Raw genomic sequence first — 72,089 nt, 5'->3', positions numbered from 1 at the left:
AGAGACCTTTTTTCAATAAGATATATTAAGTAATTTGACTTTATGTAAACATGCAGGAAAGGTCCTTGCATTGTCATTGATGTTATTTTCTTTATTTTTAGATTTTTCTTTCGTTCAAATGCTACTGTGAAAATGACGACAAGTTACTTGACTTTGGTAGATACATGTAATAGCTTTTAACCCCTTCCATCTCCCCCCCCCTTCTGTCTCTCCCATTCTCTCACTTTCTCACTCTCTCTCTCCCCTTCTCTCTCAATCTCACGCTCTCTTACTTTCTCACTCTCTCTCAATCTCACGCTCTCTTACTTTCTCACTCTCTCTCTCTCTTTCTCTCTCCCTCTCTCTTTCTCTCTCCCTCTCTCTTTCTCTCTCCCTCACCCTCTCTCTCTTACTCTCTCTCTCTCTCCCTCTCTTTTCTCTCTCTCTCCCCCTCTCTCTCTATCTCTCTATCCCTCTCTCTCTCTTATTCATTCCTCTCCCCTCTTTTCTTTCTCTCTCTCTCCCTCTCTCTCTCAATGAACATCCACAAAATAATGCCAGGGGACTTGAATGAAAGTGTTTGTCAGTCATCTGTTTCTCAACTACCATTTTATTTGGAATTCGCTTCATCATGAATGGAAAACATGTCATGAGTTGGCATAATCCACCCAGAATGATGTGCCATACAAATTTCAATTGATCTAGCAAACTAGCCAGAAGTGGTGCTGCCCTCTGTTGGCAAGCCATTCACAACAAGTTGTACATCCTCAATCTGATTCCTTTCTGTTCATGGTTCGTGTCGCTTTTGGAGGAATATTTTGTTCAGACAATTAGATCATTAAAAATTAATCTAACATTGCAAGTTATGAATACCTTTCATAAAATGGTGCTTATTGATTTGGGGATTTTAACCTTGTGATATATCGTGCATCCACAAGGCCCAAGCATACAATGCAACAGCGCTGTCACTGAAAAAAAAATTATTTTCTACAAATGACTTTTAGATCAAATAATATGTGTATACTCATGGAAAATGAATGTTATTTCTAGTCCTATATCTCCATCATTTCATTTTCATTTCAACAATGATTGTATGTTGCGATATTAAAAATTGCCAAAATAAAACAATGCCACCCCCAACCAGGGGAAACAACAATGAAGTGATAGTTTAATGACAAATATTTTGGAAGATTTTTCTCTTCTTTTGTATCCATGATCACTCATAAGTTTCTTAATGGGACGTTGATTTGTTAATTTTTAACCTATGTCAGCATTGCAGAAAGGCCTGAACAGAAATTGCAAAGAGAAAATATGTCTTTTTGTTGGGGCTATGACACAAATTATTAAAGAAGAGGAAGAGAAACAAACGATGAGTGAAATACTTCTTTTAGCAGATGAAATCTATATGTTATTACACCCAACTTGCAGTTTGCCAAGTAGTGGTTAGAAGAAACAAATTCTGATTGATATCTCACCAAATGAATATATGCTTTTTATTTAGAATTTTGAAATATCTCGGAGGATCAGTGAAAAGGGGTTGATAATCCAAGAAGTCCTCTAATGGGGGACAAAATAGAAAAGAAGAATATTTATGAAGATTAATGGGAAGAAAATGATAGAGGGAGGTAAGGAGAGAGATTAGAGAGGTAAGGTGGAAGAGAGATACATACAGACAGAGAGAGAAGGGGAGGAAGATGCTTTAAAAAGGTACATCAGTATACATGCTTTCCTGTTATGGATATTGAAGTTGTATTTGAAATACCTGAATATATTTCAGAGGAACAGTGAACTGAAATTAATGAAGCAAAAGAAATTCACCACTAAAGTTGGATTTTCCTTACAAGCCAACCAGGCAATGATGGTGCTTCAAAATTTTGATCTGCACTCGATCATGGTACATGTCTGTTAATCCGTTGGACCTGGGAAATATCCAGATTTTATCTGAACTTTCTCTTAATAGAAAGACAGGTGACTTTGTCTCCCTACATCTCAGAAAGACTTTATTCGCATCACCAGTGGTAGCTTCTTTTTTGCCGAGCTATATTTTTGTTTCTTTTGGAAAAAATTGTATGTGCATAAATAAAAGTTTAAAAGCTCTTTTGCCTGGGACCTGAGAGTATAAATGGTAGATAGAGAGAGCAGTAGAGATCTGGGGGGTGTTTCACAAAGATCCTAAGTCGAACTTATCTCTAAGTTGGACTTACACTGTAACTATTTATGGAAAGCTGTTAGCACCTTTGAAAATATTTTGTAAAAGTTATTTTAAAAGGCATAAAATGTGGATTCAAATTATTCATAATGTTCTATTATCAAGGAGATTTTGTGTTCTTGATGTGAAATTTAAGAAAAGTCTGGAAGTTTTGCTTTTAAAATATATTCTATTTTAAGGCTACAAATGGCTCTCCATAATGTTAAGTCCATCTTAGAGATAAGTTCAACTTAGGATCTTTTTGAAACGCCCCCCTGGAAGGCTTAAGAGGAGCTCTGGGAAAAAATGTATGAAATGTATTGCGAATTGTCATTCGGTAATCTGCCTCTAGCCTCTTCTCTTTTCGTAGAATATATTAAAAAAGAGCACCCACTAACAGAAGTAATATATGGAGATAAATAAAGAGACAGACAGAGTAAGGCCGCAGAAAATTTAGGGGTGGTGTTATGTAATTGTTCTGCACTTGGTCCTCTTTATGTAAGACCCTCCTGTATTAAAAGTTACCGGTAGTTTGACTTTAGCAGTTGAGGTAAGATTTACCCAAAAGAAAAACAAAGAAAGAAAGAAAGTAAAAAGAGGCTAAGGTAAAAATTTGAAAAGGTATACTTGAGTTAACTAGTGTACTACCGAGACATTTTACTTTCCACTGAGAAGGCATTTGAATTGCAATATCTCTTTTGTCAAATTGATATATTTTGAGCTCATACGTCAAGAGCAAACATGTTTTGGTGATTGGTACACTTTAATATCACCTGCTTAGAGCCACAAAGGCGTTAATTCTAACTGTAACATGGAGGTAACACCCTTGTAACTCCAAACAGATGATGCGGTGATTTGATTTTGAAAAGTAGAAATATTAGAATGCGAGGATGCAATTTCCTCTTCTCCTTTTCAGTTCATGCAGCAATCCTTTCCTTCTCTGCTTCCCTGCTCCCCTTCTTCCTTTTTAGGCAACAATGACCTATGTATCCCATAGAGAAATCTAAAATTAGTTTTCGCTGAATAGTCTCTGCTCTAGTTTGCCTCCTTCGGTCTCCATTTCGACTCTGACTTCATGAATTGGTGTATGAATTCTGGAGCATGCCTTTGCATGATTGGAGGACTAAATACATTTGACTGTTGGTGACCTAAATCTGATGTTTTTATTCACCATTCACCAATTCTCCAGATTTTGTGTCTGTAGACTTGTAATTAAGATGGAGATGAGATGTGTGACATTTTAATTGATGAATGCAAGATCATGGAGATTAGGGGGATAAAAGCGATAATATCAATGCTGATGCCCGATGTATGTGAATGAGTGGTACGTCGTTCGTGATGGAACATGAATGTTTACATAATTATACTTTCTTTAAAAAAGAAACAAGATTTTTGTAAATTATTCATCATACCTAAGATAAATGCCGAAGAATTTGTTAATTTGATCGAGTTTGAATTCTTTCGAGCCAGGGCAATAAAAAGTGTTATTAGTAGTATTATTGTTATCATCATCATTTTCAATATCATTATCAATATCATTATCCTTTTTTAGACGATTCAAATTACTTGTCAATTTGTTTGCATATTTTGGTCTTAATTAAAATGGGGAGTGGGCCTGATTTAAAAAAAAGGGCCCTGTTTTATAGTACAAAGTCGTTATTTGAGATTGATATCAAAGATAAGAGTCTAAAAACTTGCGATTGATTTGGATCAATGGCGACACTTTATAAAAAGACAGGGCCCAAACCTGCACAATTTTAACAGGGGCCCATCATATACACATACCCTATAATTTTTTTTAATCCGGACCCCCTTTGAGCTATTCTAGTGCAAGACCTTGGAGAAGCACTTCCTGGTTAATCCTTAGGCCTGTTTTCATCAGCTCGAGTTTGCCAAATAACCTGCTATTTCCAGACTTGGGATATTATCTGAAAGCTCAAAATTGCGTCTTCACCAGACCGATACGCTCATCACAAATTAGCCTGGACGGGCCCAAATAGCGGGACATTTTGGAAACAAGACCAACATTTCTAGGGATATTTTCTCGACCAAATATCCCGCTAAGTGGTAAACTCAAGCTGATGAGGACAGGCCTATGTTGGCCTTGTTATGACCTGGGACGCATTTTATTATTTAAGCCCTCTATTGTTCCGTCATCATAAAGGCACTGATACCTCTCCTTCAGCTCCACTCCCCCTCCCACTCCCACTCCCACTCACCCCTAATCTCCGCGATGAATGGATGGCCAAACACCAAAATAGTACTGACAAAAGAGAGGTCTACCCCCTACATCGCTCTGTTTTCTTTTTCCCTTTTGTTACACAGGCAAGTGTTATTTCACATGTAGCCATGCTTGTCCATATTATAACTACCTTCAGAGAGATACTACTCTCTCTCTCTCTCTCTCTCTCTCTCTCTCTCTCTCTCTCTCTCACTCTCCCTCCCCAGTGTCAATACTCATTTGGCCTTACTTGATGAAAGAACACCCATTTTTTCCAGTACCTTTAATTCTTTTTATCCAATAGAGTTAGCAGTTGTATTCATGGATCTTGTTTTTCTACGAAAAGCAGACATAATGTGAGATTATTGAGTTTAGTAGGATCAGATACAGTCTGATTTACTTTTCAGGTCCATGGACTGGTTCTTCTGTTTGAATAGCCTATTTGTGACATATTTATATGTTTATTTCATTTCATTTATTACTTTTGACAAGTGAATTATTACAGTGGCATGGTTTTATATAGATTTATAGGTAGATTTATTGTAACTTCTTATCTTAAGTTACTTTTTGTACTTGAATGTGACTGTCAGTGCAAAAGACTTGTTCCAGTTTCTGACACACTTTGTGTCTGTAAAGAGAAATGGGGGGGGGGGGGGTTAGCAGTGCTTGTCGTCAAAAGATGAGGAAGGCAAAGAAATCTAAACGTTGCGAGGAAAACATGAGAGAGAGAGAGAGAGAGAGAGAGAGAGAGAAAGCCAGCCATCTAGCTGAAAAGGGGAAGGAGAAAGAGAGAGAGGTGATGTGAGGGATAAGACAGAGTAAAGAGAGAGAGAGAGAGAGAAGTAAGTAATAGTAATAAACCCAGTAGTAACATTTATATATAACACTTAATACTAATGTTTCTTAGTGCTGTGCTATCATTAGCCGAGAAGTAGATATGCCTACATGACAAAACTGAAATGTGAGACAGATCGAGGGAAGGGAGGAATGGGTTGACCTATGGGTGAAGATCGAGAAAGAGAGAAAGAGAGAAAGAGAGAAAGAAAGACTACCGGTAAGAGAGAAAAGAGAATGTGACATATAGAGCAGGAGAGAGATTAGAAGAGAGACGGAGAGAAAGAGATCATAGAGAGCAAACCAAGGGGAAAAGAAAAAAAAATCAATATCTCTTTTGAGGTGCAAACATTGGACCCTGAGTGTAAGGTGAAGTATGGATTGCACCTCAATCTCCGTTTGACGTCAGCGCAGAGCCCAGGGGGGCAACTTTGTGACCCTTGGTTGCTAACTAAATCACAATACTCCGTGCTTTATTGCAATTCGACTTGCAATTTGTCTGTATAACGGTGGTATTAAAACTTTAAAACTCTGTTATGCTACTGCTGGATCATAATCCTCCATGCTGCTTTCTTTCCAAAACATTCAGGAGAAAAGTGAGATTAACATTAGAAGACGAGACATTAGGATGTATTTGCACCTGTGTGGGGGTAGGAAACTCGTGTATTTTCCTGTTGCTGTGTATAGGACCTGTGGAGAAGTCCTTGCGTTCTATTCATAACTTCCAAAACATTGAAGAGGAGACGTACTGCATTTATATTATACTATATCTGAGCATTCATGATCTGAGTCAATAAAACCAGGAAGGCTATGAACTATCGCTCTACCAGAAGGAATAACGAGCCCGGATAATAGCACACACTCTTACCGGTTTGTGTATAATGTGTGTGTGTCCTCTTGTGTATGTGCGCTGTAGGGCGAGTGGACAAATATCGCATGCATTGTGGTCTGAGGATAAATAACTCTGTTATAAATATCGGCCGTGTTGGTAATTACTATGTTTGGTATCAATGCAAGCCATATCACTGACAATCTTGCTATGAGGAGGGATACAGAGATTCGTATGAAGAGGACTGCAGGAGATTTCTAATTCAACGGTTGTAGGTATGATGTGTGATGGTTATTCGTCTAGGTGTGGAGGAATGATTTCATAATCTGCATCTATTTTTGTCTGCTGCATGCATGCTCGCCAACTTGCATGCTTGCCATACTGATGATAACACCTCCAATCTGACATGAGAGGCTAGCTAGATCCGATGTGAGCGTCGATCGTCAACAAGAGATACTCATCTGATCGATGAGATGGGCGTCTTAGATGCAGCTGCAAACCTTTTATCCATTTAAACTATCCACCTGCCTTTTTTAGATGCATGCCTTTATCTCTGGCCTTGTCACCTCTCCTGTGCCCCTGTGGAAATTTTTTATCAATATCTATCTTTTAAACGAGACTTGCGCATCCGGACGCCTCACTGCCGTTGATTGTCCAATCCTTCACCTTGACTTGGAAAAACTTTTGAATTCGCTTTTTGATAGGATAAACACTTGAAATCATACAAAATCAAGGTATCAATAGAGAATCCTCTTGTATGTGATATAGTGTCAAGCTGAGGCGACGTATCTATTGGTGTTAGGGTGGTGAAATCTCCTTTTTTTTGTGGTGAGGTAACCACGGCAACGATTCTTAAGAGTGGGATGGTGTGCCAGTTTCACATCCCTCGGACAGCAGATGCGGTTTAGCTGAAGAGAATTCACAGCCTATAGAAGTGCATACACAAGGACAACAACTCTCATAAATGTGGATATAACCAAGCATGCTTATGACGCAAGCAAGCAGATCAGATATCTCTGGGCTGCTGTGAGGTCACACCAAAGGGAGCCCTCGTAGCTCGTCGTCATTTGAAGCAGCCCAGGCCAGGACGAAACCTGACCGACCTTGCCTGCAACTCCCCTTTGCTGGTACTGGCTTCATTCGTGACATGGTATCGTGTTACAGCTACACGTACGCTCCTTTCTACATGAATGTATGCAAGAATCAATACAACCCTTTGCATGTCAAGCATTTCATGTATCTCTCCGTTTACCCGCTGTAAACATTCAACTCCGCTAGCGTCGACGAGATAGGTAATCAACGATATTCCTCGTTGCAAAAAATCGGCGAGATACCACAACTATACCCCCGGATACTATTTCACATCCTCAATCGTGCTGCTAGCTAGGCTCTCTGTGTTGTTTTCCTTGGACTAACATGAAGGATAACACCAACAACGGATCTCTTAACATGATGGATGTGTCTAATAATTCAGGCGGGTTGCTCACGGAGTCGGACAGCGACGATTCCTTGCTGGACGAATGTACTAGGATCTGCATGTGTGACAAATGCGTTCCCAAATTGCCCACCAGAGGACCGGTAAGCATGAAAAATAGCCTCATCCTATAGTTAAAGCTCTTAAACTCATTGCCAATTATTTCAAGATATCGTCCCTATTTTCACAAAGTGACGGTAGTGAATGAAAATCGCATACAATTTGCGTGCAGATTTTCCTCACTTCGTGAAAACAGGAACGATATGTTTCTCTTTCTCTTTTTGTCTTCTCTGCTTGTTATGATTTACTGATATTTGAAAGGCTGTGTTCAAATAATGGCTAGATTCACAAATATAATTTGTTCCTCTTTAGTGTTGATATTTAAAAAGGCTATGTCCAAATAATGGCTAGGATCACAAATATAATTTTGTTTCTTCAGTGTTGATATTTGAAAAGGCTGTGTTGAAAAGATGGGGAGAATCACACACAAAATGAAGTATCTGGTAATAGTAGGTTGAGAGCCAAAAGTTAGCTCTCCGTTAAAAGATATGAGTAAGCAACCATCTGGCTCTCAGCAGTCAACAAGTAGTCTTTACATATCCTTATATTTTCCACTCCCAATCCAGGTGCAGTAAATGCATACCCGGTACGAAGAGGCTTTTTGAGTAATTTATACCCTGATAGCTTGGTATTCAGCACTTTGAATGAATATTCTGGAAGAAACAAAATATATAAATCCTGCTATTATTAGCAACATCATAATTATGTTCCATAGACTCATTTCCTTGAAATCAACTTTATGAAATTCCAACAGATATTACAGTAAACAAACAGATAACCTCAAAATTATTTTGGGCCTCCCATTAGCTAATTACATGTACTCTGCTAATGGAGAAAATGAGCGCAGCAGCTCAGAAACGTCTGTATGTATATAATTATGAACTATATGTAATTTTAAAGAGCTGAGGTAAATATTGCTATTTGAGCATACCCAACCGAGTATGAATTTTCAATGATCTAGCCAATTAATTATTTATAATGAAAAGCTGCTATACTGTAAGTCCCTTTTGGATTCTCTACCCATAAAAGTTTGGTATATATATTCCCTTGATACTTATAAGAAAGACCTATCTTTGCTTGTACAGTAATGTTTATTTTTTTCTGTATTATGATTATCTTCTCTCAAGTTTATAATGTAATAGTAATAATAAAACTCTTTCCACCAAAGTCTCTAAGCGCTATAACATAAAATACAATGACAAACAATGTAAAGCGCATACAGAAGGAATTTGTAATTGTTATGCCCAATAAAAATTAAACGCTATAGCGTTATTATTACTCGATTAGATTAAATGACTGGCATTTGTCACTTTACCGATTAAGAACAATAGTATTATGATTAATTTTCATGTTGTGTTGATGTAAACAAATTATGCCATAGACATAATCCTAATTTCCAAATGCCTTTCCATAATATCAAAGCACTTTGTACCAATTAGAAAGGCTGCTTTATTCATATCATGGTTGTTATTATTTCATCGATTTTCCTTTGATTTAATTACTACTTCATTCTCTCAGGATATTCCCAGAGTTTTCATGGTAGTTGTCATGATTCAACAGATTTTATTGCTGACATTTTTTGTTGTTGAAAATTCCCTTTTGAAACCCTGGATTCCAACCACCAAGCTTCAGCACTTAATCAAGCTTGTAGATCAGTTTCTGTTTGTCAAAAGTTAGTTCTAGTTGACATGGTTATGTTTTATACACAGTCCCTAATAGGTGCATCCGCGAAGCAGATTTGTCATTTTCTGAAACAATTTTTCTGGAAGTTTGTTGATGATATCTACAACCAGAAGAAAAACTTATTTGGGTTATTCGATCGGAAGTTTCTGGGTTTCCACCTCCACTTCATTAGTTCTGGAAAAGTCACTTTTCAAACTTTGTTTTTAGAAAACCTAGCCAAGAGTACAGACACGACTTTGAATAGTTGTACCACTCATTTTTCTGGGCACTATTTACACCCGCTCTCCGATGCTTACAAACCCACCCACCCACCCACACTGTCACGGTTTACTTCACATACTGTTTAGAAGAGTATGCCTACTAACAGTCATAACAATAGCGTAGTTTTTAAGTGTACTAGCGTCTGGCTTTGAAACCAAAATATCTTTCCCTTACATGCATTTGTAGTACTCACGCCCCTAGACTCTTAAGCACACATAGAAACCAGTGTTGTAGTGACTTCAAACATTAAGGAACCGCTTTGCCACACGTGTGAGTATGTGTTTTCCTTGCCAAGTTGTATTGCGTGTTGCATCCTTTGTTAACGTCACAAAGGACTTTTTGTGACATCATCATATTTTTAGTAGTCCTTGATCCATGCATGTTTTTTTCTTCCAAGCACACTTCCTGAAATGAAGTTTCAATGGACCATTTCCGTCAGAGGCCAAAATCGTTCAATTTTTGTTGTCATTTCCAGGGATTGTTGCCGGTGTTACCCTATGTAACCTTCAAAATGTTTATACATGTACTTTATTAAGAGTTATGTACAAGTGAATTAGAATATATGACATTGCTTTTAAAGCAGGAAACGGCTGATTCGATAGAGATCATCCTCATGTACTAACGGCACAATTGTCATATTAAAACAGTTTGGTTTTACTTTCATTCAGAGTGCACTTTATTATGTCGCAAAGGTAATCCATAGTTCATGTATTGACAAAAAAGGTATTTGCAGGGAATTTTTTCTTCCAGCTAATTTAGAAATATAGATAACTGAATTATTCATTCATTTGGTCATTTTATTTGATCGGGGTAGCTCTCTCGGTAATCAATAAAAAGTTTTAAAATGATAGTTGACATACAAGTTGAATAGTAACTAGAAATTTAATTCGTCATGGGGACGAATTAGGTGGTCTGTTTTCAATTTTATGATCATTGAAAAGTCAAAAAAGAAAAAAAAAAAGAAAAGAAAAAAATTGTTGGAGACTCCCGGACTCGAACCAGGGACCTCGAGGTCGGAAGTCAAGTGCGTTACCGATATGCCAAAACATTTCCCATAGAGATTACACGTAAACGGAAAATAGAATTCCCAAATCCCACTTTATAAGTGAAATATGAGCATGATCCCGGCATCTGATCGAAAAATAAAGGGCACACTCGTGATAGCTCATTCTCTCAGCTACATCATACTCAAAGCTCAGCATAAACAAAGATAAAACGATGGAGATATTGCTCGCGAAAGACGAGAATGTAGAATCCAGTTTTGAGAAAAAGTCATGTCTCATAGAGAATACACGCAAAATGTGAAAAATTGACATGCCTGCTTTAATCGCAAAAAATACGCCATGATGCCCTTGTCAAAATGAAATATCGTGGAGACTGCATTTGTAGACAATATTCTCAGGTAGAACATATCAAAATTTGAAAGAAAATGAATTAATATTTACAGAGATACAATCAATTTTATAAAAATATGTTGACGTCATAATATGCAAATTGAAATTTTGAGTTCGGAGGCCATTATGATGGCGTCATGAGTTAATTGAGGGTCAAATGACACATGAAATCATATCTCCAACTCATGTTTTTTCCAACCATGATATAAAAGTTGGGGTCAATTGACTATCTGAAGAGCTATTTTGATTTTTAAAATGGGATGTTTTTGATCAAATTTGCATTATAGTGCCCATAGCAGCACGCGCGGATTTTGAACTTTGACGCGCGCTCACGGCCTTATGAAAGGTCAAGAGTGACTGAAATTAATGTAAATTGTCATTTACGGTAAGAGGAATATAAATCATGTAAAACAAATGAATTTGACCTTTTCCGCGCGTTGTGAGCGCGCGCAACGCGCGCGGGGACACTTACGGACGGAAAATGTTGAAATGCTTAAAATGACCTGATTCGTACTCTCCTTTGATAGTTAAGTGATTTTGAGCATTTTAATATTTTGACGCACGCGTACGCGCGCGTCGTGACCTTTATGTGACCTTTGATGACATGACCTGTTGACCCTTGACCTGAAGTATATGTGATATGAATATGAATGACCTTTGCTTATGCATCACGAAGATATGATGGATAACGTGATTTCACAAAATGGCGCCTGGATGACGTCACGATAACCTGATGACCTTGAAAATGTTCCTGTCACGTCTCATGACAATGACCTATGACTGTGTCAAAATTGAAAGAAATTAAAACAACCGATCTTGAGTTAACCGATAAACAAAAAACGGGAAGAAATAAAAATAAATAATAATAATAAATAAACTAGAAATTGAATTCGTCATGGTGACGAATTAGGTGGTCTGTTTTCAATTTTATGATCATTGAAAAGTCAAAAAAGAAAAAAAAAAAAAATTGTTGGAGACGCCCGGACTCGAACCAGGGACCTCGAGGTCGGAAGTCAAGCGCGTTACCGATATACCAAAACATTTCCCATAGAGAATACACGTAAACGGAAAATGAAATTCTCAAATCCCACTTTGCAAGTGAAATATGAGCATGATCCCGTCATCTAATCGAGAAATAAATGGCACACTTGTGATAGCTTATTGTCTCAGCTACAACATACTCAAAGCTCAGCGTAAACAAAGATAAAACGACAGAGATATTGCTCGCGACAGACGAGAATGTAGAATCCAGTTTTGAGAAAAAGTCATGTCCCATAGAGAATACACGCAAAATGTGAAAAATTGACATGCCTCCTTTAATCGCGAAAATACGCCATGATGCCCTTGTCAAAATGAAATATCGTGGTTACTGCATTTGTAGACAATATTCTCAGGTAGAACATATCAAAATTTGGAAGAAAATTAATCAATATTTACAAAGATACAATCAATTTTCCAAAAATATGATGACGTCATAATATGCAAATTGAAATTTTGAGTTCGGAGGCCATTATGATGACGTCATGAGTCAATTGAGGGTCAAATGAGACATGGAATCATATCTCCAACTCATACCTTTTCTAACCATGATATAAAAGTTGGGGTCAATGGACTATCTGAAGAGCTATTATGATTTTTAAAATGGCATGTTTTTGATCAAATTTGCATTATATTGCCCATAGCAGCACGCGCGGATTTTGAACTTTGACGCGCGCTCACGGCCTTTTGAAAGGTCAAGGGTGACTGAAAAAAAATGTAAATTGTCATTTACGGTAAGAGGAATCTAAATCATGTAAAAATTTTGAATTTGACCTTTTCCGCGCGCTATGAGCGCGCGCAACGCGCGCGGGGACACTTACGGACGGAAAATTTTGAAATGCTTAAAATGACCTGATTCGTACTCTCCCTTAATAGTTAAGTGATTTTGAGCATTTGTAAATTTTGACGCACGCGTACGTGCGCGTCGTGACCTTTATGTGACCTTTGATGACATGACCTGTTGACCCTTGACCTGAAGTATATGTGATATGAATATGAATGACCTTTGCTTATGCATCACGAAGATATGATGGATAACGTGATTTCACAAAATGGCGCCTGGATGACGTCACGATGACCTGATGACCTTGAAAATGTTCCTGTCACGTATCATGACAATGACCTATGACTGTGTCAAAATTGAAAGAAATTAACACAACCGATCTTGAGTTAATCGATAAACAAAAAACGGGAAGAAATAAAAATAAAGAATAATAAATAAATAAATAAATAAATAAAGAAAGAAAATTCTGACGAAAACAATAGGTGGTCTGTTGACAACAGACCACCTAATTAGATAGCTGACTTCTGCCAGATAGACCTAGGTATGCAAATGAAAGGTGATGATAGTTATATGTAGTTAAGCTACAGGTGTATGAAGCCAATAGAGCACAATCACATACGCATGTAAATATATATTTTTCATTAGTTGTTTGCATTTTTTCTGCCAGTGCAATTAACTTGTTCATAGTAGCATGATAAACATTTCAGGATGACATTTACATGTAGCTAGTTTCCTAGGAAAGGCATATTACAATTACAAGAAATGAAATATATCCTTTTGCAGTGGCATTTTGATAAAAAGTAAAGGTCATGTTCACAATTTTACACGACTTGAATGAATGAACAGAACAACACATCAAAATCCTTCTTACTTTACGTTAGTACTTGTAGCTCTAGACAAGTTTAATTTTTAACTTTCCGTGCTGTTCACACTGCAGAAGTTTCATGGCTCTTGTAAAATTTCTAGGACAAATGATTATTGCTTCAGAAGGGCGTTAATTTTGGCTCCCAACACACAAGCTATTAGTGAACTACTTTCCTCCCTTCTCTGTTAGTTCTCCCTACTTCATATATAGCTGAAAACAAGCCAATGTACTGTAAGTGGCGCTCTATTTTTACTAGCATTTTTCTAACGCTGGTATATTACTTTTAACTAATATATATGCTCATACTGCTTATGTATTTTTCAAAATTTGTAAATATTGAGCATGATTAAGAATTGCAGATAATGAATTATTAGCATATTGTGTTATTATAGCAGAAATTGTGTTTTAGAATCACTGGAAGTTAGTAAAATCGCAGAGGTTTCGGAGTCGCAATGCATTATGGGAATGTATATTGTTATATGCGATAGCATGAATTAAAATGGTTTCACCGCATCCATGTACATGTATTTAGGTCACATACAAGCCATTCAGACTACTAAGATTTATTGTACTGGTATCACAATACTAAAAATGTACAACTGAACGAAAAAGTATAAGGATTAAGTCTAATTTCTAGTCTGATTTCTAGTCTGATTTCTAGTCTGATTTCTAGTCTGATTTCTAGTCTGATTTCTAGTCTGATTTCTAGTCTGATTTCTAGTCTGATTTCTAGTCTGATTTCTAGTCTGATTTCTAGTCTAATTTCTAGTCTGATTTCTAGTCTGATTTCTAGTCTGATTTCTAGTCTAATTTCTAGTCTGATTTCTAGTCTGATTTCTAGTCTGATTTCTAGTCTGATTTCTAGTCTGATTTCTAGTCTGAACATCATATAATGAAAAACTTTATAGTGAAATGCATGTTTAAGCACGGTTTGGAATGAAAAACTTGATAAAGAATCATGGTCCCATTCTCATCACAATGTTGTACCATTCGATAAGCATAAAACTGGATGGACTTATTGCAAGCATGCTCTGATGATTGACCAAATATCATGTCAAAATACCTCTTCAAAACTATATTCTATACGCAATGTTATTTTGCAGGATATCATTTTTAACATGTGTACGCTCCTGCTATCATACCATTTCGTATACGACATTTCCTTATAAGCGTTTAGTTTAAATTTCTTCTAGTCTGGACAGGCTCATAGTCTCATTCCCTACGAGTCTATGACCAATTAGATGATTGAGGTATTGATTCCGCGAGGTGGATATGTTGTTTCTAAATTACGAAGGGCTTGGCAAGGATAAACCGCCAATCAATTTGAGATGTAGTCATGTTGAAGTTCGTAATATTTCTTGATGCATGATTATTTCGATCCCAAACCTTCTTTGATGATGCATGAAATATAGTACCCTGTTCGCATTCTAAAGTTTAGACTTAAGCGAGTTGAATCAAGAATGATTGATCATTGTATTACATTTATTTGAACTGTAAATGTTTTGAGATACGTGCTATTTATCCAAAACCTTGTTTATTCATGAATAAAATTGCACATTCCTTTGTTGAGATGAGACTGCCAAGTTCAGTCCGTGGCCCACTTCTAAGAGCTTTTACCTTGCCCTGTTTTTTTGTAGATAGAATCAAATTTATGAGAGATTATGTAACTACAAAAGTAAGAGCGTAGAAATAATTACTGAAATTACTCTTTTTCTATAATTGGAGCTTTATTTTTGTATTTGCTGTATTTAGAAGAAATTACATTTTTGTAGAGATTTCTATTTTAGCTTTTACTTTTTACTCACAATGAGCCCCGCCCAGCAAAACAATTCTCGTTAGATATGACGTCCGTACTAGAATGGGACACTGATACATTGCTGTGTTTTCATTAAAAACATTGCTCAAACACGTGTTTCACTATACTAAGTTCCTCTGTACAGTATGTGTCATTCAGACTTTAAAAAAAAGAAAGACTTAGGGTGCAGCCATAAGATTCTCATACTGGGATATGATGAATTTTGGTAGTGTGAATGTGGGGTATGTTTTTTCTGTTGTTAGTAGTTCTCTCCTTTCCCCTATCCTTGGCAGATGCTTAGAAATCAATAATCTGGCATCAATAAAGATCTAATGTACCTGATATTGACAGGTTTCAGCGGAAAAGTAAATGTTTGCCTTCCTCTCAAGAAATATATATTTCCCCTCTTGTTATTTTCTTTCAGCCGCTGTGCGCTCCACGACCGGTTCTTGAAAAATAAAATCCCTTTGAGTAAATAAAGAACTCCCTCTGCTGTCCTTCAAATGTTATGCTACACCTCCTCCTCGAGAACATATGGAAAATTGGAAATTGTTGCTAAGTAAGGAGAATATCCCCTCTTTCAGACTACCAAATTAATTGTATGGCTGTACACATATCTATAGCCAGGGCTTGACACTAGCAGGAGCCCGAGACGCATGGCCAACTAAAATCTAGGTCCGGACCCCCCAAATTAGAATTTTGTTAGATACCTGTAGAGCTCAATGCGTATTGGCCGAAAAAATTTGGATTACCGTAGGCTAATTGTGTGAATCAGAAATAGCGGGTTATTTGGCGAACTTTGAGCTGGTGTAAACAGGCCTATATAGATTTCTTTTTGCAAGCTTTCTCCACCCGTCTTCTCTGAAAAACTAATAATGTAGATACAAGGATGTACATGTACACTCTATCAATATGAGAAGAAGCTGATCACAACCACTTTCTTAATCAAATATTTGTAGTTTCGGACGGAGTCTTTTTCAAAGAAAGGAGATATTCAAACTTTTGAAGGATCCTGTATGCATGTGAAACCAAATAAATAGAGAACAAATGGAAATAGCCAAACTATATTAAAATAAAAAATTGCTATTGATTCCTACAAACAAAATTTGTCCCTTATTCTAAAGCTCCAACTTGGACATATGAAAAATACTATTCATTATATGTAAAGGAATTAATAATGTAGATCTATTGCTCTATCAATATGAGAAGTTGATCACAACCACTTTCTTCATCAAATATTTGTAGTTTCGGACGCAGTCTTTTTCAAAGAAAGGAGATATTCAAACTTTTTAAGGACCCTGTATGCATGTGAAACCAAATAAATAGAGAGCAAATGGAAATAGCCAAACTTTATTTAAAAAAATAATTGCTATTGATTCCGACAAACAAAATTTGTCCCTTATTCTAAAGCTCCAACTTGGACATATGAAAAATACTATTCATTATATGTAAAGGAATTAATAATGTAGATCTATCGCTCTATCAATATGAGAAGTTGATCACAACCACTCTCTTAATCAAATATATTTAGTTCCGGACGGAGTCTTTTTTTAAAGAAAGAAGGTATTCAAACTATTGAAGAACCCTGTATGAATATGAAACCAAATAAATAGAGATTTTGGAAGTGGCCAAACTTTATTTTTTATACATAATTGCTATTGATTCCTACAAACAAAATTTGTCCCTTATTCTAAAGCTCAAACTTGGATATATATTTAAAAAATACTATTCCTTATACACCTGTATGTAAAGATATACGATGCCTTTTATACAGAACCTTTGTGTATACCGGTGTATATGTTTGAATTATCAGTAAAGAGAAACAGTAGATGGAAGGATTCATATCGATGCCTGATCGCTGACTAATGACTGATGAAAAGCTAAAAGCTTTCATCTTTTATGCAGTCTTTTATGCAGTATGAAAGCAGCCCTTTTCACAGTGAGAAACTTTATTTTGATTCAAAACCAAATACAAATTTTGTAATTCAGATATTTTGCAGCGTGAACTTCCACGAATCTGAAACACTAACAAAATATGCAACCGTTTCTTGCAAGTTTATAAATTTCCTACAGTTTTGCCTTGTTGATGCCGGGATTATAACATTGGTATGAATGAGACTAGTCCTTTGTAGGCATGGCAATAAACACCATGTGTAGGAGTGTTAGGAGAAACCGCAATGCCATCATACACATGATTGCTTTTTCCACCTCAACAAAACGCTTCTCTAAAATTATGTCTGATATTGAATAATTGAAATTTGTATTTTTGCTGGGCGAAATAGACTTGAAATAATTCAATAGATATAAATGCATGAGATGAAATTGCGCACTGAAAGTAAATAGCTTTTTTTTTAGCAATTAGACACATTTGATTGATGTGACGTTTAGAAAGTGCAGAATAGTTTCAGTGTGTCAGCTCCAACTCTTAATTTTCCTCATAATTATTAATCAAAGGAAGCATGATGTTCAAGGAGACGGTGCTTCAGACTTTTAATTTGCTTGTGCACCCTGTACTAATATGGTTTATTTTTCCATATGTGCTTGAAATAGAAAACAACTGTTTTTTTTTATTCCTTTTACCTCACTGAATAGCAAAAGGGTGTGCAATTAATTGACTTGAAATGCGGATATTTGGAATTCCTAGCTGTGTTCCTGTATATTAAAGTACATGAACTTGTAGGCGTACTATGCAAAACAATGCGCAACCACAAGCAGGCTAGTTCTAGGATACTGCACTGCCCACATATGTATTTTGTAGTCTGATAGCTAACATATAATCAGTTTGGGCCCTTTTTCATTGACCAGTTTTAAGCTGAGTTTTCCTCAATTTGACCAGCCAAGATATAATGCTATTTTTTCAAAGAAAAACATTAGAAATCCCAATATCAGCCCCCCCCCCCCAATACAAAAAGAAAACTATATAAACATTCAACTGGTTGAAGATTAAAAAGTATAGATGTCGCCTGGTTAGAGTCATAAGGGCATTAACTCTGTGTTTCAGCATATGAGTGAATATCTGGGAAAAAGGAATTTATTTGAAGGCCTGAACAGTAGTGATTGTAAACATTATGTATTTGAAATTTGACATGTCTCCTTGATATGGAAATTGTTTTTGAAGCTGAATTTTTTTAATACAGCATATCAGCATAGAGCCTAAACGTACAGAGCCCCCCCCCCCCCCTAGCAAGAAAAAGTTGTATGTACTTTCTATCATCAGCATACAAAACGATTGGTAAACTTTTTCCCAGTTTATTTTCAAAATTTGTCATGCGCTGCATATTGAACCATGCTGATAAAAGGTGTTAAAGAACTGCACACATAACACCAATATTGAAATCTATACCCTCCCCACGCATTGGTATTTATGCGAACTTGAGATATCTTTAGCACCAAGAGAGCCCTTCATGTGACAGTTGAAAAGAGGATATGGAAATATGATTGATGCATTGTGTATTTATTACGTTTCTAAAACATCAAAGCTCTCATTTAGGTTATTCAACTCGATAGGGAAAAGCAACCATTTTTTCAACTAAACAGGCAAAGCAACCATTTTTTAATTTTTTTTTTTTTTTTGGGGGGGGGGGGGGAAAGATTTGTTCTGCTTTATTTTTTTTGTTTAAATTGAAATGCCTAAACTTGCTTGAAGAGTTTTCAGGACAGCTATCTGTTGATATCAATGGAAATGGCCATTTGTTCCATGGTTCTTATTCATGACGTATCTTTACGAGTTGTTAGCAACTTTATTCCTTGGTGGCTTCAGACAAAATTTCTTTAGTATCACATGTTTGAGACACGATACGTTGTGTTTTTTTCTTCAATTTTAGCAATGAATGCTATTTGAATTTACAATTGTATTGATAATCATTTTGAAAGATAATAATTTCTTCTACGGATAACGCCATCTGTTACGCCTGCTTGCCATACGTTACGCCTGCTTGCCATACGTTTATGTTGTTGTACACAATACAATGCATTTTTACATATTTTCAAGTTCACATTTGCAATCTTCTATTTGTCCAATCACTATTGGTACCGTATGTTAAAGACAGACGGTTTATTATGCTGGTATATTGTAAAATTAAAAAAACATGGCTGCTCCTATTTAAGAAATAAAATCATCTCAAGGGCAATTTCTATACCTTTTTGTATGTCCCATAGAAATCATTTTCAGATTATGTAAATCATCAATGTCATGTTCGCACATGTCAATAGATAAAGCACAGGGCTATTGAAATTGCCTTTTTGTTTCTTTTTCTAAAGTAGTAGCAATAGTGTCTAAAGTGATACTTTGCTTGTTTCTGTAGCAACCTAACATGACTATAGGGGGACTTATATAAAATTATATGATATGATCTAAATACTACCAAGAAGGAAAGTCTCTTTAAAAGAAATCTATTCTTTAATCATTATCTATAATACGGGCAGTTGGTATTTTATTATTGGGACAGGTTTCCTCATCAATTTTTTTTCTATAATCGTTCTAAAATTGGACTACTCACATGAATTCATATATTTCCATAGTTTTTGAATGAATTTTTACACTCTTGGTTCATATTTACAATTTATTATAGATTTTCAGTATAAAAATATAAAAAATTGAATTGTGTATTGAATACTTTTATTAATTAATGATCACAAGAAAAATGACTAAATCTTGCTGAAAATTGGAAGTGGATACAGACATGGGTAGAAGAAATTATTTAAAAAATAGATCATCCGAATTTTCACCAAAGTTGTAAACCATTTGTTTTCAAGTTTTGAATATGAGAGTACTTTGAGAGCAAAGCTTTTCACATGGCTTTGCAAACATAGTTTGGCATATATAGGAATATGACTGAGGAGTGTCACCAAGCATTTCTTACCATTATCCAGAGCTCAATGTTCTCTTTGAAGACAAACTCATCTCATTGTGAATATGACATTGTTGCACGAGGAGCAGATTGCGCTTTAGAAATTTGTCTTATTATTGGTAGGGGAGAGGACAATCTCGTCTAGTGTCTGAAAGTCACATGGTCGAACAAGGTCGCAAATGACGTGAATGTCTTGAAAGAACGATTTCAAGACTGGATAGATTGGTAGTTCTATTGAATTTAAGTAATTTGTCAGTCTATGGTGTCTTTGAAGGGCAAGAAACAGGTGACTCAATTTTAGTGGATGCTCTGATGAAAGAAAATGTCTAGCCTTGGATTTTATTTGCTAAATTTTACTCTTAGATTTTTAGTTTTAGATTGATTGAAAGTGCCTGGGTGATTGAGAAAGTGGAACTATAACAAAATCTCACCATTTTTATTTGCACGTTGCTTTTTACTCGATGCTAATACTAAGATTGAAAAGTCAAAGGCACAGATTTTACAAATTAACTCTGCTTCATAATCATTCTCATCCAACATTTTGTAAAATGAAGGTAAACAAAGATTTCTTTTTCTTTGATATGTCATCCTTACCTCAGTTGTGTTCAATTTTAGCTACGTGTATTTTAGGTAGCAAAGATTTTAGTTGTTGAGAAACTAGACTACGAGTTGATGGAAAGGTAGCTGACGATCTGAAGCCAACGATCTAAAGTTTGTCTCAAACAGTTACAATTTGCTGCAAGATAAATAACAAAATGCATACGGGCATGACCCATTAATGGTGTATGCATTACTAGCAATACCGGTATATACTTTAATTCAGTTAGTATAGAAGCAAGATAAGATAAAAGGCTATATTCAAATGCTAAATAGTTTAGAACTCAACCTAGCTCACTATTCCAAGTACCTTTTCTAAATTTGCAATTTGGCCTTTGCTATTAAAATATCAAGGGGAAATATTTAATCAAGGGAACGACATGTCATAAAAACGAAATACTGCAGCAAAGTTGGTTCAAAGTCCATAGAGTAATTGCCCAATTTTCCGGGCTTGATGCCAACAGTGTCATAATTTCAATGAAGGTACATGTAAATTGTAAAACACTTTTAAAACATACTGTCAGATGAGAGCCTGAATGGCATTAACTCTCTATCAAAGGATACATTTTTGGCCCTCTGGCTCTTAATCATCAGACCAATTTTTTTTCTATTTTTCCCCCTTTTTCTTCTTCATATTTTCGCATTTGATCGCATTTGATTGCATTATGGTGAAGCAAATATAATAGATTGAACAAAAACAGGTCAGTTCAATTATTCCTATGACAAATTAGACTACAATCCATTACCAGTTATTACTACTTTTATGCAATCAGGAATGAAAGTTGATTGCACTTTTCCATCATTATGGCAGCTGGCTTTTTAGTACCAAATGTCATATATAATTCAAAGGCCTTTAATTTACTCTCCATTGATATCGATGCTCCATCATGACGTGTCCTTGATCTATATTGCATTATAAATGCATGTATACAATAATCAATATGAACACATGACTGCGGGTTGGTAATTCCGATTGATTAGTTTTCTGCTGTTTTGTGTTTTTCCCGTTTTAATGCCTCAGATCATTTTGAGTGTAAATGGTTTCTACTTTCTAATCATTATGACGCCTCCTTTCAGAGGTACTAAATTTCCGCTTGAAAAATTAATTCTTTAATAGGCTAACCTGATTAGTACAAATATATCTAATCTCAATTTCGTGTGTATAGTTGATTAAATTAATTTGATACCAGAAGCATTAAAGCTACATTATCTCTGTTAATTGAATCTACACAAGAGCAAAGGATGTTCATGCACATGATGTTCATCTGTTCAGAAAGTATTATGTATATGATGTAAAATGTTGTTTTGAAAGTTTAGATGAACATTACACGAGGATGATTTTATACTTCTTCCTCCTTTGAAGGGCAAAGATATTAAGATTCAACTGTTGCATAGCCAAAATTGTTAATATGTTCATTGAAACTTTTGCCAAGGCCATTTAAATGATATGATTTATTGATGCCCTTATTTTGTCTAATTCAGCTGATTCAAAGTTTAAACCCAACTCATGAATATGATCAATGAAGCTTTAATAAAAATAATTTGAATTGATTAATTATATATGGCCTTGATATTATGTGGGTCTGATCATGCAATAACGATAAGTATTCATTACATTCTAATGTACCAGGGGCTAATGGTGGATATGGTACTGTTTTTTGTCGAGACACGAAATTAAGTGTTCTGAAATGTATGATTTTCATTATACCAATAAATTGCAAAGTACAAGCACATGTAATTTTTGTAATGTACCTGTAATGTTGCAATAAAGCAAATGATTCGTCTGGGAAAAGGGTAACCCTATCAAGAGCACATGACAACATTTTGAAAGTACTATTCTGGCTGCTTATCTGCAATTAAATAATTTTCAAGGTTAGAAAACTAATGAGTGGCAGAGAGAAATTATTCATTAACAATTTGTGATATCAAATATATCTATGTTGCAGATTAATTAGCATGTAAATTTTCTGACAAAAAAAATTAAGAATTTACAATTTTTGCAGTACAGAGCAAATGGTAGAGAACCTCACAAGATCAATCGTTTGATCGATTGCAACTTCAAAAATTCACAGCTTTCTTATTTTTATTCGGACTTTGCTCAAACTGCACTGATCTGTTTCTCAATTTTTTGTTGCTTCTATGAAAACTTTTGATTGAATAAACTAATATCAAAGAGGACTTCACCTTAAAATCACATCAGTGAATATCAAGGAGACACCCTTCCTGCTCTCAAGAGAGAGATGCATAAAAGTATCGAGAAGTGGGTTGAGATTTTTGCGAAGAATGAAGACGGTGACGTCATATCCCATGCTGCGATTAGACAAAAAGGTCAGATTTTTTTAGCTTCCTGTATCTTAGTATTCATCCATATTCCAGCTCTTTCTTGGTATATACAGGCGGTGCGGAGCATGCCAATTATCTCACTGATAACACCGAAATCGTTTTGAATATTCAACGGTCATCGAAGCACTCACGTTGCCAAGCTCACTTTTTCACCGAAATTTCTCTCTCTCATATCTTCTTTGTTCGTCGGCGGATTTCGCTCAGACTCTCAGGAATGATGTAAAATGGTCATATCGAACTATATATGAAAAATTGTATTAAGTGATGATCTATTTATCATTTTATCAAACATTTCATGTTCAGTCGTCTCCGAAAACTACCCTCAGATTATTATCAGACACATCTGGTCATATGGCTATTTATTCATGAAACTTAATATGCATATTCATGAGACCTTTACGGTGCTGGTGACGAAATTTTCGCTGTGACCATCATTTATTTTCGGAGATACAATGGAAAATGAATGGGGTGTTTTTCAGAAACCGAGAAGCAGCAAACTTACGAGAAAATCGACGTCACCGCTCGATCAAAGACTCGCGCATGCGCATTGACACGAAATTACGTAAACCTACGCAGACAGCTGATCGTGAGCACACATAGCTGCATACTATCCTGGCTGTGTATTAAAATCTGTGCTATTGATTCTCAACATTTCAAACACCACTGTACAATACTCATCTGATTCCACTCAAAACAGATATACCAGTGACGATTGATGACACCTAATTAGTAGTAAAATATAATTTTTTTTTAACTTAATGATGTTAAAAAGAATAATTAAAAAATTTAAACCGTGAGTCTACTGTCGAACTTGCCGATCAACCGCATCGTATTTATTGTGTACGTTCGTTTGTAATTTGTGTATAGACGATTCATGTGTGCGATTGCTGCCTCCTAGCACGTAGTGCTGCGCTAGAGGTCTACACGCATTAGCATTGATTGCATGCAGTGATCGAGAGGTATTGTTTTGATTTCAGCCGAGCCGAGTGGATCTTTGACTTTGTAAAACCCTCTAAAGAAACAAAGGTAAGGGCGCATTTCAATTGTAATGAAGTATTTTTTTTCCATAAATCGATGTTTGATATTCCTTTTCCATGAAAAATAGGTATTCATAGGTAAAAAAAAAAGCTGGCGAATCTGCTACGCATACCGGTATGTGCCATTCATAATGCCTGACTGATAGTGGCTTAGTGCTACTGCTCTGCAGCGCAGCTGCATTAGCTTCATTGACCGTAACTCCAGGGAGCTCCGTCGGCGGCGGAGCTCATGAGTTGCAGTGACCGTAATATAAATGGCAATGATTCATATTCACGGGTCTCGGCAATATTAATGAACGAATCTTGGAGCCAATGAATTGTCGACCCAATTTCAAGTGCATATAATCCATGTGCATGCAGCTGTATTACACACGACACCTCATCCTACTTACTAAACTCTAAACTAAAGTCAAACTTTATCAATGGCAATGTTGTAGAGTCTAGTAATAATATTTAACCTGTTTTACCTTCAAATCTCTACAAAAAAAAAATAATAATTTCTTCACCTTCTTTCATATAGAATATGTAGGCAGGGCCATGAAACCTTCATGTAGCCTTACCTTCAAGTAACCTCCAGCTCCCCTTCTCAACTTCATGACTTGGCAGATGTCCTAATGCATGATACACATTGGTCGAGCATTGAAGAACGGCCGACACTGCTGGCGGCCGCTGCCGAGCCTGGCCAGGCTGACGTGATGTGACCTCGTACTTAGGTAAATATGCAAGAACGTGTGTGTATTTTTCATGTGGAAATTCTTGAATACCAAATTGTTTTTGTTATAAGTCTACCATGGTAAGACATGGCTGTCAACCCTCCCACATTTGGTTGGAGTCTCAAGCCACGGCACTGATTTTCCTGCCGTTCCGACAACGTCACGTCAAGCACTAGACTTGTAATTATGTATATTTATACATGTTAACTCTCATTATTCACTTACAATATTTTTCCTTTCTTCCATTCAGTGTTGAAGCTGTCTGGTCGTTCCCTCAGAGTGATCACAGATTCTACATCCCACCATGGCTCTGTGGAGTGTTCACCAACCCTAGTGCCCAAGCAGATTTGTCTTCATGCAACTAGGTAAGATATGTACTGTTAAGTAGAGTTGGCATTTTTTTCATCACCATGAAGTCATTAAAGGCAATGTTCCTTGGTGATGTCAAATCATTCTGAGAAACAACATGTACCATTTGTTTTTAAATTTCTCTCACAGTGCCTGGTGACACTAGTCTTTTTCAATCCAGTGTCTAATTATCAAGATAAATAAAAACACCCCCAATTTTTCATGAAAAGGGTATTTTTTGGTTAAATCCTCATTGTATTTTTCAACATTACAATTTGCATTTAAATTCTTCTAATATCTGCCTCTTTTTCCTTTTTAGAATTAGACAAAGAAAAATCTAATTATCTACCAAAAATTCTGTGACAGAATTATTTATTTAAAAATTAGAAAATGTAGATTTTTTTTTCTCGCTTGCTCTTTTTTTTTTTTTTTTTTTTAAATCATGCACCATATCCAAAACTTTAGCTCCGTTATTCCCCCTCCAATTTTTTTTGGCTCATTACGCCACTGCTGAAAAACACAATGTCTTGAAGGTTATTATCATGCATGTAGACCAAATTTGACCCAATTATCATTTATGAATATCATGCCTAACTGAGCTGTGAGATCCATTTGAGGTATTTTTTGAAGTTCTTTCCATAATCTGGCTCTTGATCATATAATACTTTGGTAATGTCTGTTATAGAGTAGTGTATGTAAGTTATGCTGTCTAATGTTAGAGTTAATATATAACCATATGAATGTGAAATATAAATCATGGTAAATTTCTCTTTTTTTTTCTTTATTTGCTGTAATATAATTGAATTTCAATTCATTAATTGTTTTTCTATTTTATTGCAGAATGGCGCTCCCTTAAAGATGTCAGCATTGGCTACCAGTGTTCTTCAGTTTGGATGGTGATTTCATAGTGAGGGAGTCAGGAAGCCCGAAAGTAGTGTAAAACTAGCACTCTGGTTACAATATGGTACACACGATAGGGTTAACTTGTACTTAGTACATTAATTCCTGGTGTTCCAGAGAATAGTGCTTTCAATGCTTAGACAATTTAAAGTATTTGTTTTAGAAGTTGTGAATAAGTGAAAAGTTCAGATAATTGGCAATAGACCTGTTTCCTTACATATTCAAATTTATATGCATACTTTTTTAATTACATTTGATGTTGCATAGTACAACATTACATGTATCATGTAATCATTTTCGACTTGGTTAGTCCATGTCATACGTGCATCTTCATCATTATTATGCAAGTTATGAACTCCATGTAGATTTTCACATTTCACTTATTTCCAATAATGTTCATTCATGTACACATTTGAACAATTGCGTGTTATTGGCGCATGATTGAACCAAAGATGACAGTAAACATAAAGTAATGGCTTTCAAAACAGATTGTTTTATTATTTATACAAAGCTTTATATTTATTGAAGAAGTATTAGATGTACAATGAAAAGTATGTGAGACATGGATATAAGTATTTATTTGAGTCTTTCGTTTTTGTATACATGTTAAGTTAAGTATACAAGTACATTTAAAACACAAATATACAGTGTTATTGCATTGAAGAAAAAAAAGAAGCATTCCTGTTTTGTATGCAAGTTACATAATGGAAGTATCTTGCCTATTGTATCTGAAGTGAAGTGGCAATTATAATATGCAGATTGAGAATTGTTTTTAAAATGAAATTGCTGTTTTGTGTTATTCATTGGTCGAGTGGTTAATGTTTTGCAGTAAATGATGAAATGATATTCAGAGATATCTATATATAATCGGAGAGTGATTTACATGAAGGTGGTACATGGATCATTGTGAGAAAGGTATATGCAAGTGTGCATGTGGTATGTGGATTTTTGTGCCAGAATTTAAAGTGAGTGTTTATAATGGCGTGGATGTGTCGACAAAGGCTCCGGGTTTCTTCTCAGTTGGTTCCAGAATTTATTTCACAAAACAAAGACTTGGGTTAATTCATTAAAAAAAAAAAAAAATTAAATCACAAAGTGATGTTAGACAATCATCGCTTGAGTCAACTTAACATTAAAAAAAAAAAGCAAGTAATAAAGGGTTAATGCTATTGCAATAAATGGTGGCCTACAGCTAGGTATCTAGCTACCTATATATTTCTTGCATGGTCATTCATTGTTGGGATATTTTTCCTTGACTTCTTCCTACCCGAAGTATTATTATAACCATTATAATGAATAATAATAATAATAATAACAATCATTATTATAAGCAGGGTAAAACACCTCCCTGTTATAAGTAGGCCTACTATTACTTTTTAATTATCATTATTAACATTATTAATCTAAGCAGCAGCATCATTATAATCATGAAGTATATCTATTATTTTGATATATTACCCAGGGGTTTGCTATTGGGGGTGGGGGGATCTTCATTTATTTTAAATTGGATGAAGAGTGGCGAATTACGCATAACCCCCCCCCCCCCCCCTTCTGCCGGGAAATACCCTGCTATTCCCCTACAAATAATATTTGATTATTATTATGATTGTTATTAATATTATTATTACTATCATTATTATTACATCTACGACTGCTACTACTTATACAACTACTATTATTTTAAAGTAGTATTGGTGGAGTACTGCTCCTACGATGGACACAGGCTATAGTGGGCTCGCGGTGCACTGCTGGTGCAGACGATATTCACGACAATGTACGGGCAATGTACATGTTTGACGCCACGTTATTCCGTCTTATTTACAGTAAAGCTAAGATAATCAGTGTAATTTAGCTTTATTTCCGTAATATACATTTGTTATTAATGTTGGAGAAATTTGGGGGTTAATTCAAACATTGCAACAATTACAATCTATGCCACGAAATCATGTTGAAAGCCGTTTTTACCGATCAACGCCAACACAAACTAGAGTGTGTGGGACTGTGCTATTGAGCATGACGTCATCACCCGCGATGTAATGTGGGGACGACTCGGTAGATCGGTGCTCGTATTGAAGGTATGAAAATGCATTATGTTGGATCATTACCAGACACATCCGGCCGAATTGGTTTATGAAATTGATATTTCACAGAAATTTTCTTTAATAGTTATTCAATAACATATTCGAATATCGTTATTGTCCAATTATTAAAAATGTGTAATTTTAGGCATTATTTCGGACTCTTTTTTTTTTTTTTTCATACAAAGTTTCTTGTCCTTTTGCCCCCATTTTTTCTTCGTTATTACAAAAAAAAATGTAATGTATAGTTTAAATGATTATTCCTCTTTTCAAAAATGTAAAGATCTTTAAGATTCATTGTCATATGCCAAAGTTATGGCAGGTTTGCTGCGACACTTTCCCAGCGGTTTCACGTAAACAACGTGTTTATTCAATAGAAAAGCAAGGTCAAATCAAAACGAAATCGTGAGTTAATTGCACCCGAGCGCACCGCCTGTATAGGGGAGGAATTCTCGGCATTCGAACATGCATGATCTGGCAAGCATCTTCTCAGCATCTTCCCGTTGCCATAGCAATCTTCTTGTGTGTGTGTTTAGTGTTTTGTGTGTGTTTGTGTGTGATGTACATACTCGGTACAGCCACTTTGCTTGCTTTGCTCCGCTTTTAAATGATGTGTATCTGCGTGTGTGTGTGTATGTGTACAACTGCAGATGATGTTGGTGGATGATCTAAATATTTGAGGATCTTATTTATGATCAAGGATTTGATTTAATTCTGTCTATGAATATCATCTGCCAAAAGGACATCTTCTCACATCTTTTAACCCAGAGTTAATGCCCTTCAAGCTCACAATAGATGATACATTTTATTTTATTTTATTTTATGTAGTCTTGTCTCTGGGATAATTCCATAGCTTGTCTCTGCCTGTCAACAGTTGGGCCTCGTGTTTAGAAAGCAAAAACTGGCTGTGAAGTTTTTCCTCTTTATGCGATTGTTAAACAAATGTGACATAGAAAATTATTAAAATCCTGGTCCATGAAGTGAATTGTTCTACAGTGCGTGACAGGCATATGTTTTGAAAATCGACAGCTGTGTATGCCCAGCCAAATTACCAAAACCTGTATAAATTAGATATAAATTACTGATAGCCTTGAATGGAATTCCTTTTAAATGTTTACACTGAAATCAATTACAAGTTATGGATTGATGTTATTGAAGGAGATATAATTCTTTATCTCTAGTACTTTAACATTCTTCCTTCTGGTTCTAAACAGACCGTACTGGAAAAGTTTTACCCGGGATTCCAAATTTTTTTTTTTTTTTTTTTTTTTTTTGCCATCAGACAATGATCATCTATAATACAGAGGATATATACACATACCCCGGTAGACTTTTATGCCACAAAAGGGAAGTTGGTCTTCTTTTTTTTCTTTTTTTTTGCCATCATAACAATGATCATCTTAAATACGGAGGATATATACATATAGACTATTATGCCTCGAAAGGGAAGTTGGTCTTCTTTTTTCTTTCTTTTTTTCTTGTTTTTTTTCTTGTTTTTTCTTTTTTTTTTGCTATCATAACAATGATCATCTGTAATACAGAGGATATATACATATATAGACTATTAGCCTCAGAAGGGAAGTTGGTCTGTTAAAAAGAAGAAGCCACTACTGTGAATTGACATAAAAGATTGACTTAGGAGGTAAACCCTGAAGCAACCCTGAAAATCTCAGTCAAGTTAACAATGAAATTTCCCTTTGAATAGTTGCTCATCCATTTCAAAGTGGTTGTTGCTTCTTCCTCTTTTTAAACGTCAGTACACGGAGGTATACCGTCAGAGTTTCAATGCAAGTTAAATGGGTGTGGGAGAGAAAGTGTTCTGCAGCGTTGTCAATCAAAGGCGGGTCTCGATTCGGTAAGAATATCTATTAGAACTTTTTTGTAGGTTTAGTAGTAGTGGGAAGCTTATCACCGACTCATGGAGTTGGTAATGTTTCATTCAATTGGTTTGTGAGGGTGGTAGTCCTAAGATCACCCCTGTCTGGTTAGTTCTGTCCTTTCATAGCCAGTAGGGCATTAACTCTTGTGTTATAATAATAAAATAATAATAATAATAGCCTAATAGTCCACTTCAAATTTTATTAAACCGAAACGGAAATTCTTTTTGCCCAATTGATCGTGAGCCCGGCAGCCACTGAGCAGCGCCAGATCGACGTTGCTCTATAGCATGGACGTACAATGTATGAGTATAACGCCCTTCTTGCTGCAACAGACGATTTGTCCCACTGCCCTTTTGGTTGGTCATCGTCTGTTCAGAGCCAGAAGGGTGTTATTTCTGTGTGTAAGAGTACATGTATTTCAGTTACCAACCTTCTGTTTCCAAACAGACGATATGATCAAACTAGGGATATGTCACATGGTTAGTAACAACAACCTTGATCAAATATACTGGTTGCACAATGCTGCAATTCACTTTGTACCAAAACTGATTGCTTTAATTATACATATGCCGTGTATACATGTACAATGCACTTACATGTAAGTAATATTCTGTTCAGCTCTTTGTAAGTCACCTTTTCATTTACGAGGGCCTTGATATAAAACAGTTTTAACCTACCAGCATTGCTACCCAGCTTAAATAAAATGAATAAATAAATGAATAAATGAATGAATAAACTGTATAAGTATTTATAATTAAAATCCAACGGAAAATAGCAAGACTGAATCTTAGATGATCTACTAAAAGTAAATTTGGCCATATGAAGAAAACACATTTTGTTGTTCTACTCGATGTGTCTCCTGGAACTATTTGATATATTCTGAATATATGATGGAAAGGGGTATCATGGGGATTGGTGCATTTTCATAATTGCCTTCCTCAGTCTAATGCATTAACACCCCCCTACCTCTTATAGCACTACAAAGATTCATTTGGTTGGCATAGCAACGCTTTTATGCATACTTTATTTTCCAAGAAATGACCAGTAGCAATACTTAGTAGGAAGTAGGATGCATAATAAAGGTTATATTATTTTTGGTCCATTTGTATGTGTATATGTGTGTGTGCAAAACTGTGCATATGTGTGTGGATGTGTTACCGAGGACACTCCTGAAAACTGCATGTACCTCCACTTTGATGACCACTTTGCAAAATGAGGAAGTCCTCGGTTCGATAACCCTGTAAAATTGTTTAAAATTTGAGGCCCTTTTATATCTGGAAGTAATTTGCACATAAAAAGCAAGTCCTCAGTTGAATGTGCAGTATATTTCTGGATCGTCCTCATGTTATTTATATTTCTAAAAGCGTGTGTGTCCTCTATTAAACATATACATGTTATAACATACTGACGTGTACATACTACATATGATATGAGTCTTTGAAATACACCCTAAATATTTGTGGGTGTGTCTATCTGTCTGTGTGTATATTTCATTGCAAATGGAATAAATAATTGCACCATCCTTTCTAAAGGTCAGTTTATTATAAGCTGTTAGCAAATAAACTAAAGTATGCTATTACATCATAAAATGCATACAGGCATGATTATATCTTCTGTTTTATGATTATTGCTAGCATGATTCTTTCACTGAATCAATATGCCATGTGCTTTTATCATTCACATCATAGAAAAGATATTTCTATTATTTCGTACCCTGGATCTGAGGAAATCTAGGCTATGAATTTTCAACAATAATTTAGTTGTAATTGTCCCCATTAGTATGTGAGTGTTCAGATTAATATCAAATACCACATAACAAGGATTCACCTCGTTAATTGTCTTTAAAAAAGTCTGGATGAGACATTCTTTACTTATGATTAACTATGTGTTGAATAGTACGTTGAATTGAAGATTTTTTAATTGAAGGTGAATCGATGTAGCCTTGACTGTACAAAAAACAAAAGAAATAAAACAATGTATTTGAATGGAATTTTATATATTGCTCATTAGTAAAAGATGCATAATATCAGTCAGCCAATCCATATTAATTATTGTTATGCTTTTTTGTGTGTGGAAATGCTTGTGCCATTGATATTGTATACGAAGGACAATGTAAATGCGCTTCCGTATGGTTATGCCAATGTTGAATTGTGCTGGTATATACATGTATTCTCATATGCTGTGTGAAGTTTCAGCATTGTGTTTAATATGCCATTAATACACTGTACAGGTATTAGCTTATAAATTTTATGTAATAATAACAACAATATAAATAATATGCTCAAGGCCCACTTGTGAAAGTAAAACCAAAAAAGTGATGGGGGGGGGGGTATACTGTCTGTAATTGACAGGAAAAATTCTTCTCAGTTAGACCAATGACCTTCCCTGGGATCGACCTTAAAAAAAATAACATAAAGAAACTTGAAGAAAGTGAAATTGGATCGCATTTCATGTACAAGTTCAACAGGAGACAGAAACTTAAACCTTGTATGGACGTCAATCCTATGACGCTGGCAAATTTCTGTGAAATACAGCAGTACCAAGGTATCATATTCGAGCAACAGCGAACATCATCAATAATATTGACATAATTTGTTATTACACGAGACGTTCCATCTCAATACGATATTGATCAGGGACAAATGTACTGGTATTTGCCAATCAAGGAGATGTTCAAGTTCTCCATTGACAGTCTCTCATGTCTCCACTTTTCCTTTTCCGGTGCAATTTTCAGCAGAAGAAAGGGTTATTCAAGTCAGATATCTGGTGTGTGATGGTCTTTTGGATGTTTTAAAGGGATAGTTGAGTTCTGTTGCAGAGGGCGCTATGCAAAATAATTTTTGTTGTGAGATAATGAAAAACTGAGTGTCAAATTTGAAAGAACATAATATTTCAATGATAAAATCATCTTTGTTTGATCAAAATCGGTTCAGAGACGGCTGAAATAGGATGATTTTTAATATTTGTGTACCACCACAAATGTTAGATATTTTGAAAATTGTGAAAAAAACGTTGAAAAAAAAACAAAATAATGCCTTTTTGCATCGTATTTCAGCCAATGCCGATGTTGGCTTTTTTGTTGGCATTTTCGTGTTGCTTATATTACCCACAATTAGCTGGCTCATGTATTGTTATTTTTAATTATATAATTAATCAACGGTCACTGTTTTCTTGACAGTGGAGCTGAATTGGTATGATCATATTGGCTAAATTTCACACATTTTGGGGTCTAAAATTACCTTCATAGCAATTTTAGGTTCTAAAAGGGCACTATAAATGTCATAGATAAAAATAAGAGCAATAACTATGCACTTTGAAGGCATTTGCGGTCTGAAAACAAAACTCAACTATCCCTTTAATAGGGATATTGTACAAAAGACCTTCTTGTTGTTATCATTTTACCCTTTTTTACATCATTTTGAAACCACACTATAATTCTTTGATGAATTTTGAGTGACATTTTTATTTCCAAATTGTAGGTACACTCAACCCTGGTGATGTAAATGGGTACCTGGCAGAAATTAATTCCTTGAAATGCTAGAGCGCCGTATTAAATGGCAGCTGTTGCTAAAGCCAGGGTAATAATCTCCCTCTGCACCTCAGAATAGTTTACTATATCGATTGCGCGTAATAAATGCTTTATTATTATCATTATTATTATTATTACTCTGTAGTTTTTTATCTGAGCCGTTGGTTTTTTTAATGATAGTAATTAAGCCATCCAGGAAATCGATATTTATATTTACACACCAAATAAAATTGCTTTTTGTCAATTACTAATTTTAAATAGATTATAAAGGTTCTTATAAATTCCATTTTATTTGTCTCCTAGCTTTTAAAATTTTACGCTACCACCTTGTGAAGAACATGAGTTTAATATGTTAATAAAGACTTGTATGAAGCAGTTTTTTAACATTGGCTTAGCTCAACATACTTTTCTTTTTACTTTATTATATCCACAAAACTCATACAGAATCAAAGTAATTGACAACTTATTGCTTCTTGGGCAACAAAATTGCCAATTTGCAAAGGAAAATGTTTGACTACTTGTAACAACATTTCAAGATTTTGAATTCCCACTCCCTTTGACAAATTTACCATAGACATTTTTAATAAAAAAGTGAGATTCCTGTACTCATGGATGTATGTCTGAGTAATAAGTAAGAATCGGCTAGGGGCTGTAAAACATACAAATCGATCAAATCTAGCAATACATTGGTGCACCGCCGACTGAGTGGCATTTATCCCACTCCTGACTCCCTCCCACCCATGTCTAAATATCAGGCTTAATTTCTCTCTTATCAACTCTGTTCATGATATATACTAAACCTTTGTTTGTCTATTGCTCTGTCAATATGTGTCCTTTGATAAAAACCCACTAGCACAATGTATGCCAACTGATTTTCGAACTAGTCAATCAAAAGGGTTTTGTGATAATGGTACCCATGGAATTATGAGGGAGAGACCAATTGACGTCATGTATTGTTTACTTAAGATTTCACTCTGTGTGCTTTGATGCTTACTACCTTTAAAAGAATAAAAAAAGAGATACATTAGAAGGCAGAGGGGTGTAAATATGTCTATTTTTAACATAGTATATAATGTTTATTCTGGGAAGAGGCAAGGTGAAATTCAACTAAATTAAAAATGAGAAGAAAGGGCTTAGAAAAAAAAAATCTCTCGGGTCCATGTAAAAACTAAGTTTCTAAAAGAAGAAAAAAAAAGAGACTATTATTAATGGTGAATCATTCAAATTATAATGCAAGATGTTATAATTCTGTGGTAACATATGTTCTGCTGTACAATCTCATTTTATATGCACACACGCTGTCTATTTATAATTATTTTATTTATTATTAAATTGAAGAGCTGGATACTGGCTGAAAGTATATGCAGTAGTTGGTCACAAGAGGGCAGCAGATTGGTTTGATTTGGTTTTCATGATGATTTTCCCCTGAGGCTAATTTGGTTAAATACACACCATGTATATATACAGTCAAGAGCTGTAATGATGCAATCTTGTATTATATTTCTTTAATTATGTTTTTTTATTTCATGAGTGAAGCAATATCGCTGGGTGAATTGCATCAAGATCAATCTTAAAGATAATGTTTATTCTTGATAAGCTTTTCATCAGATTTATTTACTTTTAGATAAAAAAGAATAACAAAATACTTGTAATACTAAGATGATGTTAGGTTTTTTTTTCATGTGGAAAATTAATAATTGAGAGTTTAAAAAAAATAATCATATTGTTTAGTTATTCCTTTAATTACAGTTTTATTGAAGCAGGGTTGCCTCTTCAGTTTAACAAAATGCTATTCCTTAGGGTCCTGAACAATAACCAACAATATACATACAACAATTACAGACTTGATGTGTATAAATTGTATACATAAGTAACATATTATAAATGCAAAAATAAATAATCATAACCCTGAATCTAAATCTTAATAATCTAAATCTAAATCTAGCCTGGAAGCAATTTTGCCATAACATGTGTTTAATAACCAAATGCCCATATTGTAGAGGTCAAGGTGGAAGACGAAGAGAAATAAAGGGAAAAGATGAAGGATCTAATTAAATTCATACTTTGCATGGAGAAATATACAGTATACTTAGAGACCTCTAATCATGTTTTTCACCCTTGAATCAATATGATTCTTGATAGTATTGTTTGTCTAGTTTGACTTAGAAGTGACTTTGTATTAGGATGAAATTTATTAAAGGTAAAGACCAGTTATGGTCATGCGATTGCATTGTGAAAGAAACATTGTGGAATCGATCAGAAAAGGTTGATCATCTAGCATCTAGCATCTACAAGGTTCTGGAATCATCAAAATGATAAGAAATTTGGCCCATTCTTCGTTAAGTTACAAGCACTATACACAGAAAGATGTATATATGGGACTACCATATATCTCTCACAGACCATGAGAGAAACAAATTTACCAAATATATGAATTAGTAGGCGGTTTCCCGGCAAATTTTTTATCATCATGTATTAGTCAAAACATATTCTTTCACATGATTGGTAATGAGAGCTTCCATTTCATTTTTTGAAATTGGGGCGTTTCCAATACTGGTCTTTACCTTTAATACGTCTGGCTTATCTTAAGATTAATTATTAAAGCCTCACTGTCCTACTTGTAGCTACTTGCTCCCTCTATATAGAAAACTTCCCCAATCGGTGCCTGTTGGTCCCTCATGATCCTCTACTCCTTATGTTATTTGAGAGCTGAGTTGATGAGATAGCCACCTGTCAGTGACCTCGCTGTGTGGTCTAATCCCTCCTAGCTTTAAGATATGGAACAGCATTTTTTTAAAGTAGTACTTATTGTGACTCATGAGATATATATATTTGTTGTTTTATAAATTTTTTCTTTACATGTCTGTTTGGAACCAAAAGGTCATTAACTCATATACTTATTCAACTGAGTAAATGCCCATCTGGCTCCGAACAGACAATATTTCTCATTCTTCAGCCAATACAAAAGAGTAATTTCTAGGAATCGATACATATTACAAACAATTAGTGATACTCGACACCTCAATTATTACATTTATTGCCAGAGGGTACAAAGAAGGCTCTACAACTTTTTATGATACGCAAGCATAATATTTCATCGCTTTATTGCTATCTTGATGAAATTTATTGTGATGATCTTATCTCTCTACAGTCATTAATATGTAATTGAAGTAGGACAAAATATGAACTGTTCATAAAGCGCGGGGTTTTCCCCCTCTCGCACTTGATGTCTTGGTGACGACAGTTGAAAAATATTTGGCTCAAAATGGGAATAATATTTTGCGTAGTTCATCTAAAAATACTTGACAGACTTCTAAATCGTAGTATTTGTTGTTCAATTTCATTTCAAGTACTGAAGTGTAGATCACGGGGCAAAAAGTAATTGTGTAATGGTGTCTACTCTTAAAATGTCATCAAAGGCAAGTGACCCCACAATTTTTAACAAATAATCTGTAAGAAAAAAGGGTTCCCCCCCCCCCCCTGCGTTGATCACAACTTCAACAGATGGTATAGAGTGATTTCCTCACATAAAAGTTACTTGTGAGCCCTAGTTTTTTTTTAAAACTACCTAATGATCTTTTGAAGCTCATGTTCAGTTTCGGTAGCAAAAAGGAAATTGGAGAGAAAAGAAATAGTCTCATGTTGCATCAAAAGATACATGTATTAGATCAAAGGAAAATAGTAATTTCTGATTATATTTTTACAGAGCAAATGGGAGGGAACCTAGCAAAACGTGTCACAGAGTTTCTTTTTTTTAAATCAGGTTTTACCAAGCTCAAACTTTAAATAACCTGTTCCTCTCATTTTCCTGCTTCTATTAAAACGAACTTAACATCAGGGTGGACTTCCCCTTTAAACCATCAATTCCTGAAGCATCATCATACAGGTATTTGTTATTCATGTCAATCATGTGCTTTGTACTTTTCTCTGACGGCATCTCTACCCCGGCGCCAGAGTGAGGGGAAATCCCACTCCTTCGTCCTTTCTTCCCTGCCAATGCCATCGCCGTGGCAACCCCGTCGCTCGGCAACACTTACCTCCTTGCATACAGATTACCATGGCAACACTCTTTCTTTATTGTTTGCTGTTGGAATATTTGAGATTTAGAGCAGACTGATGCAGTCAAAGAAGATGATCAGAATTTCATTAATTTTCTTGAAGTTACTGTGGTTTTGTATTCTAGAGTATGCGTGCTATTATTGCACAGATTGCCAAGCAATTTTAAGTTCATTGTGGCTCTCTTCATTTGGTTTTGTACGAAAAATATTATCATTTATTAAAGCATATTTTGTAGTTTCTCCATAAAATGTTTCTTGGTTTTTCATTATTCTGCCCAAGTCACATGACCTCTTCTTTATTGTTCTCTCATAACTGGTTATTTTTTTTTTTACTACTCTGTCTCTTTTCTGCCATTTTTGTTTGCCTTTTTAACTGCCATTTTTTTTTCTCCAGCTATAGCTAAAATGAGGGTTTAATGGGTTTTCATTGTGTACAACAATTGTTCTGATAATTAGTATGGCCTTTCTAGTATGTTAAGCTCATCTAAACTTCAATAGATTTTTGTTTGTGATATATCAAGGAAAAAGGTCAGTTCTTTTGTGAGATTCTTATCAAAAAGTATGTTTTCATGACATGATAAAAGTCATATTTTTATTGATGCAACTTCCTCTGTATTAATAGAACCAAGGGTATTTGTTCTTGTCAAACTTCTGTTTCCTCTATTCTCAAAGACAAATTGCTAAGTTTTTAAAAAATCGTTTAGATGGTGGAACTTGAGAAAAGAAAAAAAGTTTTTTGCTTGCAGTGTTAACGCCCCTATTGTTGAAATAAGAATAAGAATTTCTATGAAAATATAACCATTTGAAAAAAAGAATTATTGTTGTATGGATTCTTAAAGCAGAAAAAAAGCAGATATATGAAAAGGATTATTGTTTCTACGAAAAACAAACTATTTGGGGAGAATACTCATTTCTAACGTGTCCAAATATATCCTGGATTTTTCAAATAAACATATTGTACTGTGATATTTAAAAAAAAATTATATTTGAGGAAAGTGGTTTGGCATTATGTTAATGGGTTTAGATTATGGTTTATGATGAAGGATTACCGGTACAATAATGCTGAAGTACTGCTTCTGTTATTTACCTTGTTTCTTAAAAAGACTTAAAAGACATTGTTGCAGAATCTATTAGTGTCGGAAGAGAAGCAAAAAAAAATGTGATTAGAGAAAAGTGCTTTTTGTTAAACAATTCAGAGCAAGACCATAAACTTCCATTGAGTTGACTGTACTGTAGCAAACTGTAGAGGGCGTATGTCATATTTATCCAGCGAGCATGATTGCCTGCCTGTCTTGGCTTCCGTCGAAATCCAGAGAGTAATAAGTTTTCCAGCGTAAGTGAAAACTTCCTGGCTCTCTCTCTCTCTCTCTCTCTCTCTCTCATTCATTCATTCATTCATCCACATACACACACCATACACAAAGCCAACCTCAGGAAGCACACTGATATCCAGGGGGAAGTAAAGAGCCTCGGTGTGAATGGCTCGTTTGTAGGGGCGAACGTCACTTAGCAACACTTAGCAACCCAGTCCTGGAGATTTCCCTTCAACCCTGATGATGATGATGTCGTCGGAGGGAGTGAAGAGCCAGCAAGAGTGCTCTCTGCCGCCGCGTCATTCAGCTCCGACTCGCTGAAAGTTTGTCCACGCTCCTCTCCAACTTGAAAGAGGGCAGCGTCATTGGTTGATAGAACTTGATCGGAGGTTGGTCGTACTTCAAACTCTGAATCTTTCCCTGCATCGGTCTCTCCTTTGTCCGTACATGGCTGCTGTTTGTTAATCGCATTGAACAAACACCTTTTTTACTTTCAACCACTTAGTCTGAGACTTCCAGAAGAGTTTGCTGTATTGTACATCAATTGGAGACTTGGACAGTCTACAAATGCAAGGTTGACCCGAGAGGGTGCCTTTGGAGTTTGAGGACATCAGCTCTTGTGTTTCTCTTGGTAACTCCTCTTGAACATGCCATCCAGGACTTTCAGTGGACCTGTTGATACTGTCCCTCCTTCATCTACCTCCTTCGTTTCTAGCGTTGCAACCATGAAGACTCTCTCTTTCTCATCAGAGGTTTACGTTGAGATATTTGTAGGATGTGTCGTCTTCATACTGGTAGGTTGTTAGACTTGATCAGCTGGAAAAAAAATCACTCTAAAGCTTTTAATCTTTTGAAAATTGAGTTATAGACATGATCACAAAGACTTTAAAAAAAAATTACCTAAGGCAATTGTAATAACTGTGTTTATTACCTTTTCAAAAATATGAACATGACAGTGAAGTTTTACCTAATGCGAACATGATTCCAATGGGATATATACAATTGATCATTTATAATGCCCTCAAGTTGATTTCTCGAAAGTCTATGTGATTACTTTATGATATGAAAGTCATAAAGATGAGAAGTTGTGTAGATGAGCCTCTTAAAGGTTTAGATAAAGATGTGGTTAGAAGAATTCTAGTAAATGTTTGCTTTTGTTTGGTTATGTTCACCTGAGCTATTTGTCTTTCTGTGCATACATAACTATAGATCTGAATACGATTGTCTGCACAGTAGGATGAATCAAATTCAGTTGTAATTTCTGAGAAACAACATTCACTTCGTTTGAGTCTTCTTGAAAGTGATATGATTGTTGAGGAAAATGTGATTTTTGCTATAGCCAAAATGAGAGTTTCATGTGTATTTGTTGTACACAATGATTTTTATAGCCTTTCTAGTATGTGAACTTCAATAGAATTTTTGTGAGTTTGTCATTAATAAGCATGTTTGCATGACATGATAAAATTTATATTTGTTATCAATTGTTACTGGTGCAACTTCCTTTGTATTTATAGAACCAAGGATGTATTTGTTTCCATGTCAGGCTTCCATTTCCTCTTTTCGCTTTTGACAAATAACCAAATTTTGAAAATAGCTCAAAGCCCACAAGCTTTGTTTGGGTTCCTCGATTTTCTTCCTGTATGTACACCTGTATTACAGAAAAAGGAAAAGACGTACCGGTAAATGTTTATTTTGGTGCATCAATCGCACATTTCCCTCTCAAATTTACAATACTGAATAGCAGATTTTGATGCTGCATGGGTAAAGGGCCACTTCCTTAAACAATGCATGTTAATGGAAGAAATTATATGGTTTAACCTCATTGGTCCTAATTGGTCTTCCTATGTTTTGATATTTCCTTTTTTGACAGGAAGTTAAGACCCGCTCTCATTAGCACATCATTATTTCTTTGTCTGAAAATCTTTAAAGTTTGTACCCCATAGAGTTGATTGGGACCCATGAAGGCTGTTATGTACTTTGAATCATTGCTCAGGATTTCTAATGCACTTGAAACTGTCTAGTATTTCTGAATTGTTTAGACGATCAAGGATATAAACAAGTTTGTAGTGAGAATGTGCTGGTAATTGTAATAACTGATAAACACTTATATATGTTTATCCACTTTTCTTCTCTGTTTCTGAGCTATCCTGTACTTGTCATCAAGTTTTGTTTGGGTCTATTTTCGGTCTGTTAGTGTCCCCGGGGTATAACTATTTCAACCATGATTACAATTTTTTCGAAAAATCAACTCTTGTGTCCCATAAGAAAACATGTTTGGATTACATAATACGTCATTGTAATGTTCGCACATTTCAAAATGTGATGCACTAGGCTACTGAAAGTGGTTGATTTTTTAATAGTAGAAATGGTTGCTTTGTGTTTTCAAAACTCTAAAAGCCATCGTGCAGCAATACAATTGATATCATCTCCAACTATTAACAGGAAAACAGATTCAATGAACTAATACCAGGGTCGTGTTACCATCATTTAATAGCAAAAATCAAACTCTTAATTTGCATGTCATTAAGTGATACACGTACAAGTGAAACTCTTTCGTATCATTTTCCACTTTATATGAAACTGAACTTGTTATGTACAGCCCTGGATGAGAGTGCATAGCCGGAAGAGTAATAGTTTTCTGGGGGCGACTACTTTTGGTTTTCATTGCGTAGGTTGCTGTAGGTTTTGATAATGTTTTATTGTTTTTTGGTGCATATATTACTGTTACTATGATACAGACAATTATAACCTCATAAGGAAATAAACATTTTTTTCAAAGAATTAGGAGTGACTTCTCACTAAATATGAGTATAAAGCTTTACGACAATTGGTAGCCGTTTTTTAGTTTCATCAAGCTGCTGTACCATTGAAGCTAATCTTGAGCTATGGTATGGGAATTGAATTTTGATAGAAAATTGCTCTGCTTTATTCTGGATTGTGTATCCTGCAGTAGATTATCTTTATCTTTCTATGCTCATTACTCAGCCACTATACATTTTCTACCAAAATTGTTTGGCACATGTCATTTATTTGTAATCTTGAACATTCAGTGTAAGTTGCATTGGATTCTGTGAGAATTTATTTCCTATATTTACCAGAACTCAAGTTCATTTTTAATGTTGACTTGACAGATCATTCTCTATAGGAGTTGAGAAAGTGATTTATTGACTTTCTATATACATGGTGACTTGTGTCTAGGTCCGAGATAGCAATTGAGCATGATTGCTTTTATTTTCTTCTAAAAGTTTGTGAGCAGTTATCGCTTTCCAATGATTGCATTTATTATGTCAATGCCTCACTCACACATTAAACGTCTGTTTAAACCCAGAAGAGGGTTGATTCATGTACTTTGAAACATAGTTAAAGCACTTCTGACTGTTTAACCGACCAAAAAAAGTTGTTTCAGTTCATATATTTTGCATCTCTGAGAGTATTTCCACATATGAATACTGGCTACTGAAGAAAAAAAAATGTTTTCAAGATATTCATTGTGTCTCTTCTGTTTTTGTTTGTTCTTGCAGGCAAGCTCTTGGAGGAAAATTCGCAACATGGTTCACTGGTCACCGTTCGTCCAGTCCTTCAAGAAAAAATACCCCTGGGTCCAACTAGCGGGACATCAAGGTAAGCACTGTATTTTGGTATAAATTTTACTTGAAAGATGTTAATTAGTTCCTTTAAAGGTACATTCATTTAAAAAAAAATCCTTCTCTTTATCCACTTTCTTCTGCCTCCTCCATCATATGGATGATTCTTGCAGGCTGAATTTTTTGAAATATATATATATATTACCAGACGTCATAAATTGATATCTGTTATCATACAGGTCAAACTGTCAGATCAAGAGCCATTTTAAATGGTTTTGTCAAAGGTGCAATTTGAACATTTGTATGCTCACTCAACAAATCCATGATGGTTCGGCAAAGAGATGCGTGTACTTATGCCTTTCGCTACATGTTTTTACTGGCTGTTAATATGGTAGTACTTCTCATTTGGGGATCATATTTGAATGCATTTTTGAGATACATTCAAGTAATGAGACAAAATATGCCCTAACTCTCTACAAATATCTTGGAGTTGTTCTTACCCAAACAATTTCAAATCCATTTTTAGAATCATAGCTCATCGCGATAGATTCCAATTGTGTCTTCTTGACCCTTAACTCAGCTTTACTTCAATAGCATGTAAGATGATGTAGGGTTTCAGTACCCAGCAGATCTGCTAAAAGTGGTTTGCTAATTAACCAATATCCCATAGGCCACTGATGTAACACAGGATGCTGCTCTTAAATTGATCAGACAACTTTTTTATTTAAATTTCTCTCTTGTTATTAAAAAACATATTATTTGTTTGGAGCCAAAAGGGCGTTAGCTCAGGGTTAGAGCACATGAGTTAACACCCTTTTGGTTCCAAACATCCAAAAAGAAGGGTTAAAACTGGGACAGAAGCAACAACAACAACAACAGGGGGTATATTTGTGCTTTCTCATTTTTAAAGCTATCAGAAAAAAGTTATCTATTGAAATGCTTTCATACTTGTGCGAGTAATTGCTATTGCTATACCCTTTGTTCTGGGATTAAGCTCTGTCTCTACCCGGTAGTCAATATTAATGAAGAAAGCTGAGACTTGAGCTTGTTTTTTAAATAATTTGTCAGACAAAATTTAGACCCAGCGTAGGATTTAAGAGAATTAGTAGCATTCATAGCCCATAAGTTGTTCAATCTTGTTCAAACTGCCATTTTACCCTTCTCTCAAGTCTCAATGCTGCATAGCTATAGACTGCCAAGTCTACTTTGTTGAGTTGTTTCCGTTTTGTTTGTATGCAGAAAACTCTTCTGCTGATATCAGATCTTGTACATGAATGCTTCTATAGACAATCAGCATTTCAATTTAATTATAGAATCCAAGAATGTCGCTCTGATCACATTTGAGATTCCTGATATTTTACTTCCTAAGCAAAGCTATGATTTCAATTTCTGCCAAATTTATGACGTCCTCGATCAGTGGAAACTTCTTGATATTCAACGATGGCAATTGTCATTGTTTAATGTGATCTTCTAAAGATGAACATGCGTCATATTGTCAGCTGTGAGCTAGAATTGGCATTGATTCCAATTAAAATGTTCTTGCTATAACTAGATGATAAACATGAAAGGTTGGAAAAAAGAAGTTAGTGATCTTTTCTTTATAAAGATAATTTTAATGAAGTTTGCCGTTAGAACTTAAAAAGTGACAATATTATTCGAGGGATAGTTAAATTGTAATGCATTGATCCCCAATTATCATTTCTGCAAAACTATATCAAAAAATTGATGAAAATATATATTTCTGCAATGTTAAACTTCTTGTCAGTCTGGCAAGTAGAATTTAAAAAAAATGAATGGACATATCATTTTGCACTCACATTTGTTTGAATTGTGAAATGAGATCAACGCATGACAGCTTAATCCCCAAGACCCGCATGGTCCAGCTTGATGGTCGTGCGATAAGAACTTAATAACTAGTATCTTCCTGCCCATCCCGTATCCATGACAACCAAATTGCCCCTAGATACGCATCATCCCCTGCCAGCAGGCCGTGTGCCTATTTCTGGAGGACCTTTTCAAATATTGAAAGAGCAAGATGTATTAAAGGTGCGTTTCCACTAGACCAAGCAACTTTGAGCTTGAGAGATAAGACCGATCAGCCTTTTTTTGAGAAAATAGTTCCAAGCTTCCCCATCTCCATCAGCCAGAGTGGAACAAATCGTAGCAATCCAAACAAATTTCACTTCACCTTTTTTATGACGTGAAGTGTCACATGCCTTACCTTATAAAATAGTGCTCTGTTTGTTAGAGCACAATTGCCATTTATTTACACTCCCCCCCCCCCTTAAAAAAAAAAAATAATAATAATAATAATATTAATAATCGCTAGATGCTCTATTGCAGTAGTCACAAGGCCTTTTCTGAACAAGCCTTAATCGTGATTAGGCTAATTTTCCGAGATGAGAATTAATTCCGGTAGGCTATTTTGAAAATGTGAGTGAAATCGGAGCTTTTGCTTGATCCTGTTCAAATGTCAAACTTTCAAATGAATCCGAAACGCTATGGGTACTGTAAATATAGAATACCGGTAAGAAGTCTAGCTTTAGCTTATGATGACGTGAAGTGTAATTCGCTGCGCATTTCTGTATTTTATAAAATAGTGCTCAGTTTGTTGGAGCGCAATTGCCATTTATTACACTTCCAAAATATTAAATTAAAAATAAACGATAGATGCTCTATATTGTGGCAATTACCGCGCCATCTCCGAACAAGCCTTAATCGTGATTAGGCTAATTTTCCGAGATCAGAATTAATTCCGGTAGGCTATTTTGAAAATGTGAGTTAATGAGAACGGACTTATTGAGACAAGGAGGTGCAAAGAGAGAGAGAGAGAGAGAGAGAGAGAGAGAGAGAGAGAGAGAGAGAGAGAGAGAGAGAGTTGTGAAGAAAGTGAAATCGGAGCTTTGGCTTGATCCTGTTCAAATGTCAAACTTTCAAATGGATCTGAAACGCTATGGGTTCTTTAAATATAGAATACCGGTAAGAAGTCTAGCTTTCATGTGTTTGTGCTTTTTATATCACTGCTATAAAGGGTCCCCCCAGTCCTCATGTCATGCGTTAGTACTATTTGGTATAAAGATTAAAAAAAGGATACAAAAAAATGCATCATCTTGTTCAATGTATATAGCAGAAATTGTATTTGTGTATCTCTTTAAAAAATTGTTAAATATTTGAACCAGTGTTTCTTTTGACCTTTATGTTTCTAAATCAAGCTTGGTACATTTTGACATGAGATTATGTAAATTTTTAACCACGTTCGTATATCCTATTGTTTCTCACATCAGTTCGCAACTGTCCACTTTCCCTGTATAATTTCATTTGCATTATCATTTTAGTATGACATTGTTTTGTAATTGGTTTTGTTAGTTGTTACGTGAGATGTAGTTTCAAGGATTCTTTCTTGCATTAATTCATTTTTGTAAATCATTGCATTTTCAAAAACAAATTTTGGTTTAGTCCATAGTTATTGGTGGGGGAGTTATAGATTTTTTTAGCTAACAGTGAGTTCACTGAGCTGACGAAAAGTGACCTGTTGATAATACCCAAGTTATGTTTATTTCCAGTGTGATTAAAAAGGAATTTTTAAAAATAAATGTACATATTTATAGAATTAAGAGGCTACAAATATGGAAAATTAATAGTTATTGCCAAATCTTTGATTATATTAGTAATCCTCTCATATGGTTTTGGTTTAGTTTAGAGAGGAAGAGTAGCATTGCAAGCTATTTTCTCCCACGTTGACGTACTCAAGCACACCGTCCACTTAATCCCATATCTCTGTTCGTCGTCATAATCATTTCATTTTCGGCACTGTTTTGTTTTGGTTTGGTTTGTTGTTATGGGGGGACGGGATGAGGTTTCAAACTATTTTCTCCCCCAGTCATGACGTGGGCAAGCAGTCCACTTTTCCTGTATCATCGTATCGCTTTTCGTCCTCAAAAAAAAATCAACCCTGTGCAGCTGTTGCGTCGCTGTAAAATATAGGAAGCGAGTGACCGCAACGTGCCAAGAGTTTGCGAGGAAGCTCAGGCCCGTGCGGACTGAGACCTCAAGATAAATAACGTGTAAAAATATCCCTGTGGCGGGATCCCGATATGGGGTAGGAGGGCTATTTTTAGGAGGTGACCTACTGAAAAGTGCTTTCCTTGAGGATATAGGCTGGAAGGCATACATGGAGTCATCACCGTGTCCACAAGAGTTTTTTTTTTGATAGAGATATGTGACTTTAAGGGGGTGAGAAGTGAGAAAAAGAGAAATGTTGCAAGTTTTATAAAGGGGATTTACTTTTAAAGGTCATGTTTGGAGCTGGGCCCATTCTGAAAAAAGAGTTGCGATTGATTGCAAGTCCTCCAATCAGTTGCAAACTTAATTATAAAGTCCCATCTCTTCAGTACAAAGTTACAATTATATCAATCACAACTGTTAAGACAGCACCCTGATGCCTTTGGTGTGGAAAGGAACTGCTTGTAATTTATAAGGAATGGTTAAGAAGTGAATAGGATTGATTGTGTATTAATTTGTTTGGACCATAGTGTAATTGGACAGTATGTTTTTCTATTGAGATAGCTGAAATGAGGGACAGGAATAAGTATTCACATTCTCACTTTTAGAAACAAGATTACTAGCTCAAGTGTGTCACCAGAGAGCTAATACTGTGTTTCTATGGGAATAATTATTACCATAACACTTACATATAGGTGCTTGTTATTGTCATGCTGTGAGCATTTGCAACATTTTTATATTATTTAGGATATAGGCTCTTGAAGAATGAAAGTGAAATAAAGATATTTGTTTCAAAGATCCAAATACGTACAACTTTACAAAAACAAGAACATTTTATTTCTGTCAAGATATTTTTGTGACATTCAAGGACTGTTTCATGCACATGATGTATTTTCGAAGTAGGAATGATGTTATTAAATCAGAAATATACAATACCGTCACATGATATCTAAAGACAGATTTTAATAACATAACAAGTCACCATGGAGACAAACATATTGATCACATCTTGTTATGTTCTCGTGTCTTCAACGTCGCTATTATTGCTTCCATAATTAACATCGTGATGCACGCTGACTTGATTAGACGGCTATTGTGTCGCTGAAGCTTAGCGTCTGATAGAGAAGATAAGCTAAATGTCATGAAGGACATTAGGGCCAATTAGGGATGAAAAGAAAGAAGAAGAACTCATTAAAAATGTAACATCAGACATTTCTAATCCATGAAAGGACTGACATGAGTTTTGAGATGTTCGGGCAGCATGGGAATCATAGAAATTAAGCGCGAGCCAAATGTCAATTGCAATTATTTGAGAGCATGACTGTAACAGTGTTATTCTAAAGCCTGTTGCGAAATAATTTGATTTGTACATAGACCATATTTAATGGACCATATTGAACTACTATGTGATAAAAATTACAAATTAGTTCATCGGAATTATGAATTACCATTGATATTATTCAAAAATTTGCGGAAAAAGACCCGTATTTAATTCAGTTTAATAGTCAATGCACGGTTGCTCACTTGGAAAAGTAACAATATTGACAAAACAAAAACAAATATATTTATTTTCTCTGTGAACGCTAATGAAAAAGTCAGTTGTTTTCAGGAGGCTGCCTTCCTTCCTATCAGTATAGAAAAATTAAGACAATTTACCCCAGATAATTTGGACCTTATTTAGCAGCCAGTTTTGATCTATCATTGTTGATTTTATGTTTGTACTTTGCTGTTGTCATTAATTAGCTGCTTAGCAAGCTCTAGTGCAGGTTCCTAATTTCCGGTCTATCAGATATCTGTCGAGTATTAGGAAGTTACTGGAATTTTAAACAGCTGTGAATCAATTTGGGATCTCAATTAGCTATGTAAATTAGCTGTGGTTTCCCTTTTTTGTAAGGAAACAGTTCTGACAGAGTTTTCAATACTTATATGTTCAGCAGTTAAACAAAATGGGCTTCCTTTTTTCTATGAAAAAAGTGATAAATGTTTTCATTTACCATCTTCTTAGAGCAAAAGGATTTTGATGTAAAGCTTAGAAATTGCACATTATGGAAATGATACAGGTAAAAAAAAAAGATATCTGGTGACATTTTTCAGGTTTGATAGTGGCATGTCACATTTGTTTTGCAACATTATGTAGATAATGTACATCACCTGCAACATAAGTGTAGTTGCAGTGTCATGTCACACTGCAGATTTGTTGTGTAACCACTTGACAACATTGGGTGCTGGTTCACTCCTCACACAGGGGTTGTGTTGTGTAATTTTTTGCAGCGCAGATCCCAAGAAGGTTTAACCCGTCTGATCTCGACTGAGGGTCAGAAAGGGGTGTGTGAGAACAGACCCAGACAGACAGGGACAGAAAGGGGACCAAAGTTGGAGGGGATCATAACCAAATGTCATCCTCAATGACACATTCACACTTAAGCTTCCTGTACGTTTTGTTTAAGGTGTCATTCACATATTTGGGGTGTATCCACTTTTTTGATATTAAACAAATATACAGTGAGAACTTAAAGGTAAAGACCAGTTATGGTCATGCGATTGCATTGTGAAAGAAACGTTGTGGAATCGATCAGAAAAGGTTGATCATCTAGCATCTAGTATCTGCAAGGTTCTGGAATCATCAAAATGATAAGAAATTTGGCCCATTCTTCGTAAAGTTACAAGCACTATACGCAGAAAGATGTATATGGGACTACCCTATATCTCTCACAGACCATGAGAGAAACAAATTTACCAAATATATGAATTAGTAGGCGGTTTCCCGGCAAATTTTTTATCATCATGTATTAGTCAAAACATATTCTTTCACATGATTGGTAATGAGAGCTTCCATTTCATTTTTTGAAATTGGGGCGTTTCCAATACTGGTCTTTACCTTTAAGCCCAATTCAAGATAAAATGGGATTTAGATTGCAGTTCAAATAATAAGTTTATTTGTGCTAATTCACATTAGCAATATGAGTAGTCAGGTTATTTTTTATACCATGTAGCAAGCAAACACTGACTGAATAATGAGATATAAACAAATTTATTTTGTTGGCACATCAAATTGTTGTGGATAACATACATCTTGTTTGATATCTTACTATTATAGTTGAAACAGACATCAAATGTTCCTCATTATATTAAAGGAAACATTCTGACAGATTATACTGCCTTGACCAGCGTTCCAGGAGAGTTGAATGTCACTGTTATGACGCATTCACACTTGGATTTCCTGCGTGTGTGCGTGCCCTTTAGAGAAGATAATCATCCACATTAATGCCACCCTAAACTGTTAAGGGTGTGTCCATACTCTTTATTATTATTTTATTGGAAACATATGAACTTTAACAATGTTATTTAACAGTTTGACGAAGATAGAAGATAATCATCCACATTAATGCCACCCTAAATTGCTCAGGGTGTGTCCATACTCATATCATTTCTTATTGGAAACATATGAACTGTTTGAACTTTAACAATGTTATTTAACAGTTTGACACGAGATAGATACTGACAGCTCAGGAATAAGTTAGCACTTTTTGACAAGCATTTTAGGAGGGTTACACATCATTCTGACATTTATTTTGCTTAAATTCTTCATTTTTCTATATAGAAGATTTCATGATGATAACAATAAACTAAACATTTAAAGTGCACTATAAATTGTTTGTTCAGGGCCGAAAAGGTATTTAGTCTGTATTAAGGTATATTACCGGTAGTTAATGCCCTTTTGGTTCCAAACAGATAGTAAAATGTCACAAATATTAAAGGAGAGGACTAAATGTCATTGTGATACCCTTTCACATTTCTGGGACAAACAGAAGTTTATGATGATGATGATGATGATGATGATTGGGGCTTCGTGTACAGCATTCATGGGATTTGCTTTAGAAATATGCCTCACAGTTGTAAAAAGTTTTGTCAACAGTGTACTCAGTTCCTGCATGCACAGCAATTTCATTCATTCAATTACACTTCAAATACTTCCGGGATTTTGCACAATATTCTGGTTCTCAAAAAAATGCTTGGTAACTTTGGAGAGTTTGCACTTTACCGTAGATTAGTGACGTTACGTCGGTTTGGGGCGACATTTCTCTCCGAGCGGAAGCCACCTGTTCTAACCGAGCGCACAAACCTCATTGATCCGTAAACTTTGCTCTTCTAATGTGGAAAGTCAATGTAAAGCCCTCGCTTGTTTGCCACCCTTCAGGAGATTGTGATATGGGAATGTCATATTCAAGGGGTTATTGAGCAAATGTGAAAAGCTACCAAAATGGGGTGCATTCATGTGCCTTCTAGAGGGGTAGGTTCACTCTAGTATTAAAAGTTGCTTGTATAAACCAGAACCATAAAAGGGAATATTTGAAGAAAAATTCAATAAAGGTGCATAAAGTCTTGAATTGTTATCAAACAAAAATTGGCAACTTTGTCATATGCCATGAGAGCTTCCATTCACTTTGAACTAAAATTGGCATAGATTATTTTCTCAACATTTTACCTGTGCCTTAGATAAAAATTAAATTATGATTGGACTTGTTTTTTACACTTGCCATTTGCCACAATGAAATAGATTGATTAAATTATAAACAAGGAGGAAAATTGATGTTACTATTGAGCAGTCATACAAACAAATTGACAGAACTATTTGAGCAATATATTTCATGGGATAATGCTAAACCTTCCACATGGGCAAAGACAGTTTTCTTTTAAAAACACTTTTACTAGATCTTGATATGCTCTTTTAAGTATGAGTCAAAAGAGACTACTTGGATGACCTTCTTCGCTCCCATCCCTGGTGTTTTGACGTCATCGTCACAGCCGTTTGGGGGCTGGCGCAAATCCGAAACAAATCTAACAACAACAAGTTCAAAAGTTTGGCAAAGGGCACATACAATTGAAGATCTAGGACTCAGATTTTGTGTCTGCAAAGTTTGTGTTTTTGTTTTTTGGGCTTGTGTTTTTTGTTTTTTTTTAGTGATGAGGAAAGTTCATATCGTCAGACACTGAGCTATGACGTGTTGTTCGAAATGAATAACAGAAAATAATTTGAAGAAGCAAGCAGTAACAGTAATGCTCTTTAAATGCACTTTCCTTCACAATCTTGTGGTAGATCTATAATGGATCATTACAGACAAGAAAATTTCCCTTCATGGTTTAATGAATGTTTTCCATCAAGCCATTTTTATTAAGAGCAATGTCATTTACACTGGTATAATCACATGCGTTAACTCCAAATTGACATTTTAGAAATCGCACTTTATGATTCCATGTTATCCCAGTAGTGTAGACAAGATTCAAGCTCTTTCAAGGGAGGAAGGGAAAGTCTTAAAATGTTTGATATTTTACGCACAAGACAATTTCAGGTCTTTAGAGCACTGTGGTTAATACGATGTGGACACTAAAATCCCCACAAGAAATGGAAGAAAGTGGTTTCCGCCATTGATATTCAGTGTATGTAATCTGTTCAACGCGTTGGAAAATAATTCCCTCTTAAATTGCATGCTTCATTGTCACTCCCCGGTGGCGGACCCGATGACGATGTGCGTGATGATAAATGTTTTATGACTTGCTGACGTAAGGAACGGATTGAAACAACGGACTGAAACAGAGAAGCAACAACAATGTCTTTAGAATTCAAAAGCACGAGAGCAAATGCAAATGGTGTAGCAATTTGAAAAGGTTATCAACTTTTATTTTCTTTATATCGGTCAAACAGTTTATACCAGTTATAGCTTTTATGTAAAAGGAGATAAAGCTCTAAATAGATAAACTTGGTGAACATAATGTGATGAAAAACTTCCTGACCTTAATCCTTTCTCCCATTTAAAGTTCCTGTGGTTTTGCCGAGATTTTCATGAGAATAGATCAAATAAATGAAAATGAAAATGTTTTTTTTCGGGTCTTAGCCACAAGCTTTAATAAATGACTACCTGTTTCCTGCTCACCACACTGAGTTTCTGCAGGTTTTCTTGGGTTTAAGCTTAAATTAGCTCCAATAAATGGCTCTTTTTGGGAAGACTATTTTTGGAAGGAGCAACCACATTGCAGTACTAAATAAGGGAAATTTTGTTTCCAAAAAAGGAAATTCTGTTCCCAAAAAGTTTAAACCCTGTGTTGTGCTTAAAGGGACATGTGTTTGTACATACCCTTATGGCCCTTATATATAACTTTGAGTATGAATGGGTTTACCTCTGGCATAACTTCACTTTTCCCTTTAATGACTTCTTTCACACTGTCAAATTCTAATACAGGATCTAATCATTACTGTAAGCCATGGTTGTATTGAAATGAATGGAAAATTCACACTGATTGTGACCTTGTCTTAGAGAAATTCATATATAACATATATAATATAATGTATTGATTTGTAAAGCACAATAACTATGTGGATATATTCTATGTGATACATCTTTGTATAAAATGGGGCATTATATGGGTCAACTAGTTGTGACCCAGCTATTAAAGAGCACTTGTAGTTTGTTTAATAGTGTGAAAGGGGTCAATGTTAACCCCCTGTCATAGATCAAGGGGTGCGTAGCTCGCTCGCCGAGATGACGTCACCGGCTGTCAACACCCTCATGGGTTTGACGTCATCTTGGACCGGCACGTGTGAACACCAACCTGTAGGTCCTGGCCCAGCGATTTTATAGTCCCCTAAAATAGAGAATTATCGTCCGATCCTAATTCGCCAAACCACGAACTAGCCAAGATTGGGGAAGGTGCTCAAATTACCAGCTGAATGATGGCAAATACTTGATGCAAAGAAAATAGTTTTTGAACTGATTTGCCATTTCATGAGATAGCGGGTTTTCTGTTTGTGGTTTAATGCACTCCAGTCACCCCAGGGTTCTGTAGCACATATAATATTTCATCAATAAACTTTTTTTATTGCAAGGAACTGGGATAATTTGATTATTTATCTACAGTATATAGAAACACAAAATTCAACTGTACATGAATTCATGAGAATTCTTGACCCAACAGAAGTGTCAGCGATTTATATGAGGTCGTAATCTTAACAGACCTGTTGCAGAAATTGCATAAATCGTATTACCTGTATGGTTTTTATCCCTTCGCTTCCCTGTTTCATTGTGTATTCATTGCTTTTGAATCTTCTTTATTCTTGTAACCTTTTCATATTTCTTTAGACAAGTTTATTGAGTTTTTGTGAGATTAGCTCTGTCAAAAAAACATACATCATCCCCCGAAGGAAAAATGCATTAAGAAGCGTGAACAAAGCCGAAAAATTGCTCAGTGCAAGCATCAGAACGATCGTTAAAGATAGAAATTCTCATCTCGTTTTGTTCCCCTGTCATTTTGCTGCCTTATGGCGAGGATATTAAGATGCATTATTTGCATTACAAGTGGGAGTCGGGCTATCATTTTGGCGACTCAATTATATCCCTTGCGATCTTCGCTTCAAGGAAAAAAGACAAGAAGTATATATAAAGAAACAGAGAGAGCGCGATAATTGCTTTCTCAAGGCAATATTACTATACACTGGACTGTCATTTTCTTTGATGGTTTTGTAATCATCGCCCTGAAGTGGGTTTTATTCCTTTTCCCCTGCAGACTTTTACCAGTGCTGCTTTGCATTTTACTTTGAAAAATTACCATGTAGAATGATATTTTGGTGAATCGAGGCTGCTCAAAAGAATATAAAAAATTGAGGTGTGGAAAGCCGCCATCAAACCAGGAATATTCACAATGTAAAACCTTCACGTTTTTTCGCAGCAAGAACTGTCTGCGAATTACAGAAGTTTGGTGCCATTAAACTTGTGTTTGGTTCATTCGCGGAAGGAATCTTTCATAACGTTTCATGCAAGCAAACGTGTTTGTTTTTATGCGTTATGTTATCAGTGAACCATCAAAATTCATCCAACATTTTATTGTTTGTTTAAGGAAAAATTGATGTTTATTCAGAATTTACTATCAATTCATTTAGAAATCAAAGAAAAGTAAAATCTTACATTTAATACACTAATTCGACCATTTCGCTTGAAAAGTTCCCTTTTTCCCTCAAGCATATTAAGATACAGATATATATCAAATACTTTTACTGTAACTCGTGTTGAATAGTTTCCTTAACAAAACTAGGAAAGACCATTGGTGTTGTTTTTCAAAATCACATTTACTTTCGCTTTTATTGATTATTCCATTTCCTTATCCAATTCATTTCATCAAATCAAGAACATTGCTACTTTACTTCCTGATATCAATTAATTTAATATTATATTTAAAGTTTTTTCCTTTTTTAAAATCATTTTAAAGATCCCCAGTTCCATGAAGGATTTCACTTTCCTGGGATTGCAGGCTTAACTATTTTCTGACATTTACCAAGATTAGAAAGCATTATTCATTCCGTTTGTATTCAAATGGTTGATGAAGCTCAGATGATGTAGTGCAGCTTACAAGAAAATTGCAAGATGAAGTTTTTGGATAGATTTATATGTCTTCTGCTGAGAGTCAGAAAGGCTTTGAGTCTGTGTAGAAGTATATGAGTAGCGTCCTTCTGGTTCTCTGCTGATGATATCCCGATGAAGCTAGCAGCCACTTTGAAGGGGGATTTAGATTGTCAGATCTCAGAAACTGCTGGGTTGATGGATTGAATTGTTCTAGATGGGGATTACTTTAAGCTCTTTCAATATGGAGAAAGGAGAGTTCTTCATATAGCGTGGGCTTTCCTCTGTTATACCATTTTCTGGTGTAGCAACGCTTAGCAATGGTATCTCTTGTCGGGATATTTAAGTTCCTGAAAGTGAATAAGAGATGTGTTTGTTTGTTTTTGGAAGTAAAAAGAAGAAGTGCAGAGTTGAACCAATGTCTGACAATTTGTTGGGAATGGCTGGTAATGGAACGTATTTGCAAGTCTTAACATAGCCATGAACCAACTTGGTGTTCATAGTGAAATGAAGCTGGGAGAGAGTCAGATGCTAGTGAACCCCTTAGGGTCTACCTAAGACTTTATGGAACCTTTTTTAAGTGTCAAATTAGACTAGATGGTCAGTTCTTGTCGGCCATATGGTATCAAACTTTGCGAAGTTGTCAGTTGGTGGTAGTTATCCTAAAAGAAAAGTTGCCAGATGCTGGCAAGGCAACACACATACTGTTTGACGTGTTCCTTACAATTCATGTGCGTTATTATGAACCAATGAATCCGTCATACATTTTACTGGTCGGTTTCATCGGTTCACAATATCGATGCCGAATTGTTGTCAATCTTGTATCTATCCGGTGATGAATCTAAATTGTTTTCTTCTTTTCTTGTCTGCGTCTTCCTCCAGGTAACTTCAAAGCCGGTGAATATGGTACCATCCTCAAGAAATACTGCCCGAAGGAACAGACAGCATTGAGCTCATTAATGTCAGACGTCCTGAGACCGTATATACCGGAATACAAGGGAATCGTAGAGAGGAACTCAGAAAGTATCCTTAACACAAACCAACCAGAAAATAAATTGTTGCTAAGATAATTACGCAGAGGACAGAGTGAATCTTCTGAAATTACTTTTAAACAAAAAGTTGTTGTGAAACTTGGAACTTTCACAAATATTGATAATTATCACATCAAAATTTGAAAATCTTTAAAAATTAGAGTTTGTAATTTGGTTTTCTTTTTTTGGCTATGAATATTTCAACTACCGGTAATCTGATGAATTTGTACAATTTACTAAAGTTTCTGGTTAAATGATGTGGTAGATTCAATCTTTGTTGTAACATGCTTTAAATTGCATAAGGAATATTTTAAACAAAATGTGCTTTACAAGTAATTGTGATTTTGCTCTATGTTATGCTTTCAAATACATTAAAAGAGATGATGAACCAATTTAACTATGTAAATGAATTTAATTTTGGGTTTATTCTTACATTTCTGTTTGATGCAGATTCATGCTAATTCAAGAGTAAGTTTAACATTTTGATAATTTCCTTAACCAACAATCTTTGTTGCAATCAGAATACGTTCAAATGCAGGATCTTCTGGGTGAGTTTGACAACCCTTCCGTCATGGATTGCAAAATGGGAACAAGGTAAGTGGCCAGTCTAAACTGCACCATCTATTGACCATCATATGATACTAAGTTATCTGTAAGGTGTTTCCATTATGCCAATTTGAGCCAAAGGGTTCAGAGGCTGATTGGACAGAGAATACACAATAGTTGAATTGAACTGTTCAACGTATCTCCCTTTCTCTCTGTTTCTCTCTCTCTCTCTCTCTCTCTCTCTCTCTCTCTCTCTCTCTCTCTCTCTCTCTTTGCCCTTTCTCTCTTTTCCCTTTCCCTCCGTTTCTCTTCTGTTTCTCTTTCTTTCTCTGTCTCTTTCTTTCTCTTTGTCTTTCTCACTCTCTTTCTCTCTTTTCCATCGTTTTTTTCCCTCTTTTCTCTCCCCCTTTCTACTTCTGTCTGTTCCGGGTCTCTTTCTGTCTTGTCTCTCTAAGTTTCTATGTGATATTAAAGTAACAAAAAGAAAACATTGTTCTAATACTGAAAATGTCAAAAACATTATTGAGCAATCTTTCAAAACAGAAATTTGATCTCTCTTTACAAAAACAAGAAGCAAAAGTGAAAGTATGATCAGGAAATTGGACTGATCATTGTGCATTTCCTTTTATGGAGTAGTCAAACTCTTGCAATCTTAACAAAAATCAGAATATCCCATTGATAAACCACGTCACAGAATTGAAACCACGCTTACCGAATCAGTTCGGGTTACAAACGTAAAAGTGTTTTGTTTACCCGACCCTGCGTGTGTATAAATGTAACGTATGTATTCATGCTCAAAGTCCATATTTCACGAGATTAAGATGAGCTGATAATCACAAAATGATCGTGAAAAGATAGTGTAACTCTAGGTGTACTAATACAGCATAAATATTCATGTTTCCGATAGTGATCTTGCCTCTCTTTGCGGTTATCAAAACTTGTTTCCCTCTCTATCTTTGAAGATGATCAGGTAGATTACTGATCACCATGAAGCACAGTGACAATATTCTTATCTTTGATCATTTTTTTCCTTCTTTTTCATATTGTGTTTTGACAGAACGTATCTCGAAGAGGAACTCATGAAAGCGAGGGAAAAGCCCAAACTCAGAAAGGTTTGTATTTTGTTTTGATATGGTATCCTCCACAAATGAAGAGATATGTAACAGCAAGGTGATAATGAATAAAAAATGACAATAGTGATTTGGGTAATAATAGCTAACTGTACGTTTATATTGCACACATGTCCATCCAGGGGAGTGGGGGGGGGGGGGGTGCTCAATGCGCTTTCAAAGTACAAATTAATATCCTTGCTTTAGCCAAGCTGCCCTAAGGCACTCAACAATTAACGGAGCCATATGCTACCAGGTACCCATTTACTACACCTAGGTTGAGAGTGGCTAATGTGGATTAACATCAACGTTTCTGTCTCATAACTCGCTACCTCGAAATTCATACCTACAAGGAGCGCATGCTTTTAATCCCTACTGTGAGAATCCTAAACAGCCATTCCAAAATAGCAACCTGCATTTTGCGTCCTTGATACATTTTCTGAGCTGAAAAGATGCTCCTTTGGGGGTGGATTGATCAAGGTGATGTTCTCTGTAGGTGAATATTTTGGGCTGAACTAGAAACGAGAATACAGAGATTTGAGAGCCTTTATGGTTTATATTTAAATCTCTCGCTCATTTTTGCCCAAAAGCCAAAATATTGATTGTGGAAAAAAAACAGAGAAGTGACACAGGCAAAATTAAATCATTGATTAAACTTCTTCTTAGAAGTTTTTGGCTCAGTAACCAACAACATTTGATTTTTTGAAATCAGGAAAACAAACTTATTTTAAGAATAGTATTGATTTCACTTCTTCTCTTCTTCGCAAAGTGTAATTATTTTTTTCTGAAATAAAAGACAAGAATGCCTCAAACAGAAAGCCTTTGGCATTTATACAGACCATGTTTCATCATGTCTTGTAAGCCAATCATATTTGATGAGGAAAAGTGATCAAGTGAAGTTTTCTTTTTATTTAAACATGATTGCTTCTATTGTTGCTCCTTCATTACCCAATCAAGTAGTTTGGTCTGCCAAATATAGCATGCTCTTCTATATTTCATTACATTATCGGCTCTGCTACAGCCGAGGTAATGATATGATACTTTGTATTAAGCACAGTAGAGTATATTCATATAGTAGCTTCGTTATATATGTTATAAATGGACTTACTATTATTATCATTATTTTTATTGGAGTTTCCTGGGTTTTGAAAGTATGGCTTCTAGTCTTCGTATGGGGGCACGCTACAAGAGTCCTATCTCGCACCCCGGGGCAACGTGTCTGACATGGCCGGTTGTAGCAACTACTCCGAAGATCAAGATTACAGTAATCTTGATCTAAGGAGACACGAACGAACGAGTCTTTGTATCATTATTTTGGCTCAGAGTATTATCTTCCGGAGCTATCTCTTTCATGGATCTCGTTTCATCTCTCATTTCTTAAGAAGTGCTAGCTCCGAAATGTGTCAATCAGCTTTTGAAATCGAGAAATGAACCGGTTATGGATCAATTTCATAATGATTCATAATAATATGATTGCAGGGCCCTCAGGGAGAACAGTATCGACATAATGAAGCTGTACTGGGTAAACAAGACATATTTTTTATTATTATTATTTCCTCCTTTAAATTTGAGGTTGTTTTGGTTTTATCTTGTAAGAAATCCCTGAAAAGATGGAAAAAAATCATGGTCAGATTAAGCAAATGAAAAAATATTATTGCGATTGTACGTCAGTTGCTCAGCGGTTAATTTCTTAGACAAATATCTTTGACAAAATCAAAACCCGTCGGATCACCGTCACTTCGGGTGATACGATTTCACAACATGTTTTTGACTGCCATGACACCATAATTAATGAATAATGCAAACCTTTTGATGCCCATAATGCATTACACATTCATTCTGACGTCAAGAGGGGGGGGGGGGGGGGGGGGGGGAGGGGGCGAAATGCCACACACCACACACTATCAACGTGCAAAAAACATGAAAATGATAACATCAATGAAGTACATATGAAATATGGCGCTATGATGAAAAGAGACCATCCGCAAATTAGCTGCCACTACCGCATAATGCAGGCAGCATCCTCAATTGTTCAGGTATTTGAAGCTTTTAGTCCGGTTGCTATGGCAACTCAAAGAAATTTTTGCATAGAGATTCTGCAGCGTAGTAGATGATTCCTTTGTGGAATATGGCATGCTTTCAGTTTCTTTTAGAGCAAGGCTGGTCTTAACATATTGAAGGCGATATATCAGGAATGTTTAATAACCAACTGCAGTTTTAGTTGTATTATTTTTGCGTTGGAGTCATTAAAAAGTTGTATAAGCGCATATATGTTTTTCTATCTATTCATTTATTATATTTATACAGGGAAGACAAATTCCTTTCATATCATTTTATTTATTTCATTTCCAAATGTAAAATAAAACAAAACAATTTAATAGCAGGGCATGGTCGATTATTATATAAAATGTAAACAAACTTTCAATAAATAAATGTACTCCATGACTTGGATCATAAAGAACTAACAGTTACATAATTCCCCCCCCCCCCCCCCCCCGGTAATGTACAAGAAACTGCATATTTCGATATAAACAAATAACTGTATTTCAAAATCCTCATATTCAACACATGTATATTACAACATTGATCAGCATTAGAATATTTAAACTCTGAAAGGTGGCAACAAATAACTGTCTTTCTAAATGTTTTACTGGACAAGAAAGTGATAAGGGTTCAAAAAGCCATTGAAACTAAGTAGTAGTTCTCATTACATCCCTTGTCTGAAAATAGAGAATAACAAAATAATACACAAATATTTTTTGTTTTTATGCAAACTCTGATCATGATACTGAATCTTGCATTTTATTTTTATATTAAATATATTCTAATCACTCCCTTCTTGTTATTCCCTTTCATCCTCAATCAAATTGCTTTCACTACGAATGAACTAAATTTATAGAGATGTGTACCTCTCATAATTGCATCTACAATAACTCTTCCACATCGTAATTTCATTCGTTTCTAAATGTTGTTACATCTTAAAGCCACGCCTTCAGTTATTCACGATTTGTGTTTCTCAATGAAGAAATTGCATATTTTGATAATTATGAATGAATCATAGATGTTGTTAGGCTGTTTATATTATCATTTGTGGGAGATGGGAATTGGTTACAAAGAGAAATAAATGAATAAATCTTATCAATTATTTTTCATCCCTCTTAAATTATCTTCTCAGGACATGTATCAGAAGATGATTGAGATCGACCCCAACGCACCAACGGAGGAGGAGAAGAACAGGCAAGCCATCATCAAGCCACGCTACATGCAATGGAGGGAATATGTGAGCTCTTCAGCGACGCTCGGCTTCAGAATAGAAGGTGTCAAGGTAAGGATCAATTATTTTTCGGGGGAGGGTTGGAGGGGAGGGGAGGGGGGGGGGGGGTAATTGTCTTGCTTTATTTTCCGTTTGTGGGCATCATAAGATCATAAAATTTCCTGTTCTCCCACTTTTCCCCATCTCTCTCTCCGTTCGTCTCCTCCTCTCCTCTCCTCTCCTCTCCTCTCCTCTCCTCTCCTCTCCTCTCCTCTCCTCTCCTCATCTCACCCACATACACACCCACCTCCCTTGTAAGTACATTAGTCTCTCGTGCTTATATTATATTATAATCTTTTATAATCTTTGCATGCATCTATATTTCGTTTCTATGGAGATTCATCCGATTCTGTCACTTTCAGCATCGCACTCTCCCCATGATAAATCTCCCTCTCTCTCTCTATTCATGCTTCAATATTAAATTATTATTATATTACATATAATGTCATTATTGCTCGGTCAGATACTCAAGGTCAAAAAAATCTTCTAGCCTTCGCAGTCTTCATCTTTTTGTCTTCAACTCTTTCTCTACATGTACATCTATGATTCCACTTCTTATTCCCCTCTCTTTTATGATATATCCTTTTCACAGTGTCATTTCCCCTATATCTAGTCTTTAGTATGTCGCTATGTCTCTTATTATATATTACTCTCTACAATCACTTTCCGTTCTTCTATTTACAAGATATATCTCTTTTTAGTATATTATACCTCTTTTCTTTCTTCATCACTCTTTCTCAATCTTGCTTTCCATATCTCTTGTCCTTAACATACATTTTTCTCTGCCATCGTGATTATCAAAGAGACCAAGTGTCGACTGATTTGGTGGTAATATCCCTCAATTTCACAGTCCACCTGATCTCTTACTTTCCCTTTGTTGCAAGGTGAACGGTTCAAGTTTTTCAATACAGCTTGATTAAGTTCTTATTTACTATCTGTCCTAGCGACCGACATACGAGGATGGTGTGTGTATGTCTCCAGGCAAATTCGGTTTTACTTCTCCCTATTCTAAAGTTGATTTGAATCTCATGAGAATGTGCCAAGCTTAGGAAACAAGAACTTCATTTGTTGTTCCAGATGTGCATTTCTTGGAAGGACTGATCTGTTTGGAGCCAGAAGGGCATTAACTGGTATACAGTGACACATAGTCGACGCCCTTCTGGCTCTCAACAAATGAATATTTTCCTCAAACATATTTTTACTTGTGGAACAAGCTCCTACTTTAATAGGATATATTATAAGCTTAGAAGTTTTGTAGTCGAGTGGTCTAAGCACTTGACTTAAAATTCAAATAGGATATATTATAAGCTTAGAAGTGTAGTAAAGGACCGAGTTGGTTAGGCACTTGAGTTGAAATTCAAATGTCGTGGGTTCGATCCCCAACCTAGCACTACTGTCCTCTGGCAAGGCATTAATCTACATTTGCCACTCAATATCCAAGAGAGAAATGGGGATCTGGTAGGATGACCAAAGTACTTGGGTTAGTAATTGCCATATGCTTTCACGGTGACCATATGGTAGGAATACTCCCCAGGAAGTGGAGATGGTGCACATTGTGCATGAATGAATCCGCTGAATAGATCAGTAAAAGCACTAAGAGACGGTATTTCGTATTAAGCGCTATATAAATCTAGATTATTATTATTATTATTATTAACAGCTCTCTATGTCTTCAGAGTTACTCTCAACATACCCATTTCAGAATACGCTATTTTATCATTGCTAAATTTTTACCCATGCAGAAAGGAGACGGCCACTCGAGTCGGGACTTCAAGACGACGAAGACTAGAGATCAGATCAGCGAGAGCTTCAACTTCTTCGTCGACGGCGGCGCTGAAGTCCAAGCCAGGTATATCAGAAGACTGAAAGCCATCCGTGCAACGCTGGAAGCATCACCGTTCTTTAGCAATCATGAGGTAAATGAACTGAACGTATAATAGTCGAACATCTCGAGAAGAAAACTGGAATTGGTCCCTGTGGTTGTGAAGATAAGTTCACAGACTATGAAACCTTATGCAAAAAAAATGTTTTCTAGATGTTAGAAATAGGCCATTTAACAAATGGTCAATAGAACATTGACTGTACCCCCTTTGTGAAGTAGGTTCCTGTTTCATTTCATAATTTTGATCTTACCTTGTCAACTATATTCTTTATTGTTCAAACAATTGTTATATGAAATGAAATAAATAAAATCAATCAATCAATCAATCAATCAAGAATTGAATATTAGTCATGGTTATTAATATGAAGGGTTTTGAGCCGACCATAGAAATTGCTTTATTTACGGTTTGCGCAATAGTACTCACATGACCTTGCAATTAAAAGACAATATCTCATGGTTTGTGAAAAAGTGCCTAGATGGCGATGCAATATTTTTTCATTATCGCACCCGTAAAAGAAGTGAATATGCTTTTGAATACGCAAAGGCTAAGACAATGGATGTATAGGTATATCGCACTCACGTTGAGCATGTTTCTGTCGTTGTTCCGACTCGTGAAATCAGTTGGTGAGATATACCCTTTAATCCTACTCAAAACCATTCAATATTATATGATTGTCTGTGGTAACTATGTATGCTCTCCAAGCATTGTGGACTCTCATGGTTTTAAAACATATTTCATTATTTGTGATACAATGATGTACTTTACATTTCCGGTTTAATAGGTACGTTCTCCGTACTCCAATATTATAGAGGCCAGATTCAGTAAAGGTCCTCGATTTTCTATTTTAAAAAAAATCAATGAATTAGTCATTATCACCTTGCAATCTACAACCATAGGATCATTCCCTCTTGAATAATTAACCTTGGATTTTAACCCCACATTCTGCATAGCGGAAATCAAAATAAAGTATTTGAAGAAAATACAAGACTAATTTCATCCCTTTCTTGCACTTGAGCAATGCCACGAGTGAAAGTCTTGCTAATTATACCCGTAGGTGTTATTAGCAATCACACGTTTATTTCCTGCCAAAGGAAATTCATTTTTTCCCTTCATTATCCTGCATGTGTGGTTATCTTCAAGGGATTGCTGCGGAAATTGCACAAGGATAATTCACTTGTTTAGTTTCTTGTTGACTAATTTTTGAAATCATTGAGGAAGGAATGTCCTTACCACCTTCCGTGCCTCAGGTGGCAAACGCCTGCCCTAGAATGAAAGTGTTAACTACGTGTTGGGACTGAGAATAGCTATATTTTTCTTCCAGGAGTGTAGTATTGTTACCTTCATGGGGAATTTTTAGAGACCATTTTATGAAAGATATTGCCTGTTGAGAACCAGAGGGTACTTAGTCAAACCTGCTTTAGTGACCACCTGTCTACAAAGACCACATTTTTTGTTTCCCTTGAAAATGGTTTCTCATTGAAACATGTACTAAACGAACCTGTCTTCAAAGACCACCTGTCTTCAAAGGCCACTTTTTGTGTTTCCCTTGGTCGGTTGCTATAGACAGGTTTGACTGTACTTACCTCTATGCAAAAGTACAAGTTAACATCCTTCTGTCTTTCAGCACAAGAATTATGTGCTTTTGTTTAAATAACAATTTGATACGTTTTTGTGAGAATACAGATGATGAAAACTGATTTATTTCCTTATTTTTAATTGTTTGTTTGTTTGTCCTGCAGGTCATCGGCAGCTCTCTCTTGTTTGTCCACGACCGGACGGGCAAAGCCTGCGTCTGGATGATCGACTTCGGCAAGACCACGCCCCTCCCCGACAGCTTCACCAACGACCATCGGACGCCCTGGGTGGAGGGCAACCACGAGGACGGCTATCTCTATGGGCTGGACCAGATGATCCAGGTCTGGACCGAACTAGAAACCACGAAACCAGCATCATAGTCCATGCTGCCCGCCCTCTGTAGTTGTTGTAGCGTTTGGTGTAACCTTTGAACTGAATCTAGTCAGCTGAGGAAAAAGAGAGAGAGAGAGAGACGGGGGTAGAGCAATGGATACAATCCCCCGTAACTCGTAACGGAGCCATTCCGCGAGACGACGGCGAGAGATCCCATCGGAGGAGAGGAAGGCCTCCTGCTCCAGGGAGGACAGCCTGGATGGGTTGTCAGGCGGACGGTGGTGTTTCAGCATTTCAAGATGTTGGATTTGATTTTTGTTTATGTTCATGGAGTGTCAAAATTCATCTCAGGTCCAGAGACAGCGCGAGAGGAACCAAGTTTTCTGCCAAAATTTATATGCAGAAATATAGATGTTAATAGTAAGAATGTATCACCAGTCACCAGTGTCCTCATCAGGCTGCTAGGACAACATACAACCCCAAGGAGTGGACCTTCAGAGGTCTTGGACTTTGTTTGATAAGAATCCTCAAAGAGGGCCGTGTCTGTTGAAGTTAAGTGTCAGGTTCACAGTCCAAATATGGACTTGTATGCACAAGACGTACCTTATCATTTGCACATCCTAACGGTTAAACTCGCATAATACCCTTTGCTTTATTAGCTTGAGATAGATTGGGATAAACCCTATTCGTAATGCACATGAAACAAAAGAACACCCTAAGAGGTTAAATGCCAGTAACCCAATCTCATCACAAAACCATCTCCAAGTGAACTAAAAAACGGTTATGGGTTTTGTAAGCTTTGTCCGTTCTAATTGTTGGACTGATGTCAGTTTGGTCGGTGTGACAGGGTCATTACATCCTGGAGAGGGACTCCACTTTTACGCATTGGAGTCCCTGATCAAGTGTTTCTTTGCCAAGATACTATAGATGCCTTTGTATACAGGTGGCCTTTCCAACTCAGGTTGAAATAAGAGGTCGGGTCCTTTTGGATGTGTCTAAAAAAAAAATCTGCAAACTGTTAGTGGTGCCCCCTTTTCCACTTTTGTTTCTTGTTTCTTTGTGTTTTGCAACTATGCAAGAATTTGGTTCATAGTGAAATAATTATCCTTGCTTATATAGCGCCTAACACTTACTTTATCAGAAGTCTCTAAGCGCTGTACAATAATGCAGCATGATAAAGGGATTTTTTTCTTCACAGGGGCTGGGCACCACATACAGTTCAGCAGAGTTTTTTCCATCTTTTCCAGAATGTGGCTACCCTTGGTAAAAAGGACCCAGTAATAAGTATTTTCATCATTACCAGTCCGTCATATGCAATTCTGATCAATGGAGCATCGACATGCTTGTGGTATGTGAGTCGCGTTCTATGATCGCAAGTTCCTAATGCAAATGGCCCAAGCTTGCATTAGCCATGAAGAAGAATGACTTGAGACAATTCCTCTACATTCATTCGGATTTCATCCCCTCTCCCAACACTCAGAAATCTGTTGTTATAATAAGCAACGGATGTACCTGTGTGCCTTTCAGTTATACTCTACAGTACAGTACATCTCACATCCAAACATTACACTGGTGGTGTTTATACTAGTTTGACTTTTTTGTTCTCATCGGGAATTTTTTTTTGAGATTTGTCTATAAATTTCAAGTTTCATTTTATACAAATGTGGTGATTTTTTAAAGTGGAAAAATAAGGCATGTTCCACACTGTTGGTTGTCACATTTATTTTTCTTTCTTTTTTTATTAATCTTTCTATTTAGCATAACACAGGTAGCTCTTAACAGTAACGTGATGTCTTATAGTGCTTATGTTTTGGTACCAAATTTTCTACGTTTTATTTCATAGCTTATGCCTTATTTATATAAACACGATTGTTTTATTTTATCTTTATCTTTCAATGTAAATTGACACCAGAGGCTTGTTTATAACCTTTCCCCAAAAATCAATCGCCTTTCTGCCTGATTTTGAATTTAACCGAGCCTTGTAACGCATTTGCTGCAGTCGATGTTCTCAGTATGTGTTCTTAGGTTGTTCGCGTTCACTCTTGTCACGTTTCGTATCAATTTCTCTCTCTCCCCCTCTCTCTCTCTCTCTCTGCACCTTCGTAATTTTCAAAAGTAATAACAAAAATCTCAGTGTAAATTGTATCGATGCATATTGCTTGAATTTGTATATAATGGTATTGCTGATCAGCATTTTTCGTAAATTATAGATTGTACATTTTCACATTACTATAGCAAGTTTATTATTAGATATTTACTCAAGAAATAACATGGGTTCGTAAACGTCTGCGAAAATGCCGAACAATGAAGCTCGGCGTGACGGCAGATATAGAGCTAATGATATTAAGGATGTTGTAACTTCAAGATGATGAGCTTTTATATATGATACGATGTTCCAGCACCACATATGTTGGCTTTGTCAAATGCAATTTGAAATCTTTCCATTCTTTGCGTGAATATGAGTTTCAACAAGTTATCGTGCCTATCGATTTCATGGCTGTGAACAAGTTACATTTCATAAATTGATTAAAAAATTAATTGTGTGTTAACATAGGATCAGGGTTTTTAATATTTTAGAAGGCAACTCATTTTTACTTTCCGTTGGGACTGTTTGTTTTGTTTTTAAGCGTAAATGCCTTCTTTCCTGGTATAACTTGTTTAATTTTAACATTATCGTGTATGTCGTCAAATTATCTCCATCTAAACTCCTCAACGAAAGTTCTGCAATTCAAGTTTGAGCCCTAATATATTCCTTGTTATTATATTATCATATTTAACATATACTAACGAGAGATATCAACGCTAAAACTTGAATTGCAGAACTCTTTCAGGGACTTATTTGGGTTCTTTTGAGTTATTAATACTTCAAACATTACAAAAGTCAATACTCTCATGTAACATGAGATAAATTAGTATGCAAATGTGTTGGAGAAAATGGTGAGCATTCGATTTATATTTTTATAAGGGGAAAAAACAACTGCCAATTTTCTACATTCATCCCTTGTAAGATTGAAAATGTTCGCTAATCTTCAATACTTTTAATCTTTGAATCTTGTCAAAATCTTCATAACAAAACTAGAAGATCTCAATTTGCTACATCCTTAAATCTTTCTTGTAATGCATAAACATGAAATTCTTCTATTAATATTTTCAAAATCATATTTCATAACGAAATGCTTTTCATGATTGTTAAAGGTGTCCATATCTTTCATTTGTCATGTGTATTCCATTTCAACATTCCCCAAGATCCTCAGACATTTATATCAAAACCTATAAAACATGACTGTCTTTCAGCATTTTCGTTTGTAATACTACAGGGCCAGATGTTGACTGTAAGAGTCACATTTTAGTCTTATTTTAATGTTATTTGGAAGTGTGAACTGGTGCATTCCATGCCGAGTAGCGTCAGGAGTTATGTAAGCTCTATTAACACTGTAACCCAAAATCATCACTTGTTCTCACATTCTGGTGTTATGCAAATGCGACGAAAAATAACAGTTAACAAAAATCCACCACTGGAGTGTGATTTTTATGGGTTTTTCCACTAGTGTAAATCAAAGTCCAAAAAAATTATGATTTTTTTTTTTCTAAATGATGTTTAGGCTGTGTAAATGGGCCTCTTGTTTTTCTTTTTGAAGATTTCTATCTTTCTGTTTGTCAGCTCATATTTTAACAGGAGACCCAGAAATGAACATTAGTATAAGGTTAAATGGAAATGCGAGAAGGCAGTTACAAAAAGACAGAGGTTAAAAAAACTAGAATGAGAACAGTCTACCGTGAAAGCATTAATTCTCCATCCATCTCAGGTTTCTTATTCTTTCCTTGTCAGATTCTTCAAAAGCACATTCGTGTTGTTTCCCAGAATTCTCACATCAATAGCTGTGCATCAAGTTAAAACATATTCAAGGTCATTTAATACCCTAGATACCTTTCATACAAAACTACAAGGATGTCAATATGTCCCTCTAGTTTCTTAATGGCAAGTGCGATAAAATATCTTTTGTGCGTTGTTTCTTGGGAATGAAGCTTCCAAGGTATAACTCGGAGAATGGATGTATATGACCTTGGAAATAATTCAACAAATCAAAACATCAGATTCTTACTTTGCTAAATGAGGCTTTTTATAGCTCTTCATTTGTGTGAAGTGATATTATCAAGCTTTTATAATGGCCAATAAGCCTCTGTGTCTCGTCATTCCCATTGCCTAACTTCCTGAAGAAAAAAAAGATCAGTAAACCCTTAAGATTTAATAAATTGAAAAGTTATTTTTTATTTATCCTTACTCTGTCACTCCCTCCTAGCCCAAATGAATGGAATTTCATTCATTTTGCAGCCTCTTTCTAAATTCTCTTACATCGATTCCAATCAATTAAGACTTTGGGTTACATGGTATTCTATATTTCATTTCTTTTCAATCTTGCTCTAAATACCAGAAAGATTTTGGATGTTTTTAGACTAATGGGTGAGGCACTAAATAGTGTGTGCCAAGCTACCGGTACCTTACTGATCTACAAAAGATGTGCTTTATTGATTTGTTTTCTTCAAGTAGTGTCTTTTTATATCGAACATGCCTTACATGTCTGTGCTCACTTGCTGTTCATGATGTAGTTTTTGAAATAAAGAACTTATTTTTGTTTGTTTTTGTTTCTAACACTCTTGGAGCAAGGGGAACGTTTCAGAGAAAATAATTTTGATGTATATTTATCATGTTTGTATCGAAATATATATATATAGTTATGGAGATAGGTTACACTATTATTATTATTATTATCACTCATTGAAATGAAGAAAAGATGCCTTGTATCACAAAGTGTTCTAATTGATTTAAGTCTGTACATTTCTTTCCATCACTTTGTCTATAATTGGCATCTTATTTTTCCTTTTGATATTATTGGTTCTGGAATGGGAATTTAAATCTGTTTTTGTATACATAACCACAAGCTATGGTCATGTCAATAAAAAAATACATTTGAAAAAAGAAGGAAAAACATGCAAATAATAACTTTCTGTTTGTCTGTTTCTGTTTATTTACGGTCCGTGGATAATTACGATGTCATGCAAAAAAAATGACAGGAGAATAAATGGTGTGAAGAAGAATAGGAACATGTGAGTGGTCAAGAGAGAGGGTAAGAGAGAGGAAGAGAGGGAGAGGGTAAGAGAGAGGAAGGGAGAGAGAGAGAGTAAGTGAGAGAGAGAGGGAGGGACAATGGGGAGGGGGATGCGATTTTTATTTAGAAGGGAGGGAGCAATCGAGTGTTAGTGAGATTGTGAACATATGAATGTTGGACAGAGGGGGGTGGGGAAATTAGAAGAGAAACGGGAAAGCACGATATCGAAAGAAAATTTACAATGACACCGAGTTTGAATATTTCAAGAACATTTCCATGTTATAATAACGAACGCGATTATCACTTGAATTATATGGGGGAAAGGCTATCTATGTAAAAAAAAAATTTTAAAAAAAAAGGGGGACGTTCCTTTAAGTGCTGAGACGCGTCAGCATCACTTTTTCTCTTCAAATTCGTATTCATATCTTGACCGGCAATTTTTTTTTTTGTATACAATCGTATAGATTGACCGAATTTGCAATTGGGCAATGGTTATTCAATTGAATTGGCATTTTGCGGAAGAAGATTTCTAAACACAGACATGCTTTATCACATTATCACCGCTTGACCAATCGAGGTGTCGTCTCGTCATTTTAAAGTGCGACGTGGTGTAGAAACTGACGGCAGAAAGCACAGGTTCGGGCAACGTATCTTCTTCCTGTTGATGATTTTGTTTCCCTTTCCGTCTCTTCCTTCTATTGATTTGGCAATTCAAATGGGGGGGGGGGGGCATATGTACACCCCCCCCCCCCTTTCGGGCCATCGGCACTACGCCACTCGTGGTTTTCATCAACATTGCTCCACATTTTTCTCTATTATAGATCAATTTTGCATTTGCTTTATAGTTTCTATAGTTTTATTCTTGATAGGTGCGAGCTCACGATTTGCTATAGGCCCAAATGACTTGTACATTTTTTTTTGTATAAGACAGTCTGATTGACTAGTTACAATATATGATTTCCTGTAAATTTATATTTCTTTTTTGTAAAAGCAAAAGCAAACAAAACCAACTACAACAAAATGTTGAAAAATTGTGAATCAATCCAAAACTCGTGTCTATTTGAAAGAAAGAAATACAACATGCAATATTTTATTTTTTATTTTTTTTTGGTGGAAATTCAAACAGAAAAATCAATGCATGCCAAGCGTATTTTACATTTATCCTCAATAATTCATTTTAGCGTAAAATCTTTTCGTTTGAGGTTGATTAATGCCACTCTGCATCAACTCCTCTCCTCCGAACTTATATCACAGACTGATTCCTTTTCAATTAACTTCCTTAATCCTTATACCTCTGGGAAGTGGCTTAGGGATATTTCACTTGCATTACGCTAATCTTTTTCCATTATCTCTCACTTCGTCCGTAAATATTTCACCGTCTAAGTTACTTCCAATCCTTTATGAATATTCCCAGGGGCAAATATCGCTCATTTCTGGCAGGAAATGTAGTGGAATCTATATCCTTGTGCGTCTGTAATTTCATATCATATAAAGTGAAAATTCTTTGATTATTCCATTTAAAGGGGAAGACCACCCTGATATTAAGTTGGTTTTCAAAGCAGAGAAATAAGAGAAACAACTTAATGAAAGTTTGAGCAATATCCGATTGAAAATAGGAAAGTTATACATTTTTAAAATTGTCGTCAGTGAAACACATTGGCCCGAATTCACAAAGGAGGTTTGTCGACAAACCTCGTACGTCATATGACGCGTTTTGACGCGTTTTTTACAAACCTGGTTTGTAAAACGCGTCGAAACGCGACGCACATAAACCTTGGTTTGTCGACAAACCTCCTTTGTGAATTCGGGCCATTGACAATAATGTAACGTATCATGCAAGCCCCTCTATAATTTTCTCTGTACGTAACATTTCATAAACTTTCATTTTAGATATTGATGACGGAATGGCTTTTTTTCATACAGGGGTTCTATTAAAAAAAATATAACTACAATAATTTATTTATGGTGAAAGTATGATGTTTTTTAAGTATTGGGATAATAGGAGGGGGGACCTCTGTTTATACGTCACAAAGTTACCATATTGATCGCATCTTCAAAAATGCATAACTTTTTAAAAAAATTATTCGATTTTTGCAAAAATATCCCTGATCTGTTCCTCTCATTTTTTTTGCTTTTATTAAAACCAATTTAACATCAGGGTCTC

The 72,089-nt window shown here is 35.7% G+C and overlaps 1 protein-coding gene and 1 long non-coding RNA gene across 2 annotated transcripts; both read left to right on the top strand.

The window, feature by feature from the left end:
- Positions 1-24,057: 24,057 nt before the first annotated feature.
- Positions 24,058-26,976, top strand: LOC115929658. The gene is made up of 4 exons (XR_004066642.1): positions 24,058-24,221; positions 24,753-24,945; positions 25,196-25,310; positions 26,134-26,976. It is a non-coding gene; the product is annotated as an uncharacterized LOC115929658 (long non-coding RNA).
- Positions 26,977-39,153: 12,177 nt separating this feature from the next.
- LOC590949 (inositol-trisphosphate 3-kinase B) lies at positions 39,154-68,274 on the top strand. The gene is made up of 8 exons (XM_011663624.2): positions 39,154-39,845; positions 42,573-42,672; positions 55,910-56,050; positions 56,580-56,652; positions 57,662-57,716; positions 60,889-61,038; positions 62,769-62,942; positions 64,649-68,274. Exons 1-8 carry the CDS (start codon positions 39,699-39,701, stop codon positions 64,862-64,864), a joined length of 1,056 nt encoding a protein of 351 aa, XP_011661926.1. The 5' UTR covers positions 39,154-39,698; the 3' UTR covers positions 64,865-68,274.
- The last annotated feature ends 3,815 nt before the right edge of the window (positions 68,275-72,089 follow it).

The sequence above is a fragment of the Strongylocentrotus purpuratus genome, unplaced genomic scaffold, assembly GCF_000002235.5.
Source record: "Strongylocentrotus purpuratus isolate Spur 01 unplaced genomic scaffold, Spur_5.0 spur5_scaffold_5, whole genome shotgun sequence".
NCBI lineage: Eukaryota > Metazoa > Echinodermata > Echinoidea > Camarodonta > Strongylocentrotidae > Strongylocentrotus > Strongylocentrotus purpuratus.
Note: the sequence above shows the minus strand (reverse complement) of the source record. Positions and strands in the feature narration are given on the sequence as shown.

Excerpts from the sequence above, each read along its gene's own strand:
- LOC590949 (XM_011663624.2), top strand. The coding sequence starts at position 39,699 with ATGCCATCCAGGACTTTCAGTGGACCTGTTGATACTGTCCCTCCTTCA. Across the intron at positions 42,673-55,909 it reads CCAACTAGCGGGACATCAAG|GTAACTTCAAAGCCGGTGAA; the intron begins GTAAGCACTGTA and ends GTCTTCCTCCAG. Across the intron at positions 61,039-62,768 it reads TCAGAATAGAAGGTGTCAAG|AAAGGAGACGGCCACTCGAG; the intron begins GTAAGGATCAAT and ends TTACCCATGCAG.